At 36.0% G+C, this 67,912-nt stretch overlaps 1 protein-coding gene across 1 annotated transcript; it reads left to right on the top strand.

Moving 5' to 3' along the window:
* The first annotated feature begins 34,730 nt into the window (after positions 1 to 34,730).
* LOC145674336 (uncharacterized) lies at positions 34,731 to 46,727 on the top strand. The gene is made up of 2 exons (XM_081744268.1): positions 34,731 to 35,283; positions 42,837 to 46,727. Exons 1-2 carry the CDS (start codon positions 35,099 to 35,101, stop codon positions 43,153 to 43,155), a joined length of 504 nt encoding a protein of 167 aa, XP_081600394.1. The 5' UTR covers positions 34,731 to 35,098; the 3' UTR covers positions 43,156 to 46,727.
* Positions 46,728 to 67,912: the final 21,185 nt, after the last annotated feature.

The following is a 67,912-nucleotide window of genomic DNA, read 5'->3' as shown; positions in this document are numbered from 1 at the left end:
CGACTGGATGATTTGAAGTATGAAATGAGTGACCTAGTAGTAATTGCCCCACTTGGCCTAACTTTGGACTTTGACCCCGACCTTTATGACGTCATAGGTCAAAGGTCAATGACCTTGGCCCGGGGTCAATGACCTAGGGGTACTTAGGACCACCCTCTCTAAATTTTGGCAGGGGTACCATGGCCCACCCCCTAAATTTTGGCAGGGGTACATAGGACCACCCCCCTTAAATTTTGGAAATTGCCAAATCTAAAAATTTGGTGTGGTAGCCTAGGACCATAGTATGTACCTCTATCAGTACTGGGTGTCTATGTCGTTCCCTTTCATGGGTAAAAAATTGCCAAAAAGTCAAATTTCGGGGGTTTTTGACCTAATTTATCCCCTTTGATGAGGTATTATTACCCTATATGGTTATATGGACGTATACAGGGGTTCATTACCTATCATAAGACATGGGTATATTAATGCACCCCTTGAAAAATTTGGGAGGGGTACCTTGGCCCACCCCTTAATTTTTGGAAATTGCCCAATTTAAACATTGGGTATTATAGTATAGGACCCTAATATGTATTATGGTAAATTTGGGTGGTCCACCTTGTTCCCTTTTAGGAGTACAATATTGCCAAAAATATAAACGTAAGCAATACGTTGTACCACGTGTTTGGTTTTTGGTCCATTTTATCCCCCTTTGATGAGGTACTATTACCTTATATAGTTATATGGTCATGTATAGGGGTCCATTACCTATCATAAGACATGGGTACATTGGTGCACCCCGGGAGGAGTACCTTGGCCCACCCCTTAAATTTTGGAAATTGCCCAATTTAAACATTTGGTATTATAGTACAGGACCTCAATATGTATCATGATAAATTTGGATGGTACACCTCGTTCCCTTTTAGGGGTACAAAATTGCCAAAAATATAAATGTAAGAAATATGTTGTACCAAGTATTTGGTTTTTTGGTCCATTTTATCCCCTTGGATGAGATCCTATTACCTTATATGATTACAGGGATCTATTTCCTATCATAAGACATGGGTATATTGTTGCACCCTTCTTAAAATTTGGCAAGGGGTACACTGAAATTGTCCAATTTAAGCATAGTGCAGGACTTCAATATGTTTCGGTGGTCCTATTGCCAATTTTTTTTTAGTACAACCACGTGTTTGGTTATTGACTCAATGTATCCTATTTGATAGGGTATGGACGGGTATCCACTTTCAATTTGGTATAACCCCTCGGGTGTAGTACGGTCACGTGATCGATGATTTGGTTTTGATGCGCGACGAGGTCCCTGGTCAATGTTCTCTAGGAATTAGGTGGAAACTTTGATAGGAAAGATTCATGGCATTTAATTTTTTTTTGCAACTTTCAAACTAAAAAAAATCAAACCAAAGTTTTTCAAAACAAAAATTGAAACGAAAACTTTTAAACGAAAATCTTGAAACTAAAAAAATTTTCAAAACAAAAATTTGAAACGAAAAATTTTCAAAAATTTTCAAACAAAAAAAATTCAAACAAAGTTTTCAAACAAAAATTTTGAAACGAAAAAATTTTCAACCAAAAATTTTGAAACGAATTTTTTTTTTCAAACTAAAGAATTTTGAAAACAAAAAAAGTTTGAAGCAATATTTTTTTTTGAAACGAAAAAATTTTCAAACTAAAATTTGAAACAAAAATTTTGAAACAAAAAATTTTCAAACAAAATTTTTGAAACGAAAATTTCAAAACAAATTTCAAGCGAAAAATTTTCAATTAGAATTTAAATCAAACAATGATCAACTTTCACTGTTAACCGTTAAACTTTATCCGGTTTTTAACTATTCGATTAACAAATAAACGGTTTTCAACTATTCGATTAACAAATAAACGGTTTTCAACTATTCAATAAACAGATGAACGGATTTTTCCTTTTCACACCAGTGAGTGTAAGAATTGTTGTACTCGCTTTAAATACGCATCATTTTTGAAACAAGGTGTTAGTGTTCATCATGGATACACAGTGGAAACATCTGTATTCTCGCAGGGCCTAGTGGGTGTGGAAAAACGTATTTTGTGAAGCGATTACTTTCACATCTCCCAACCATGATCAATGCAAAATTTCGTAAGATATACTGGTATTATGCAGAATGGCAAGACGTGTATGCAACAATGCCGGTTCCAGTAGAATTTCACGAAGGACTTCCACGAATGAAAGATTTTCAGCCTCAAGATGGACCACATTTGATTATTATTGATGACCATATGCGAGATTATTTTGTGATTTTTTTAACACAAAATGTATTTCATCAAAGTAAAGCAAATAGAAATATGAGTTTAAATTGTTCGTATTTGGTGTTGTTTAAAAATCCACGTGACAGGTCACAATCCAAGCATATGAGTTATCAAATCATGCCTGAGCATCCACTGTTTCTACAAGAAAGTTATGCAGACGAAACAAGAAATCCACATGGCTATTTACTGATGGATCTTAAACAAGATACACCCGATGAAATGCGATTTCGTACAAATATTTTTCCCGACGATTTGCATCATTATGTTTACGTACCAACAAAACATGTTTAAATTATTGTGCATGTGAAAAGAATGACTTAGTCTGTCACGATGTCTCCTACAGTGAAACACGCTGATCTGCTACGTGCTCTGCACAAAGCTAAACCAAGATTGCGTAAAGCTATTATTGCCAATGCAGACGCTTCATTAATTCATAGTATTTGTGAATGTTGTTATAATGTTTTAAAAGGCAATGTTCCACTGACAAGTGCGCAGAAGTCAAGATTAAAGCGTTACAAGAACACGCTCCGCTATCTCGTAGACAATACAAAATCATTGGATAAAAAGAAGAAACATTTAGCCGTACAACAAGGAGGATTCTTACCTGCATTACTTGCACCTATTGTAGGAAGTGTGTTATCCAGTATTTTGTTAAAACAATAAACATCATGGAACATAGCAAGAAGATGGTTTTAGTCCCACCAGAAATGCTTCAACGAATGCATGCATCATCAGCCCGTGCGAGTGAAAATCGAGAATCTAATCTCGATCGTGAAATGCAATCTATATTGAACACATCGTATCCAAGTGATGAAGAAAAATGGAATCAGTACAATAGAATATTACAGAAATATCCTTATGTGATACGTAAACAAGAAGAACCAATACCACTTACAATTACATCAATGAAACCTGATGGTGACGTCCCGAATGTTGACGATAGCACGAAACAAGAAATTTTAGCCGCAATACCACAAATGTATCTTAAGAAAGCCGAACTACTATTCCGTCGTTGAAAACAAGATGACGCAATTACGTGGGATCATAAAGGAACAGTGTACATCAACGACAATAAACTACATGGATCCAATATTGTAGATTTAATGTGCGATGTGACTCGACCGAGGAAACATTCTAATCCTCAAGGCTGGGAATTGTTTTGCAACTACCTTGCATCGTCAAACACTCCTCAAGAATTGATTGGTAATCCACGAAGATTAAACTATATTGTCAAGCATAATAGTACAACAGCATCTGAAGGATCTGCACCACCAAAACCGGCACCTGAATTATTTTCTTCCGGAGAAGAAGAAGAAGAAGAAGATGATGATGATGATGTTTTAGAAGTCCGACCAAAAAGAAAACGTATCATTCCACAATGGTCAACGTACAAACCATGAACAAAAAGTTGAAATCCATTTATTACAATCCAGCACATCCTGCATCGTTTTCTACTGCAAAGAAATTATGGCAAGCCACAGGAAAATCTATACCTCTAGCCAAAATAAAACTTTGGTTAAACAAACAACTTACCTACACGTTACATCGTCCTGTACGTCGTCGTTTCCGTAGAGATTTTTATCTTGTCAACAATATTGATGATCAATGGGAATGTGATTTAAATGATTTACAATCACTTCAAAACTATAATGACAATTACCGCTATATTCTTACAGTGATTGATGTGTTTAGTCGGTACGGGTGGGCTGTACCACTAAAATCAAAAAGTGCCGAGGATATAGTGAATGCATTTGAAATGATTTTCCAGGACAGGAAACCAATTGTGCTACGTAGTGATCAAGGAACTGAATTTACCAACAAGACAGTACAAAAGTTTTTCAGGAAACACAACGTGCAACATGTTACAACAAAGGATCCAGATATTAAAGCCAGCATCGCAGAAAGATTTAATCAGACATTGAAACATCGTATGTGGAAATACTTTACCAAATATCAAACATACAATTACATCAAAGTATTGCCTTTACTTGTAAAAGCATACAATGAAAGTCGGCATTCCAGTATTAAAATGGCACCTGCAAACGTTTCTCAGGACAATTTACTGGAGGTGTGGCATAACTTATACGACAAAAAGCTACAACGTTCAAAACAAGATACGGATTTGTCTGTTGGTGATACTGTTCGTATAAGTAAAACAAAACGTATCTTTGACAAGGGTTACCTCGAGAACTGGACTTGGGAAATATTCAGAGTAAAAGCCATTGTACCAAGAAACCCACCAGTGTATCGACTAGAGGATTTAAATCATCAACTCATCGATGGTGTTTTCTACACAGAAGAATTACAACCAGTACCGCTCCCTTCGACGTTCCTCATCGATAAAATATTACGTACAAGAACAAAAGGTCGCAGAAAGGAGTATCTCGTCCAGTGGAAAGGATATCCTTCCTCATTCAATTCGTGGATCCCTGCAACTTCATTGAAGAAGAAGAAGAATGGAACCTGATCAAGATTTTTACGTTACACTTCCCAGTAATAGTTCCATGGATTATTTTCCAGAAAATACATTGACTTCATATATTACGAAATTACAACGACGTGTAGAGTTTCGCCAGAAATGGGATGTGGCAATTGTAGAGATTCATTATCCACATTCTTTGCTGAACATTAACAGTGAAAACAATAAAATATATTACAAATCATCAAGTAGTAATGATCAGGAACGGCGGAAGGTTGTAACGATCCCTGTTCGCTATTATAACAATATACGGAATCTTATTCATGCAATTAATATACATCATAAAGAAACCAATTTATTTATATCCCATGATGCAACTAATAATATATGTCTCATAAGACATCCCAATAAGGAAATCCATACTTCTGTACAAATCTCACCAAGTGTTAGTTTAATGCTTGGATTTGAACCAAAAGTGATTTAAAAGATATGCAAAAGGGACAATATACACCGGATGTACGATTAGGTTTACCATCACAAATGTACGTCTACTGTGACATTATTGAATCTGTCATTGTTGGAGATACAATGGTACCCTTGCTACGAATTGTCAACATGGATCCTGTGAATCATACTTTTGGAAGTCATGCAGTACAAATCTTTAATCCTGCACATTATGTTAAGGTGGAAAAAATGAATTTTGAGCAAATACAAATCGATATAAGGGATAGCACAGGTCATCGGATGCCATTCACCTTTGGAACGGTGTGTACAAAACTACATTTCCGTCGTCGTCGTCATGACTGATCCGTATTTGCAATACTACCAAAAACAAGCGTTGTCCGGTATCGGCAACGTCTATGTGGGAAGTCCCTATCAAGCAGGACATGGCATTGGAAGTTTCCTTGGTGGCTTATTTCGTTCAGTGTTACCACTTGTGAAGCAAGGCGCTAAAACTGTGGGAAAAGAATTATTAAAATCAGGTGCCAATATGATTAATGACGTTGTGATCTCGAATCAACCGCTGGAAGAATCGTTTCATCAACGTATGCAAGAGGCCAAATCAAATTTACAAGAAAAAGCTAAAAATAAGTTGAAAACTATGCTGGGAAGTGGATATCATAAACGAAAATGGGATGACTGCTCTCAGTTTGAGGTTGACCTTCCAACGATCAACAACACCATCAATCCTACGAAGAGACGTAAATTATCACATAAGAAGAAGAAGAGATCATTGGCATCGTCACCAGATATTTTTGATTAATTCAACGATGGCTTTCTTACATCATCAATCCTGTGAATGTGTAAAAAGTGAATTGGACATTTTTTTCAACATTACCCACGCAAACCAGTGTTCTGGACAATCGTATTGTTGGCTACAAACCAATTAGTTCAATAGCTGAAAATTCACCAATAGAATTTGTAGTGAGTGATAGCAGTGATGAATATATTGATTTGCCACAAACCTTATTGTACATCCAAGCACAAATTGTGAAACCAGATGGTTCCTCCTTCACCAATACGGATAAAGCAATAATTGCACCTGTCAATGATTTTCTAAATGCTATGTTTAGTGAAGTACAAATCTACTTGAACAATAAACTGATCTCATTTCCGGCACATAATCATCCATATCGTTCGTACCTGGAAAAACTGCTCAATTATAGTGATGGAGCTAAAAATACACATTTACAAACAGCAATCTGGTTTCAAGATACGGCTGGTCATATGAACACAACCACAAGTGAGAACAAAGGATTTCAACAACGCTATGAACTGACAAAACAAAGTATGAAATTCGATATGATTGGACATCATCATTGTGACATTTTTAATCAAGATAAATTTTTAATTCATGGAGTGGAATTACGTGTGAAACTTATTCCTGCAAAACCAAACTTTTGTCTCATGGCCGGTGAAAGTGGTGTCAGTGCAAAAATCAATATTCTAGATGCATCGTTGCAGGTGAAAAAAGTCAACATTAGCCCTAGTGTCGAATTGGCACACACTAAACTTTTACAATCTACACCGGCAAAGTATCCTCTGACAAGGGTTCAAATGAAATCATTTACCATCCCGAAGGATATACAATCCAAAACTATTGATAACCTGTTTATGGGAACATTGCCAAATCGTATTATTGTAGGATTTACATCGAATGAAGCATCCAGTGGAACTATTACCACCAATCCATTTGAATTTCAACATCTAAACATTAATTTCTTTACATTGTACGTGGATGGAAAAGCTGTACCTTCAAAACCGTTGCAACCCAACTTTGAAGAAAATCTCTACATTTCATCGTACCACATATTGTTCTCAGGTTCTGGCATACATTTTACCAATACTGGAAATACAATTTCAAGAGCCGACTACAAGAATGGATATACACTGTTTGTATTTGACCTAACTCCCGATTCTTCTGCTGGAGATTGTCACTATTGGAATTTACAACGACATGGAGCCATCCGATTGGAAGTTCATTTCCAAGAGAAATTAGCAGAACCTGCAAACTGTATTGTGTATGGAGAGTTTTCCTCACTCCTAGAGATCGACCACCAGCGGAACATTATCCTGGACTTTTAAATTACAAGGTACATATACGTTATGTATCATTTCCATTCACGATGTTGAATACATTACAATTAGCTAGTGCTTTAAACGGTAGTCCATTATTCAGAAATCATTTTACCGGGGTATTTGCAAGCGATGAGTTACCCTCACGGATTTCTCTTCCTCTGGCAATCATTGTAAATACAGATCCATCTACAAAACTAGGAAGCCATTGGATTGCAATTTATATTGATAATCGCGGTGTTGGAGAATATTTTGACAGCTATGGCCTTCCTCCTTATGTACCACAACATGTTGCATTCTTAAAACTTCATTGTATGTACTATAAATATAATAATAGCCAAATGCAAAGTCTTGGTTCATCCGTATGTGGCTATTATGCTTATTTTTATTTGTGCTGTAAAGCCCAAGGAAAATCTCTGCGTGAAATTCAATATTTGTTCACAACAGTACCCACGGTTAATGATCGTAGACTGCTGCAATATACCTTCCAGATAATTTTATCATATTTATCATTGCAAATGTATTGTTTTATCATCATCTATTTCTATACTAATCATCTTTTTCCTCGTTCTTTTTACAGAATTCACAATACGAAGTTTTGCGAACGGGTGCTATGCTGCAAAACATGGAAACAAATCATTACAATCAAGAAGAGGAGGCGGTCTAATGAAGAAACCCAGCTCAATATACAAACATTGTCAATAAGAAAGAAAAAGAAGAAACCAGAAATATGAATAAAATACAATTTATGCTGACCTATGTGTTTTTATTGTTCATTCCACATACAACGTTATCAGATTCTCCTAAAGAACTGTGCGATATAAGACGAGAACCCTGTGCAAAGTTTCCATCTAATTCCTAGAGAACATTGACCAGGGACCTCGTCGCGCATCAAAACCAAATCATCGATCACGTGACCGTACTACACCCGAGGGGTTATCCCAAATTGAAAGGGGATACCCGTCCATACCTTATCAAATAGGATACATTGAGTCAATAACCAAACACGTGGTTGTACTAAAAAAAAAAATTTGGCAATAGGACCACCGAAACATATTGCAGTCCTGCACTATGCTTAAATTCGACAATTTCAGTGTACCCCTTGCCAAATTTTAAGAAGGGTGCAACAATATACCCATGTCTTATGATAGGAAATAGATCCCTGTAATCATATAAGGTAATAGGATCTCATCCAAGGGGATAAAATGGACCAAAAAACCAAATACGTGGTACAACATATTTCTTACATTTATATTTTTGGCAATTTTGTACCCCAAAAAGGGAACGAGGTGGACCATCCAAATTTATCATGATACATATTGAGGTCCTGTACTATAATACCAAATGTTTAAATTGGGCAATTTCCAAAATTTAAGGGGTGGGCCAAGGTACTCCTCCCGGGGTGCACCAATGTACCCATGTCTTATGATAGGTAATGGACCCCTATACATGACCATATAACTATATAAGGTAATAGGACCTCATCAAAGGGGGATAAAATGGACCAAAAACCAAACACGTGGTACAACGTATTGCTTACGTTTACATTTTTGGCAATTTTGTACTCCTAAAAGGGAACGAGGTGGACCACCCAAATTTACCATAATACATATTAGGGTCCTATACTATAATACCCAATGTTTAAATTGGGCAATTTCCAAAAATTAAGGGGTGGGCCAAGGTACCCCTCCCAAATTTTTCAAGGGGTGCATTAATATACCCATGTCTTATGATAGGTAATGAACCCCTGTATACGTCCATATAACCATATAGGGTAATAATACCTCATCAAAGGGGATAAATTAGGTCAAAAACCCCCGAAATTTGACTTTTTGGCAATTTTTTACCCATGAAAGGGAACGACATAGACACCCAGTACTGATAGAGGTACATACTATGGTCCTAGGCTACCACACCAAATTTTTAGATTTGGCAATTTCCAAAATTTAAGGGGGGTGGTCCTATGTACCCCTGCCAAAATTTAGGGGGTGGGCCATGGTACCCCTGCCAAAATTTAGAGGGGGTGGTCCTAAGTACCCCTTGGTCATTGACCCCGGGCCAAGGTCATTGACCTTTGACCTATGACGTCATAAAGGTCGGGGTCAAAGTCCAAAGTTAGGCCAAGTGGGGCAATTACTACTGACCTGGCTCAGTGGGTCGAAAGTGACGCCACACATCAACTAGATTATACTCGTATGTGTCTACTATTCGCTGGAGTTCAGGAGAGAAGTTAAAGTTGGGAGTCTGGTCAATAGGTTGTAAAACGAAATTAAAATCTCCACCTGAAATACAAGGGTTGGCACCATTAAATAAAGCCTGCGCAAGATCAGTGTTGAAGAAATCCTGTCTCTCTCGCCTTTTGTGAGACCCAGATGGCACGTAAATATTGCATAATTTGATGCGGTCAAGCATTCCAATGGAGATTCGTTCATTTGGGTGATCATTAACGGCTTTAAATTCTAGATCATTACGGTAGGTGATAGCTGTTCCTAGCCCATTCTCCGTAAAACGAGAATAGCATGTATGATGTGAAAGATAACTATACTCTTGAAGGGCTACTTGTTGAGCGAACAACACATCAATGTCTGCTTTGTATATAAAGTCTCTTAATGCTTCTTGTTTAACAGGAGAAGTAAATCCATTTAAGTTAATGGTGGCAAAACTAAAACTATACATAAAGATAATCATAAACAAAAATAGAGTGAAGCGAAATGTTAAACACTGCATAAATGGCTGCTATATAGACCACAATAGAACAAGGAAAATAATTATAAGTCGTCCCCAACGGGGATACCAGCTTTCAACTTTTTCAAAGTGGCCCGGGTTCGGGCACCTGAAACTTGGGTAACATCGGAAGTACGGCTTCCTTCAGAATTTTTCGAAACTCCACTAACAGTTGTCTATAGTTTGGAAAGCTTACGTTTTTCGTATACAGGACCACTGAGATCAGATTCACTATCAGAGTCACTGGTAAGGGTTTGTACATTCCTATCGAGAGTGATGTTTGAGTCTGCTCTCAAGTGCACGGCAGATTGATTATCATGGTCCATGGGAGCACTCGGAACAACTTTTATATCCTGAACTGACGGTTGGTCACCTACTTGAGCAAGATGTCCTTCCTGGATAATTTCCTGGGCCTTGGGATCAGAATTAGTTGAGGGTACTGCAGTAGGTTCCGAAGGAGCAAGAACTTGCGGGTCAGAAGAACGAACTCCTTCCATAGGTGAGTCGGGGAGAATGTCTGGATCGAGGGATGTTTCAACTGCTGGAACATCTTGACTTGCAGCACCAGGGCGAGCAGAAGTAAGCAGAGGAAATTCCGTGTAGTTATCAGTATGTAAAGCATCTTTTTCGTGTGGAAGATTATGAGGTATACGGAGCGGTGGCGGTTGGAAGCTTCTAACTTGCGGATAAACTTTGAGTTTCGGGAACTATTTTGCGGGGGCGCTCTTGAACAAAATGTTCCTGTGAATTGCACAACGCGCAAGTATGGATTTGTCCTGAGTAACTACAAAATAGCCTTAAACCACACACTTTAATAAATGAAAAAATATTTTGTTTAACCTTCATCTTAATTAATTTACGTCCAGTACGGGTGACATACACGTGGTTCGCAGAATACTGTTCGTTTATGATTGACTGTATTTCACCATAATGAGAAAAAACCCGAGCTAACTGTTGGTTATTAAGTTCCATGGGGCACAAAGATACTTTAACGACTGTAAAGCTGTTGTCAGCAAGATCAATAGGAAGTAACTGTTCCTTGTCACTATCGGTGTATTTGACTTCACCATTAGTTGAAGCGAGAATTCGATCACCAGCACCTTGCTGACTAGTTTAATATACAGTTGTTTCCTTATGTAGTCCAGTTCTATACTATGTATTTGATCAATTGTTAATTTGAATGTGTTTCGTATCCATTCATGGATAAAAATTGAAGTAGGCTTTTGACTTACTTGACCAAAATTAATACGTAAGGTATTCTCACGCAAACAACTCATGATGAATTTTCCGTCGAAACACGACCACAAAAATCACTTCGAAAAGAATATATATATATATATATATATATATATATATATATATATATATATATATATATATATATATATATATGGATATGCAGATCCAAAACACTAACACAAACTTAAGTATCTCATTGAGAATTAACACAGTACACAAACTAATTACGCAACTTGCCCTGGGTTAAAACGCAAACGGTCAGCGTGCGAGAGACGATGTTACTAGCACGAAGTCTCACGAACGTATATGATTGGCACCGCTCATTCCCTGTGTCGTTAGGGATTACGACCACTGTATTGCCAGCTATCACTTCTCTGGGTTGTATACTATGATCACATGTTTCTTGTTTGCTGGAAGAGTTAAACATACATTCTATGTAATACATGAGGTATTTAGACCTACATGCTCATCATATAATGTAATAAAAGAATCATGCTGGGAATAAGAAAAAGAAAAACTTTCCTTGGTCAAAACGGAAACTATTCGCATCAGAAATATTTATCTACGAGGCATGCACAGTAGTATATTTCAGAATAGTTACTGTTTAGTTCAGTAAACGAAGAAAGGGGTATAGAAAAGCTAATATGTCGCGTCAACGAGATCGACCAGAGTTGACAGAGGCGGAAGCAGATGTGTAGTAATACAACAACTTGGTTAAATTGATAATTGGTTCTTTATTCTGTAGTAGATCGTATCACAACTTTACGGGAGAGCAGAGGAAGATTTACTAACACTATCATATAGTAAGCTTTAGTAACACGATCATATAGACACAAATGGATATAACTGTGAGTACTACAACTTGGATTTAACGAATTCCGTTTAGATATTCAGTGATTTGCAGGGTTGTATTAGACACAAAAAGATAAGACACAATATAATTCTTCATACCTCAGCTTCCAGTAGCTAGATACATGTAATTTCTGGTTAGATAATGAAACTGCTGTTGGATTTCAATACATGATGTATTGCAGGATACAAAATGTTTTGCATCACTTGTTTGTTTGTAGACAGCTAAAAGCTTAGTGTTCTGAAAGGTTGTGTATAAACTAGGGATAGCCAATTCCGGAATTATTACTTTCCGGACTCCCGAAAGTAAAACCGGACAAATTCCGTAATACGGAAAATTCGGATTTTAGAATTATTCCGGAATTCGGAAAAATCCTGAATTTAGAAATTTCTGATTTCGTTAACGCTCCGGAATTCGAAAAAATCCGGGTTTTTTGAAATCCGGAGTTTTTCTCAATTCCGGAATTTTCTAAATTCCGGATTCTTTCCGAGTTCCGAAATTCTTCTGAATTCCGGAGTTTAACCGAATTCCATAATTTTCCGAAATCCGGAAAGTGAAAGTTCCGCTTCCGAAAAATGAATTTATTTTGGTTAATATGAATCGTGGCGGAAATAAGTCTTTGACGAGGTAATAGCAACTGCTTTGAAAGAAATAGAGAGTATGAAAATACAGTCTGTCATATTTGTAGTTTCGTGTGGAGAAAAAACAAACTTGTGAACCAGCGGTTTAAGGACGACTCAAGTTATTAATGTAAACTTTGCCGGCATCATAAAAGAAATAGGAAAGACATTTTTAACCGAAGAAATATAATATACAAGTTTGCAAGCGGAGACAAAAAAACTAACGTAACCAGACAAATACGAATCGTTTACCGCGTAGCGATCGCGATTCAGTGGTCAAGGTGCTTGTGCGAATGCACGTTCGAATTATTATTATTATTGTTTTTTTTTTTTTTTTTTTTACTTTAGGATTTTTCATGGCGATTGATCAGCGATAACATACGATTTATTATATTCAGATATTTGAATACTCGGATGTTTCAATACTTGAACTATGAAATCTTAAGGAATAATAATAGTAATAATAATAAACTAATAATAATTATTATTATCTCATAGAAGATTAAAAGATAGGAGTTAATTATCGCTGACGTCATACTATTACAAGCAGAAACTTGACATTTGGAAAGAATATTACGGTTTGGTTTAATGTTGCTCACGAGAAGATGAATTTCTCATCTCGTTCTTAAAACAAATAAAGCAACATGAGAATTAACATTTTACATTCGAGACGGGTCAAAGCTAACTCAAAATTTTCGTCTCTCTTTGGAAATGAGAATAGAGACGAGACGAAAAGTATCGTAAACATTTTCCGTCTTGTCTCGATTCTTGAAATAGTGTATGTCCATTCTTTAACTAGCAATTGCTCTGTAGACGGAATCTCATAGGCTATTTCGTTACATTGTATTTCAGAGCTCATTGAATTATGCTATGTGTAGGTATTTTGTAGCAAAGCTTTTATATTTACCTCTGCATATCCTAAAAATTAGTTTATTATACCATACTGTTGCGTGATATTCAGTTATATTTATTACAGTCATTTTATTTAAAACATATAGTAGAATACTTTCTACATGAAACTTCAATGGAACGTTCTAGTTTAAAATGTTGGTAGTTGCACAGGTGTGTCTTGAAGGTACAGAACCTTTTCCCCGAAATCTCTCCTTTTAAGTAAGTTTTGCCAAATTTCAGGGCAAGTTTAAAACTATTATTATTATTATTATTATTATTATTATTATTATTATTATTATTATTATTATTATTATATCAACACCGTGTATAAACTTTAAAAGAGATACGGATTTATCTGATCAGTAAAAGCTAATTGACCGTCGATCTCAGTCGTCGAGAAGTCTTCTTGAGGCAAGGACATCGGTCACGTTCTGGGTTTGAGTTCCGAAGGGGCAAGTATTCGGGCTCGAGCTAAAAATTGTTAAAAGTTAAAGGCTTTAGCTAAACATGTTCAAAACAGCTGGGACCGAGTTTAGGCTTCTCAACGGCTCGAGCGGCTCGGCTTACAGCTCATTCACTATCAAACCGACCCAAGAATTGAGCCGAGCCAACAGCTTACCCAACCGAGCCTATTTGAGCCATCGGCTTAGTAGAGCTGAGTCGAAACGTGCCGATATACTAGTTTCAACTTAGCTGGCTCGAACCGGTTCACATGAGGAAAGTAGGTGACCCACCCCAACCGAGAAAGTTCGAGCCATCGGCTCAATTGAGCTGAGTCGATGGCTCGTTCCAACTGAGCCGGCTCTTGTCATCGGCTCATCCCAACCGAACCGACTCGAGCTGTTCGCTCAGTTGATACGAGCCGAGCCGTTTGATATCACAACCAGAGTTGGTCTTCTGCTTGGGCTCAAGAATTCGACCTTGCAGGTCTCAGCCTTGATTTTAAGAACTACAGTATATACTTATATTGGTGATTACGACATTTGAGGGTGTCTCGTAATAATAAAAAAAACTTGTCTTCTCGTTATCTAGAAGAGACGAGATACACTAAAATTGCCCCACGAGATGCACGAAAATTACGAGACGAGACGCATCCCTGTAGTGAGCAACACTAAAAGTATTCCGCAGTACTGCTTACAATTCTCATGTCTTTCGATTTCCAGTGTAATCAGGCCATTATTTCGAAACGAGTTAAAACGAGCTGAACGAGTGAGCGAGCCATTATCAAACTGAATTAAACTCGAAACTCGACCTCGAAAACAGCGAGTTGGCTCGGAACTCAACTCAAGAAACTTACTTTTGACTCGACTCGAATTGAACTCGAGTTGAGTCGAATTTTCGCTCGATTCGTGTTCATCCCTATTCGTATTTGTATTTTATGTTTCCACTTCAACAATCTCTACTCTGTTTTCTCCGTTTACCTGCTGTTTCTGGATTTCTCTGTTGGTGTCGTCGTTTATTTACACCATGCACTATTCTTCTTCCCAGCTTGTGACCCGCTTCAATGTCTTATTCAGTGTAGGCTTTTCCTTACCTTACCTTGACTACACATGTGATTGATTTAATTGTCACTTTCCGCGCAGGACCGATGAAAATTTATTATTATTATTATTATTATTATTATTATTATTATTATTATTATTATTATTATTATTATTACTGTATAATACGATATCATTTCTGTAATTTTACTCCATTGTATGTTATTTAGTTTATTAATGGGCACTAAATTGTCTCCAGATCAACGAATAAATCAACTACGGCATGCACTTTGGTGGAAATATCATTACATGAACATGTTTGGAACGCATCAATAATGTTCCTCTAATGATATTTCCACCAAAGTGCATGCCGTAGTTAATTTATTCGTTAATCTGGAGACAATTTAGTGCCCATTAATAAACTAAATAACATACAATGGAGTAAAATTACAGAAATGATATCGTGTTATACAGCAAGTTCAATAGTATAATAATAATAGTAATAATAATAATAATAATAATAATAATAGTAATAATAAATTTTCATCGGTCCTGCGCGAAAAGTGACAATTAAATAAATCACATGTGCCTAAACTGAATAGACATTGAAGCGGTTCACAAGCTGGGAAGAAGAATAGGGCATGGTGTAAATAAACGACGACACCGAAAGAGAAATCCAGAAACAGCAGGTAAACAGAGAAAAAAGTGTAGAAACTGTTGAAATGGAAACATAAAATACAAATACGAATAGGGATGAGCACGAGTTGAGCCAAAAATCGACTCAACTCGAGTTCAATTCGAGTCGAGTCAAAGGTAATTTTCTTGAGTTGAGTTCCGAGCCATGTTGCTGTTTTCGAGGTCAAGTTTCGAGTTGAGTCGGGTTTGATAATGCCTCGCTCGCTCGTTCAGCTCGTTTTAACTTGTTTTAAAATGATGGCCTGATTAGACTGGAAATCGAAAAACATGAGAATTGTAAGCAGTAATGTGGAATACTTTTAGTGTTGCTCACGACAGGGGTGCGTATCGTCTCGTAATTTTCGTGCATCTCGTGGGGCAATTTTAGTGTATCTCGTCTCTTCCAGATAACGAGAAGACAAGTTTTTTTCATTATTACGAGACACCCTCAAATGTCGTAATCACCAATATAAGTATATACTGTAGTTCTTAAAATCAAGGCTGAGACCTGCAAGGTCGAATTCTTGAGCCCAAGCAGAAGACCAACTCGGGTAGTGATATCAACCGGCTCGGCTCGTATCAACTGAGCGAACAGCTCGAGTCAGCTCGGTTGGGATGAGCCGTTAGCTCGGCCCAATTCAGCCGATGGCTCGAGCTTTTTCGGTTGGGATGGGTCACCTACTCGGCTCATGTGAACCCGTTCGAGCCAGCTAAGTTGTAACTAGTCCATCGGCACGTTTCGACTCAGCTGAACTAAGCCGATGGCTCAACTCGGCTCGGTTGGGTGAGCTGTTGGTTCCGCTCACTTCTCGGTTCGACAGTGAATGAGCAGTAAGCCGAGCCGCTCGAGCCGTTGAGGAGCCTAAATTCGGTCCCAGCTTTTTTGAACATGTTTGGCTGAAGCCTATAACTTTTAACAATTTTTGGCTCGAGCCCGAATACTTGCCCCTTCGGAACTCAAACCCAGAACGTGACCAATGTCGTTGCCATCTGAAGATTTCTCGACGACCGAGATCGACAGTCAATTAGCTTTTACTATTCAGATACAATCCGCATATCATTTAAAGATTATACACGGTGTTTATATAATAATAATAATAATAATAATAATAATAATAATAATAATAATAATAATAATAATAATAATAATAATAAGAATTTATACTTGCCCTGAAATTTGGCAAAACTTACTTAAAAGGAGAGATTTCGGGGAAAGGGTTCTGTACCTTCAAGACACACCTCTGCAACTACCAACATTTTAAACTAGAACGTTCTATTGAAGTTTCATGTAGAAAGTATTCTACTGTATGTTTTAAGGAAAATAACTGTAATAAATATAACTGAATATCACGCAACAGTAAGGCATATAATAAACTAATTTTTAGGATATGCAGAGGTAAATATAAAAGCTTTGCTACAAAATACCTACACAGAACATAATTCAATGAGCACTGAAATACAATGTAACGAAATAGCCTACGAGATTCAGTCTACAGAGGAATTGTTACTTAAAGAATGGACATACACTATTTCAAGAATCGAGACAAGACGGGAAATATTTACGATAGTTTTCGTCTCGTCTCAATTCTCATTCTCAATGAGAGACGAAAATTTTGAGTTAGCTTTGACCTGTCAAGAATGTAAAATGTAAATTCTCATGTTATTTTGTTTGTTTTAGAAACGAGATGAGAAATTCCTCTTCTCGTGAGCAAAAACTTTAAACCAAACCGAAATATTATTTCCAATTGTCACGTTTCTGCTTGTAATGGTATGACCTCAGCGATAATTAGTTTCTAGCTTTCAATCTTCTATGAGATAATAATTATTAATATTAGTTTATTATTATTCCTGAAGTTTTGACAGTTCAAGTATTGAAACATCCGAGTATTCAAATATCTGAATATAATAAAACGTATGTTATCGCTGATGAATCGCCATGAAATATCCTAAAGTAAAAAAAAAAAAAACAATAATAATAATAATTCGAACGTGCATTCGCACAAGCACCTTCACCACTGAATCGCGATCGCTACGCGGTAAACGATTCGTCTTTAGTCTGGTTACGTTAGTTTTTTTGTCTCTGCTTGCAAATTTGTATGTTATATTTCTTCGATTCAAAATGTCTTTCGTATTTCATTTATGATGCCGGCAAAGTTTACATTAATAACTTGAGTTGTTCTTAAACCGTTGGTTCACAGGTTTTTTTTTCTCCACACGAAACTACAAATATGACATATTGAACTCTCATACTCTCTATTTCTTTCAAAGCAGTCGCCATTACCTCGTCAAAGACTTATTTCCGCCACGATTCATATTAACCAAAATAAATTCATTTTTCGGAAGCGAATATTTTTTGAAGTGCGTCGCTATTCTGGGTTCTTCAGATGTCTTCAAATTCACACTCTTCTCCTTTAGCCTAGCCATAATCGAGACGTAAAACTCAAAAATTTCATTTCATTTTCAAATTCACACTCCTAAATTTCACGAACAATGTATTCAAATTCATGTTGTCTTGCAAGTTTTCGTTGTGTGCGTTCATATCGGAATTCAATCATGTCTTCAGGATTTCCGTACGTCGCTTGATTACGCCCCGTAGTGTTACAGAACGTACAATCTTGGAAAAAAGATCCGTCATGTTCATATACGTGGTCTTCTGGCATCTCGATAGTACCCATTAATTCGGAATCCTGCAAGAATCACCTCTTTCTGTTGAATCACACGCAAGATTTGCTTGCCTCCCATCTTCTCAATATAGGTCAACAATCAAATTGCAGGAATTGATTGGCCACTCCACCATCGGTAACCATTTGCCGGTAGAATTCCAATTGAACTTTTGTTTCTGCTTTAATTGTCATCAGAAGGGAAGCACATGCTTGACAAAGCACATTGAAACCTTGAATGCAATAGGTGACAATTTCCTTCAGGAAATGAAATGTGTTTTACGATGTGTGTTGTACCATTGTATGAACTTTCTCCTGTCTTTGACGGACATTTCAGTTGGACCATAAAACTTCGTTTCAGGAACTAATTCAATATACATTTGATTTTCCATGGTTTTAAAGAAATGTGGGAAGTAGACCTTGGTTACAAATAAATTAAATGCTTTATCAATTTACTTAAAGCCATAGCTTGACAATTAAGTGAGTCAAGAAATAACCAATTATTTAGTGTCAAACTTAAAATCTTCGTTCCATATAACACGGCAGAAGCTTCCATTGACATTGTTCCACCATGTCCTTTAATATAAACCAGTCATCATAACATTTTGCATAGTGAGCTAAACATACAATCCTAGTGATACTCGGTCGAAGTTTCCGTAAATACAAAAGTAAATCATGAATTCGATTTTGACCCTTAAAAGTGTGTTACCGTTGTCCATAAGTATTGTTGTTTTCAAGCATGTATAACAGATTTGCTCAACCAATAAATTGGGACGTTCACATATACGTTATCATCATTTTACTGTTCTACATAGATTACATGTTGTTCAACACGATCATAGCAATTTTGCATGCATGATCGAGGGCACACCAGGTTTCAAACATTGCTTATCAGGAATCATAAAACACTAATGTGATGCTGGAAAGATCTTCTTACACATATTACGAAACGTTTCATTACAATCGTGAGTGTGTTGTCCTGTATGCTCAAAAGAAGAAACTCAGAAACCGTAAGTGCACTGTCTCGCCATTTTCAAACAGGTTCTCCTTTATGATATTTTGCATTCAAATGACTGTTAAAACATATTTATCTGTAAAATTGACGATTACAGTCACTGCATAACATCAAAGCTTGACTCTTGTCGCATAGATATCCTTGTAAGTATTTAAGACATATTACGGGGTTTTTTTTTTCACATGTGTGTTACGATAATCATACTTTTTGTGGCACACTTCACAGTAGAAACTGGAGGCGAAGAGAGAAGTCAAAGACTGAATGATATTAAGATGTCTAGCTATACAATTTGTGGGAGTACGATTTCCATCATGAAGTCCCTAATACATGATATATTGTCTGGAAAGCTGGTGTAAACGGTAATTTTATACTCTTTAATGTGAGTAGGGAATTGGTGAATTTCATTAACACTAACACCATGGTCTACATTCACTCATGTATCTGTACAAAATCGTCTACTGCTTTCTTCCTGATATATTTTGTTTCTTATTAATAGTGCTTATAACGTTTCATACATACATTTTGTATTTCTTTAACCCAGTGGCAGTTGCAAGTAAGTACGCAAAGAATCTGGAGTCTTGTTTATTTAAGTGTACAATTCCCTTATTGCTTCGTACAGTTCGTCATCCTTTCTTTGTAGTATTCCTTGTCACAGACCACTATAGCCACGTGGAATGTCTACTCTATGAAAATGGACGATAAATAGTCCGTAAAGAAGGAAGGGTTCGAGATCGTTTCTCTGTAATACTCTTTCAAACGACGCACACATCGTCTTCAGTTTCAGATTATGAGCCTGGCGAAAACCCGCCAGAACTGTTTATTTGTATTACGAGGAAATATCACTGATAGATCTGTCATAGCATAATCGCTGACATTTCCCATTAAGTGATAGGGCATAGGTTGGAAACCACTATGTACTCAGTTGATGATATTGTTTCCTACTGGTGATGCATTTAAATGGACTTCTATCACACGAACTTCAATATTGAATCGTCTGTAGTTACGAGCCACTTCATTTAAAACAATAAAACCCGATTCGGCCATGTTAGAAAGAAAAACAAATTAGAGTAATTACGATGAAAACGTAACGGGAAAACATAATAAGGAATTTAACAGCTTTGATGTCTTTTTAAAAAAAGAGAGAAAAAAAGAAAATTACCAAATGAATATACCGAACTAGATATAAACAACATATCATAATTCTTGAGTTAAACGTTATGAAAAGTTTATTGAGCTAAGCGATTAGCGTGAAGACCCGGGTTCGATTCCTGGAGGGACTACATATCGTACAGATTGCATTTCCCAAATAGACCCGCTGCTAAAACGGACTCTAAACAAAGATTTATTGTTGGCCTATATATATATATATATATATATATATATATATATATATATATATATATATATAGTTTGTGTGTCTGTCTGTGTTTGTGGTGTGCGTCCTGCGGACCAGTGGACCGAGAGTTACCAGATTTTGGTCACAGGTACCTTCTTCGAGGTCCCAGACCAAAAGTGTTTTTTTTGGAAATTGAACCAAGGAGGTCTCAGGGGAGGGGCATTTACTGGGACGTGTAAAAGTAGAAGAAAATGACCGATATTAGTGTCGAGTTCATACTTTTTGCTATCATTGAGATCAATAGTGAATCTCCGATCGCAATAACTTCCAAATTCAGCCCTTATCTCCTGGAGGCCAGAGGCGTTTTTTTTATTTCGAAAATGGAATTATCAGGGGCGTTTACCGGGATATGTTAAAGAAGTAGAAAGTGACCGATATTTTTTCCCTGACCCATGCGAAGAATGGGTATTTCAGCTAATATATATATATATATATATATATATATATATATATATATATATATGTGTGTGTGTGTGTGTGTGTGGTATGGCTAAACACCTCCGCTTCCCAGCTGTGTTAATGTTTTTGTTACTTTCCTATTAAATGTATAAGGCCTACACATATACGGCCTCATATATTTAATGAATGAGTATTTTTTTCTTTCTTTTTAGAAATTAATTCAAGTGTGAGAGATTTTTATGAAATGTTTAGAAAGATACAGTTAAGGAATCAATATTGAATTTTGATATAAATGGCAATTGCATATCAATTGTTGAAGAAGTCACACCGATGTGTTATAATATTAGCTTGTCATGAAAGCTCATAGATATTTCAAATTAGATTCGAATGCTTCAATTTCGTATGCTGATCTGAAATATCATCTACCTATTAAATGGTTAACTAAGTTCCACATTTGAACATTTGAAATAGAATTGAGAAACAAAAACTACAGTGCTTCGTATATTAATCGCTTTCTACGGTAGTAATTACTGAAGCTTGTGATTATTATATGGAGCGTTCAGAGCACATAGCAATCAAGCCATAGAGTTGTGAAAAAAATAGACATACAATTTATTTTGTAAGCTTACATGGAAATTTTAATTTTGTACAGTATGCTTAATTATATGCTTAATTTTACAGTTTTTTTTTTGTATTTACGTTGGACTACTTTGCCTTGATATTTGAGACTTCAAAATTTCATCCTATTTTCTACTGAAAAGCACCTCTAATTCAACAAGAAAATAATTATATATGTTAATTAAATTGAAATTCATGTCCCATGACAAACACTTTACCATGTTATATCGTAAACGTCAGATCCACCGGTATTTTAACACAGCGATGCTTGAGCGATTGACAGTAGAAATTCAAACCGCGATTAGTAATAATTTCACAATCTGGTATTATTACAAGTGTAAACTCTTTAGTCAGTGGAAGGGAGGGTGTGGACCATGGGTTATAGTTGATGACGATGCGTTTCCGTGAGTAGTGGGTCAATATGAATCATAGTGGGTGGTGGGTCAGAGTGCTTCATGACAGATCAAAGTGGGTCAAGTAGGTCGTGAGTCACGATGAGTAGTGGGTCATGGGTCAAGTCTTCCTACACCCACGCCATCTCTGTAGCGTGTGCAGCGCTGTGGTATTGATGATGATGGTGATAGTGACTAAATGTTATTTTAGTATTTGGTGGTGCTATTTAAACATTTAAATGTCAATGTTTAGTATTTCTAGTTAGAGCTCGTAATGAGAAAACTGAAGGCTATTATAATTTGCTAATATGTCAACAAGAACAATTCCTTTAAAACAATCTGCTCAGAGTCAGGGGAACGTATCGCATTTCAATAGTGTGTAGCACGAAACTGAATTATTATTTTGGTTAGTTGTCCTGTCATTTGTGTAGTGTTGGAACCCATTTTGTATTGCCTTGATTACTATTCAATATTATTTTTACCATCTTATTTATTTTATTTTTTTTCTTTGAAAATCACTTATTTTCCACTCTCCTGTAAACCTACGAAAATGGAGCTACGTTCCTCTTGTTCTCATGCGACGTTATGTAATAATGTTCTCGGGTGGTACATCTGGAGCATAGTCTTCAATGGGAGAAAAATGAAATAAGAATAATAAAATAACTGTTTTGAACTGCATCCCACAAGGAAGTGTTATATGAAACAAATTATAGCATTGTCTTATTTGTATATTTTTCGGTGATGCCGTGTTATATAAGAAAGTTTATATAACTTTAACTAGTGAAGTGATTTCCATTTCTACAATACTAGGCATAAAGATGATAATACATTATAAATCAGGTTAACCATCAGAAAAATATTATGGGCAGTATTCAGAGAGAATGAGTTAATCGTGGGTTTGTCTCGGACTAGTTAATGGCATACTAGATCTTTACTAAGGAAGGTGCACTTTTTTGGTATTCAGAGTCTACTTTGAGTACAACTAAAATGATGATTTGGGTATGATTAACTTACACAACCCCAATGCATTGGTGAAAAAATAAATATGGCAACTACGGAAAAGTAGATGAGCGCAAGCGTAGTCTTTAAACATGAAAATAGATGAATTACGAAATCCAAAATGTTGTGTCGCACGATAAACCGTGGGTAAAAGATTACAATCTGCTCTACATTAATTAGTCACATGTGATTAACTTCGTCAAATACGACGTCCTAATCAGAGACTCAGAATACAATTTTTATAACCATCCGCTAGTTAACCTCGTAGTATGGCTTTAATCAGACGTCAAAACGACTCTGCATAAGTCCCTATAAGTATACGGCCATGAAGTTATTTAACTTACTGCCACAAATTTTATGTACAATGTCTCACGATAATTTCAAAAAGTACTCTAAATCTTTCCTCATAGGAAATTCGAAATATAGTATTTCGGAATGTCAAGGGACTTTTTAAATGCAGAATAATTGTAAATAAATAAAACTTGTATCTATTGCTGGGTAAAATTTGTAAATATTAAGCTGGATCGCTAGTCACATTTAGGGTAAAACTTTCTCACTAGATGGCAGAGCACATTGCGACACATGCGATGTTGCCACATGAGTTACGAATAGAAAAGTGTTTAGAGACGATCATATTTTATACATGCACACCTGAAGATTATAACAGTTCCAAATAAGATCACCTCGTATCCAGAAACATCTGCAGGATTTTTCCAAGGGAGGGGAAGGGGCAAAAGCCAGACATACATTGATATGTATAACGCTTAATGCAAAACAATTATTATTGAAGCATATTCCATAACTTTGTGGACTACATTAAATAGGCCTATATTAAATATTCTAATGGGCGTAACCAAATATAATATGCCTTCACGTGTGTTTCTGGATAAAAAGGTTTCGAAACAAACAAACACCTTTCGAAAATGCAGGGTAAAGCCATTGTCCCCTTGCCTCCGCTGCCCATGGCCTTATCGTTGACAGAGCATATTGCTTTGCTCAATTTTTGTGACATTCACCTAGGAACCGGTTGTTAAAATTGTATCTCCACTTCCATATCCAATACTTACGGAAACAACAATTTTCTAGTGTTATGAGGTGTCAAAAACCTTTAAAACTTTTTCTTTTAACATTGAGCGAGTATGAAACACATGAATTTAATTTTTCTACACAATCCACTCTACGCTAAATATAAGTTTTCCATTATTTACAAGGTATCCCAATGCCTCTGAAGAACTTTTTTTTTTTTTTTTTTTTTTTGGCTACGCAACCAGTCATATACCATTTGTTGCACCTCTTCATCAGATTGCAACTTCTTTCTCTTTAGTGCCTTTGAGAGATACCAATATGTGAAAACCACTGAGGCGAGATTCGGTACGCAAGGAGGATGAAACAAAGATTTTCAATGATCGCAGCCATTGCACAGGCAGTAGTATGAGTCCGAGTATTGTTATGTTGTAGAGGAAATTTGTTTTCAGAAGTCCGTGTTACTTCGTATAATAGGTTTACGATCTTTTTGGAGATCGGAATATAAGCTATTATTGACTATGAGTTCCGTAGGCTCTAATGCTCCAAAATGACACCCTTTTGGTCTCAGAAGAAAGTACTAACTTCCCTGCATGCTCGCTTTCTTACTTTCGGAATGGGGCCGTGGTGGCTCAGTGGTAGAGCGTTCACCTCTGGTGCTTGGGGCCCCTGGTTCGATCCCAGCTCGCGACAAGTGAACTTTGTGGTGGACAAACATAGCTTGCGTGGGTTTTCTCGGGGTTCTCTCATTTCCTCCTACTTTCTTCATTCCACCATTTCATTTATTTATCATAATCACCGTTTCCTTTAGCCTAACCAGCATCATCGTAAGACATAAAACTTAAAAATTTCATATTTTACTTTCGGAATGTAATAGCGCACCCATATTTCATTCCAAATAACGAATTTCTTCTGAAAGTTTGCGGAGTGGCAAAACCTCGTCACACATCAACACACCCTGCTTCAGTTCGTCTATCAGCTGGCATGATACCATCCTGGCGCACACATTCCGAAATCTGAGCACAGCTTGGAAAATGTTATAGATTGAACAGTGACTTATGCCAGTGATTGTAATTGCTTCATCCAGTCACTCTGCACTGCTCCTTATCACAATTTCAATTTACATAGAGCAAAGACGGTAAGTGATAACAAGCAATTATTTATTGGTATAGATTCAGCGTCCCAAGCATACGTTCTATCTGCGCTCCTTATTCTTATGTTGAAACCGCAAGTGGTAAACGTATCACGTACGTCCAGAATATTGGATCAATAAGAGCTAGACATAGAGCACTCACTTCTGGTGGGTGAGATTTTTGGCTGGATCCCAGCTCGTGCCAAGTTTGCTTTGTGATGGACAACAGACAAACCATATGTGTGGATTTCTTCCGGCTCCCTCCCTTTCTTTCATTCAACTATTTCACTCATTGTCATCTTCATCACCTTTCCTTCGGAACATAATGATAGGACGTTACAAAAAAAAAAAAAAACATTCATGTCTCTCGGTGAAGCCATGTAGGCTAAACGAGACGGTGATGATAAGAACGAATGAAATGGTAGAATGAGAAAAGTAGGAGCACACGGGAAACCTCGAGGAAACCCCCCCACACATGGTGTTTGCCCACCATAAAGCCCACCTGGCAAAGCTGAAATCGAACCAGTGACCCCACATACAAGATGTCAATCCTCTACCACGGAGCCACTGCAACTCCGGAGTAGAAAAAGGATTTGCATTTCTACATGAGTGGTTGAGTTTCTCAACTGAAGATATACATACTTTCTTTTCATTATAGGAAAAAAATAATCAAGCTTTACGGTTTGATAATTTTTTTAAGTACTAACTAGGCAACCGGAGAAATCCTCGATCGCAAGTGTGTTCGAATTATGAGCGTTAAAATTTCAAAATTGAACAGATTTTGCAGAAAGTTTGAAGAACCATTTCTTGAGATAGACGCTTCAGTTTTGGCATCAGGGAGTTCTCCTGGATACCCAACACAGTAGTAAGATCAAACCTTACGCATTTTGAAAGATAAGGGCAATTATTTGGAAGGGTGTGAGGGGTAATGGCGTCTTACACCTTGCAAATTGCCCCCCATTTGGCATACTGAGTCAATAAGCTAATAAAATGTATTTGATACATTTGGATTTGATTCGACTGTATTGTTATTCAAATATCACTTTCTGTGTAGCCTCCTTCAAATTGAACCAAAGCATTTGTCTTGAAAACGCTTTGCAAGGCGTGCAAAATTCAATGAAGAACGTCGTGGTATTCACAATTAAACTTGTGATTATCTATATTGTATTGTTCTTCCCAGACCCGTATCCATGGGAGGTCTAGGGGGCCGGACTCCCCTTAAATTTTTACTACCGCCCATACATTTTCACGGTAGGCTTGCAAATGAACAATAATATAGTGATGAACTATAATATGGTTGGATCGTCCCCCTCACCAACATTTTTGTGCTTTCTACAGGCCTGATTCTTCCCCTTCTGTAGCTAAGAGTGAGACCAATATTTTCTCAAAAAGCTCTGTCACCAATGTGTTGTTTTGTCCGGATCAGTTGTTTAGTAAACATTTTGCACTGGGCCACACTAAAATATAGTATCATATGTGGAAAACGAAAATCATGTTATTGTTAAAATGAAGTTAAATCAAATAAATTATCTACTAAGGCTCGCATTGAGGGTGAATACGAATATTAGTTTATACCACCGTATTTTATTTATTAGTTAAACCCTAATCGTACGGAAATGCGATCCAAACAGCTCGCGCAGCGCCAGACAGACCTACCGTGGAACTCCTGAGCTCTACTTTGAACCCTGTCGGCCTATGCTTATGAATGGCAGAATATGATGTTCTAATACATCATCGCCAGCCATGTACTTAGTTTTCAGCGAATTGGAATGTCGTTTGTGGGGAAATATTGGTCAAACTCCAGGAAATATTCTAAGATATTCAATTGGCCGAAAAATTTAAAGAAAAAAAATGGTTAGTGGGAATGTGCGCTCGAAGTTGTGAACCAGGTGACTTTTATTCTTGAGAAAACCGCTGTTCGCATACATCATCGCTAGCCGATTTTTTGTTTTTTGGTCACATTTCACGCGGAATACCGTAAAATATTGCCTGAAGTTTGGCCACTATTTTCAAATAATCGCCATTAAAATCCGTTGAAAATTTAAAAAAATGGGTATGGATGAGATATTGAAACACCGTCTTCCATAATTAATACCATCATGTCCATTTGTTTTCTTGGGGTACTCCTGTTTCCTCCCTTCTTCTCATTCCATCAATTCTTCCATCACCATTCACTTGCCTTAATCATCGTCTTCCTTAGCCTAAAGGGTATAATTATCGGATGTTAAACTGAAATATTTCATTTTCCCCACAATGCACAGAGGCCGGCTGGGTTGGGAGTCCCGTTCAAGTTAATTTCGCGACAAAGCGTTTCGAAGACAAATGTCATTGTTTAATGTTTAGGTGGCCACACAGAAAAGTGACATTTGAATGACAATACAGTTGGTGGAAAATACATTTTATTAGCCTATTGACCCGGTGTGCCAAACAGGATGCAATTTGCAAGCTGTAAGGTCCATTACCCTTCAATCCTTCCTCAATAAGTTCCCTTATCTTGCAAAATACGTACGTTTTGACTTCACCATTTTGTCGAGCACCCAAGAAAACACCCCAGTACCAAAACTGAAGCGTGTATATCAAAAAGCGTGGTTACTTCAAACCTTTTCCAAAATCTGTTCAGTTTTGAACTTTCAACGCTCATAATTCGAACAAGCTTGCGCTCGAGGATTTCTCCGGTTGCCTAATTGTTTCATATGTAAAAAGGAGTCAACTGAGCATAGTGTCAGTATGAAACCAGAGTAACAAACCACGATCTTCCCTAGTAAGTGAAATTAATTAGTATTTTCCACTAATGAGTTCAGGCAACTATTCGTGTATATATGAAAGCTCAAAAACATATATAAATTATTTTCAAGAATATATAATATTTTACCTAAGCAAAATGAGTTTCAGCAAAAATAAATCAAGAAAGAAAAGGAAAGAAGAAAACAGAAAGAACACACATTACATACTTAACATTCAAAATGATCGTCAAAATAAACTACCTTTGTATTACACGTGTGCATAATATTTACGTGGAAACAAACAGTTAAAAATTGAAAAGCGCTTAGCTGTTTCTTCAAATTATTCTCCCTTTCTCTTCGCTTCCCTTGGCTCTTCGATTTTTTTACTTTGAGTTGCATTCTTCTTTTTTGTATATGATTCCTTCCGTTTCCCCATTTTCCGCTTTTATTATTTATAATAGTTTTGTCACAATTCACAGGTTCCCCCTCTTGACTTGAAACGCTAACAAGTAATTACCCTACTAATGTGACTGCAACAGTAGACATGCAAGTTTGGCAACGAAGCATTATGGCGTCCTGCGCAAGCATGAGATTCAGCCGCTAAAACTATTTCCGTAAACATAGAATTATATTTGGATAAAGTGTAAAACATAACACGAAAAATGGTCCTATAATATCCATATTTCGTAATGAGACAACTACTTATAAAATAATTTATGCTTATAAGTAAAAATTTCATAAAATTGAGCACAGGAGTAGCAAAATCTAACAGCAAGCGCCATCTTGCGTACTCATCTTAAAACTCATCAAGTTTTCCTCTTATATGTAACTTTTTTTAGATAACAGAATACATAATCACAGGAATAGTATCTTATGTTGTAGCTGACGCGTAACTCTATTTTATAGTGCAATATTTATAATATGTGCCATTTCTTTATGAGTTGGTTAAGGCAATGAACTAATGCTTATACTGACTTCCGGGTAGTGATCCACCTTAACTGTGTATGTATGTATCTATAATCTTTGATAAATTATCTTGCAACAAATGTTAATAGATAACAATGACCAATATCTTATATTAGACTAACAGAAATACCCATTCTTTGCATAGGTCAGTAAATATATATATATATATGTAAACAAACTGAACAACGAAAGGAGAAAAAATGTCGGTTATTTTCCATTACTTTTGCGTGTCGCGATAAACGCCCACTGAGACGCCTCTGGTTCGAATTAAAAAAAAACGCCTCTTGGTCCTACCCGAAGGAAACTGTATTTGGAAGTCAGCAACATTGGTAGTATCACCATTCATCTCAGCGACCGCGAAAACTATGTATTTAACACTAATATTGGGTCATTTTGGATTATTTTTACATGTCTCGGTACCCCTCCGCAAGTGATCTCCAGCCCGCATACAATGGTAGCTGGATTTGAAAGTCATCGCTAATGGAAGTGTCACCATTGATCTCATCGACCGCTAAAGCTATGGATTTGACACCAGATCGGTCACTTTGGATTATTTTTACATGTCTCGGTATCCCTCCGGTGACCCTCCGCCCGCAGCCGAATGGGGTGAATTTGGAAGTTAATGCGATTGGAGTTTCATCATTGATCTGAGCGATCGCGGAAACTATGGATTCTACCCTAATATCAGCCATTTTCTACTACCTTTGTATGTTCCGGTAAACGCCCCGTAGTTCGAATTTTGAAGAAAATAACGCTTCGTCTTGGTCTGGGGCCTTGACCAAGATACCCGTGACCAAATTTTGGTAACTCTCGGTCCACTCATCTGGTTCCCAGGCATCACACAAACACACACACACACACAGAGACAGACAGACACAAAAACAAAGGGCAGTATGCAGAGTCCTTTTGACGACTAATTAAAGGCATACTATGGGGTTGACTAACGGATGGTTATCAAAATTATATACAGAGTCTCTGCTTAGGACATAGTATTTGACGAAGTTAACCAAATGTGTCTAATTAATCTAGAGCAGAGGCTAATCTTTTACCCACGGTTTAGCGTGCGACACAACATTTCGTATTTCATATTTCATGTATTTTCATTTTTACAGATTACCCATGCGCTGATCTACTTTTCCGTAGTTGCCACATTTATTTTTTCTCACCCGATGCATTAGGGTTATATAAGTTAATCATACCTAAATAATGATTTTAGTTGTATTCAAATTAGACTCTGAATACCAAGTGCACTTTCCTTAGTAAAGAGTTAGTATGCTTACTAACTAGTCTGCGACTAACCCTCGATTAACGAATTCTCTCTGAATACCGCCCAAATTCTTTATTTTATTTATAGTAGAATATCTGATCTAGTATTAACGTTTGCAACACTAACCGAAAAAAGCATTCAGCAGTAATGCCAGTTGGCGGGAAATTTCCCGAAAAACGCGAAATTATGAGCTGTGGCAGGAGCGCTGAAATTTTTCTTTAAGATATGTTGCAAATGGGAAATTCTGACTCTCAACTTTTCTGGTATGTTTTCTCATCATTATTTTTTCTTTTGCTCTTTCTCTCTCTTACACACAATTCATTCACTGATTCATCTCAAGGTTGACCTTACTTTGCATTCATCAAAGCACAGGGATAAAAGTGAGAATTAACGTAGGGCACGCCTTCCCCCGTCTCCAAAAAAATTGTACTACGTCCTCCAGTTCCTAAAAAATTACCATGGACAAAGATAGGCAGGGGGACGGCGTGACGTTATGTCATACTTACCGTCTCCCTACCTTTTCAGATCCACTTATACCCCTCTCTAAGCGGGCATATAGACAGAAGAATGCGACTAGATAAAAGTCAGCAAAAGCAAAATTAAACAAAATAGTGTCCATGAGCTCCTGCTGCAAACTGACGGTGAGTGATAGGTGACGGCAAACCTATCCTCTCTCTTGTACACGTGAGATGGATTAGTTGTTTCCGAAACAAATGGGGACATAGTTATCAAAGGCCTTATGTAAAGTCGTTTTGAAGCGTGATTACTGCCATACTAAAGAGTTCGACTAACATATGTTTTCAGCAGTAGTCAAGCCTTTAGTATGATTCTAATCATATTTCAAAACGACTCTGCATAAGGCCCCGAATGAGTTGAGTAGAGTTGATTTTGAATTTAACGTCCCGTTCAGCAGCGATGCTGTATGAGACGTGGACCTACTGATTAACATGGAATCCCAACTACATGAGCTCCCGCAAGGCCCCATCTGTTCTTGCACTTTGCCACGTGTAGGGTTCTGATATGTTTCAATGATCAGAAGAAATATCATACCCATCAGACACATATGATACGAAACAGCGAGCAGACGGAGACAGTGATTGTAGTAAACCAAGTTTTCCGCGTGACACCATTGTGGAGAATAAATCTTTTGATAATGCCATGTAGATGCACTTAAACCTATTCCATCTGTCCTTATAACTTTTCGGCAATTCTAGTCTCATGATTTACTAACAAGAATACGTAGCACATTTATGACTGGAATTATAATATTCTTTCTTTCTAAACTAATGAGTAAACTCACTAAGAACACCAACTACAACATCAATAGATAAAACAGGAAACAATACTTCATATTCCTATCATTGTATGAAGTTTTTATCCATAGAATCACAGCTTTCTTCTTTTCAAAATAGCTCCTTCGCGTCACAGCTGTGTAGTTTTCAATTGTGCTAGGACGAAGGAGAGAAATGCAACATTTGGCCTACGAAGTTTTTTTTCTTTTTTCTTTTTTTTTAAGAAACGATGAACGATGGTAAGAATCAAGATGAAACTAGGAGATTTAACAAGTAGTGACTTTTGGATCCACAATTTAACGAGTTGTTACAGTCTGAGTCGGAAATAGATACCAAAGATAGATGTAAGGCCTGTAATATTGAGCTCTTTTGTGGTAAACCTGTACTTCAGAAACACAAAAGACTTGAAACATCCAGCTAATGTAAAGCAAGTGCAAATATCCTGCCTGTCGATGCAAGTTTTTGTAGGATGGAACAAGTGGTGAGCAATAACACAAGAATCGTGTTAAGGTCAATCAAATTGAATTAAGTGTTGGTTTGCATACACAGCATTCATTTCGAAACCAAAAGAACAACATAGTGTTCGCTTTAAAAAATGTACATAGTGGTCCGTATGCAAAGTCATTTTGACGCGTGATTAGTGCCATACTAAAGAGTTCAACTAACATAAGGTTCCTGTGGTAGTTAGGCCTTTAGTATGGCGTTAATCATTCTTCAAAACGACTCTGCATAAGGCGGAGTATTTTAAAATTTTGTTTGTGATTTCATCATTCACAACCGTAAATAGTGCCCTTTATAGTAAGAGAATGAATTCAACTGTACATCATAAACTCTCTAATGCGGTATTTTTCAAATATATTGTAAATTATATGTATTTTAGTTAGCGGGAAATTTTGCATCTAATCGGAAAATTTCATGGATTCGGACATGAATTTCTCTGGTACGAAACTCTCATCACTGGCATTCAGGCTCGTAGCAGTGATGCCAATATAGCCTATTTTTGGCTAAATCTAGCATATTTGGAGAGGCATTTAGCCATAGAAAAGTACGAAATGCTTATAACCTTAAATAAGCTTTTAGGTTAAGGAAAATGTGTTTTGCCGTACAAACCATCAAAAATACTATAAACCGAAATACAGCAAAAATATTATATTACTGCTCATTTGAATCTATATTAAGATATGGTTAATATTTTGGGGAAATACTGTAAAAAGTAGAGATATTTTTGTTCTTCAAAAAAGAGTTGTAGGAATCCTAGCTGGTGTAGGACCCCGAGAGTCCTGTAGGAAATATTTTAAAGAACTAGCTATACTACCGTTACCATGTTTGTATATATATTGCTTAATAGAATTTGTAAGATCCAATACAAATGAGTACACAACAAACGGTGACGTGCATGGATACAACACAAGAAAAAAGACTAATTTTCATCCACCAAACCATAGAACAGCAATGTACGAAAAGGGAGTAAAATATACTGGTATTATGCTATACAATAAGTTACCAAACAAATTAAAGGTAATGAAGTCTAATGTTACATTCCAAAGAAAATTAAAAGAATAGTCTACCTATTGTCACATTGCTTCTATACAATACATGAATATAATCAATTAAATAGTCACAATGTAAATAGTAGTAGCAAAGTAAGAAGATAGGTTCATTTATGTATAAGGTATGCTGTAGTATTGGTATAATGATATTTCAAATTACTGTAATGTATAAAAGTATGAATTATGTTTAACAAATTTGTGTAATATATGTGCTGCATCAATTAACCATGACGAATCCATGTACTATCGGAAAATTATTTCCAAGTTTGTACAGAATGGAGGATAAATAAAACGAAATGAATGAAATGAAATATTATATAAAACTCTTTTGCTACTTCGGTTTTTTTTATTAGCCGTTAAATTAATTTTAAAATACGTTTTTTCTTTGGAAATCAAGTGTAGTTGTTTTTTTTTTTTAAAAAGCCTATTTGTTATTATATCTACTCGTATTAATTGATTTCTCTTGACTTAGGGTGTTTTATTACGCAACAAACCGTTGTGCCTTCTTCTCTCTCCACCCACTACAGATACTCACAGGCGTGCGCAACGTGGGTGCCATGGGTGCTTTGGCATCCGCATTAGACAAGCTTTATTTTATGTAGAATTATTACAAACTGAGAAGAGATTACGTGTAAATTATTTCCCGTTTGCATGTGTGCCGTGCGTCGCCGACGCAGCGTCGGGTGCGGTGACGCTATATTTTCTTAAGGGAATGTGGGGGGAGGATGACATTCCATATGGTGGTACTTTAGATCTGGCACCCACATTCCCAATGTCCTGCGCACGTTAGTGCAGATACTTAAAAATACTTGTCGACTGAGAAAGAATTTTAATGTCGCTCCTGTAACGGCTCCGTTTGCTACTATTCAATTATTTTAATTTCCACATTTCATTACAAGAACGAGAGTTTTCTAATACATTTAGTAACTGTTCGATTCTTCAAGCCACGGAGACAGTTTTAGTTTATTAAAGGAAACAAATAAGATATCTGATTAGCTAGAAAACATTCAATGCAATCATGACGATTCGTGTGGGTGTACGAAGAAATTAGAAGCGCTGTAACGACTATGACCTGCCGAAAGAAGCACTACTGAAAATTGGAACAATGGCAATTTACACAACCAATCCACAATCCAACGATGGTGCATCCAGTTCCAGTGCCTCGGCTAGCTGCGACGTCATCGGTTAAGTCTTATTTCAATTGAACTGGTAATATGGCTGTTGACTTTCACAAATCAGATGAGTTGTTGATGGATTTTATTGTAATTTAAAGTTACGTATGATACTTGTTAGTCTTCAGCGAATAAAATTCAACATTTCAAATTGCACTATAATTCACTTCTAATCTTACACACACACACACACACACACACACACATACACACACACACACACAAACAACTGTTTGAAACCTACAATATGGATTATAGGTTAGAAGTTCAAAATCTATCCAGTTTTTGGGTAAAAAAAAAAATCATTTCTCAAGGTCATCTAGCCTATTTTCCTCAGAGATTGTTGACAACACTGGCTCGTAGAAGCAAACAACGAAAGCATTGAAACGTGTTATTTTCAGAAAGCAATTCTTCTGTATTTTATTAAAATTTGATCATATTTGATTGCAAGTATAAAGTTGCTTCTATAGACGTTCCTTTAAATCATTTTATTAACACTGATAAGATACAATAAATTGAAAGTATCAAGCACAGCTACAAGTTCGTCATAAATGTAAAGTCATAATGACTGGCAAGTCGTGTGTTAAGTTTGAATTCATGTGCAAAGAAGAAATCGAGAATGACTTTCCTGAGAAAGATCCACTTGAAGGGAAAATATGGTCATACGAACTGATGATTGACAAAAAAGAATTAATATTACCTACAACGGAAGCAGAGCAAACAAAGTAGAAGCATGTAGATATGTATTCTTCGGATGTGAAATTAAACATTGATATGGTGAAATCAGAATTTTCAGTAAAAGACCCTACATTTGAAAGTAATATAGATGAGCTAAGAAAAATAGTGGTTGAAGAGACGCGCCTGTCACACTCTGATGACTACAAACAATTAACAACAGAAGGTTTAAATTTAGTTGGGCCTGAAAGGTAATGTCATTTTTTTAAATAAAGTAATAGCTTTAGATTGATAACACAGTCACATGTATTCGGAAATTTTATAGCTAAATGAAATACTTCGCTAGATATAGTTTGGTATCGGAGATAAGTCGACGTAAATTAACAATCTACGGTTTGAAAGTGGCACGGCACACTTACATTCGCTGTACACAAAATCATAAATGAAATCTTTGAATTTTACATCCCACGTTATTCCGGCTAGGCTAAAGAAGGTGATGATGAGAAATGAAGGAAATGGGAAAACCCGAGGAAGCCCACGCACACGGTATTTGTCCACCACAAAGTTCATTTGGCACGAGCTGGGATCGAACCAGGGACTCCCTGCATCAGAGGTGAACACTCTATCACTGAGCCACCGCGGCCCCATAAATGATCGATACTACTAAGCAATCTTATAGACCTCGTATTTCGATGAAGTAATGATTATTATTGATTACACATTTTTCACCAATTCTTATAGATATTTGCAATATGGATGCTATACAATATTGTTCCATATTAGAGCCTTCTGCGAAAGCACAGGCAGCACGAAATGCCTTATACTGGAACAAAAGATATGGACGCTTGTGATTTTACCCATTATATATCTCGAATCCGCCCAGCCACATTTTCCCCCAGGGCTTCCAAACGACATTAGTTCAAAACACAAGATAAGAGACGATTCTAACCAAAAATGGCTGTACATTTATCGTATGGATCCATTCATAAATTCATTGCATATTTGCTTCTCTTTTCACGAGTTCGACTTTTTGTATTTTAACAATTACTTTTGGAATGTGGGCTAGCGTTCCTTCATATAGGTTCACTTTAGGGTGGCCGTAAGTGTACATACAGAATAAGAACTATTGTGCAAATGACATTATCCAACTTGTATTACATTGGTAGTTAAAAAGCACGAATGCTATCGAATCAAGTCACAAGAGAAGTGCAGCACGGGGACCCTAGTGCTAGTGAAGGGATGCATCCGTTGAAAGCTGGCAAGTATGCGAAGATGGGTATATACATAAACGAGCATAGCGCAAAACACTGTATATGACATAAAATTAATTACTTTACGTGTTGAATTATGTATATGTTCGCTACGAAAAACGTTATAAATAACATCCAAATATGTTTTCATTGCTTTCGAATTTCTGTTTCAAAGTATCTTAACACATTAGTAACGTAAATTTCGTAGGATTATCTGCCGCAGATGGCGGCCCCAAACTACAAATTCTACGGTGAAATGAACAGAATCAGACGAAATATGAAAATAAGAATAAGAAATGTTAGGAAGGTCATTACCGTAGGCTGATTAATAAGGGAGAAAAGATAAATTAAATTGTGAACTGTATGCGTTCGCGGATTGATGCAATATAAGTTAAGGAGGCAGTAGGGAGTAATCTCACAGTGTTTCAAACCCACTATGTTATTTACTAACTTAGCATATGTATGCTACTATAATGGAGGTGAAGTGAGAGGTTAGATTTACATTGAAGTTGCACTGCACGATCGTGACGTAATGTCTCGTCGTATTATCATGTGGGTCAAAGTGGAATAAAACTAGCCCTACGGGGTTTTTAACCACCTTCACTCGCTTACGCTAGCTCAGCTATATTTCATAAAGTAAGTGAATAACTTTTTTAATCAATAAAGTTACGTGTGCAAAGTGGACTAAATACCACGTGACATTACGTCACGATCCGGTTGTGTAACTTCACTGGGAAGGAAGACGATATTTATTCGGCCCATTCTTTTAGTCATTTATGAGTAGTGCGTAGCTTGCAACCTTATATGTTCCAAGGTACTAATTTTGCGCAATAATACTTATATTTATGCATACGGATGTAGGAAAGAGCAAAAGAAGCATGAAAGTATGAAATATTTGTGATTAATAGTGAATAATAAAAGCTACAAATGAATAAGTGGTAATTTTAGATTAAGAATAGATTTACCAGTACCTAGTAACTATATAAAGTGTCCTTCCGACAAAATACCGGTAGTTTTTAATACCTATTAAAATTGTACCTTGTACACGATACCAGCTTCTCTGCAGGTTTCGTTTAAAGGGAGATTTTTATCATGACCATTAATAAATTTTTAAGCGACGTTAGTCTCAATCTTTATTAAGCGACAGTAACATTTTCTCAGAAAATATGCACCTAGTACATCATATGGACAAAGTTGCATTCCTCTGTGTAGAATAACTTTAGAGCGACAGACTCATTATTATTATAAATTTGTTTTAGAGCGAAGTTAGTCTCAATATTTGTTATGGGGCACTAACATTTTCTTGTAAAATGCCAGCGCAGACTTATTTATTCATTTATTTACAAATTATGTCTCTACTGTCCAGGTTAAGTTTATTGTCGTAAACAAAAAAGTATTAATTACATTTCGCCTTTCGGACAAAAGTTTCTTAGTAGCATGAAAACTTGCACCTTCTAAGAGGCTTTGCATGGTTCGGTTCAGGTTTAGAGTAGGAAAGTACAAAGATGGCTATAAATCCACGGTTTTATATATAATCTGCTTTTTAGACTGTCGTGTATTCATAATATTTACCAAATTTCATACTGTCTTTCTGTACTGGTCCATACTGTGGCGCGTGGGCTATTCCATGTCAAATCAACAAGTTGTCACATGGACCCTTACTAATTGCAGCTAGATTTCATATTTCAAATAGTATCACCAGCGTGTGGAAAAAGTGCAAAGCTCAAATTGATTTCGAAGCCAGCTTTGAAATTACAGGATCCCAAAATGCTCATAATTTACCAAGAAAATTATGTGCATGACGTTTCTTCGATTGTCTTTGCAGCTGGCTTAAAGGACATACGATACTGGGTTAGCTGCCGATTTTGACCATATTGATCAACGGCTACAAGAGTTTTCATGATCAAACTTCGATTTTTTTCTTTATATTATTTTTTTCCTTTTAAGGTGATAACCTGCACTTTCTCCTGTCTCGGTCGACTTTTTTTTCACTGTCATATCTGTGGCAACTTGTCTTATTCCGTTTCTCTTCTCTCAAATATTTACTTTTACAGGAATTTAAATTTTCTATTACATCCGTTTTCAAGACTGATTTCCGTAGAGATTAAACGGTAAATTCTTTGAAGAATTTATTTTAGCGTCCCAAGAATAGGTTCCTTTTCGTCCGTTAATCTTGTACTCAAATTGAAATTCATTCAAATCAGCCGTTTTAGTTTCAACCTTTATAGTCATAGAATAAAATACTAACAGCTAAGAGAACCGATTGTTTGCAAACGATTCAGTGTCTATCATTTCGTTGGCATCTTCAACACTCTGCCAAAATCAGCTGTTGTTCCAATTCATTATTACTGCGATTTCAATGTCGGTTCCAACATTTATCGGCACAGAATGGAAACACCAACTGATAGGGAGAAGCGATTTGCTTCCAAGAATTCGGCCTCTTAACACAATATATCACTAATATGTACAATATTCTATCGATAATGTTAGTATTTCAAATTTATTAGTACTCCCGGTTTCAATATTGATTTCTGGAGAAATAAATCAGTGAAATTTATCAGGGAGCGGCTTTTTGCAATCTATGAAGCATCTACACCATAGGTTCCATCTACTGTATTCAAATTTTGTTTGAAACAGAAATAGTTGAATCTAGCCATTTTCCGTTTAAGCTTTTATCGCCAGACAACGGAAACAGATAGCAAGATGTCTTCTAACAAATGATTCAGCATCAAAGACAAAATGAGTCTTCCCAGTACTCTACCGAAACAGAAAGTGCTTTAAATTTAATATTATCTCCTACTTCACTACTTATTTCTAAAGGGCAAGAATGGTAAGGGATATCGAGATGCGGTTTTACGAATCAATTTGACGTTCTAAGAAAAGGTTCCACAGTTTCCGCTAACCTTTATTCGAACCGTAGCGATTGAAATTAGTCATTAGCGATTACATTATTTATTACTATAGAACAGAAACTTTAATAGACAGCGACAAACGGTTTTCTCTAAGCCATTTACAGGGTGAAGAAAACATGTCATACCAGAGCACTCTACCAAAAACGAATGTGATTCAGACCTACTACTACAACTAGTTTCAATACTTATTTCTTTAGAGTAAGGACAGTAAGAGATATCGAGACGCGGTTTCCTGCAATCGATTCAAAATCAGAATAGTAGGTTCCATTTTCTCCATTAACCTTCAATTCATACCATAAGGCCTTCAAATTAGTCATTTTTGATTTCAACATTTATCACTATAGTAGGAAGATGGTAACAGATAGCGAAAAGCGGTTTTCCGTAAATAATGCAGTGCCCAAACACAACATATTGTGATTATCCACAAAACTTTACCGAATCCGGGCATGGTTCTAATTTCATGTTACTTGCGGTTTAAATATGTTTTTAAATTTTTATTTCAATAGTACAAAATCTCCTACACATAACGACAAGCAGTTTTCTGTAAACGATTCAGCGTTTCAATACAATATATAATGACTATCCACAACACACTCTCAAAATCGGAAGTGGCCGAAATTTACTATTAACTTCAGTTTAAATACTGATTTTAGAGCAGAAACATTAAAAGCTATCAAGTTCCATTTTTTTGCAAAGAATTCGCATCCAAAGAAGATACTCATGTAATCGGTTGAAATACAATTCAATGAGATCTTCGTGGATCTGTGGTTTACCTTACGAGCTTTTGGTGTCGCAGACCCGAGTTTGATTGAAGGCAGGAGCTCATGTGGTTTGGATTCCATGTTAATCTATAGATCCCGTCTCACGTAGCGTCGGGGGCTAAAAGGGACGTTAAACTCAAAATCAACTCAACTCAATTTAACTCAAACTTGAAGTGGTTAGAATTAACCATTTCTGGTTTGAACGTTTATTACCACATAACAAACAAGGTAATAGCTAGGGAGAAGTGTTTTCTGCAAACGATTTGTCTCAAGACAGCACATCATGAATATTCACACAATTACACCAAATCCGGTAGTAGTTCAAATTTATTATTAATTCCCGGTTTCAATCCAGATATTTGTAGTGCGAAAATTGTAACAGATATTGAGATATGATTTTCAGCAATTGCATGAGCTTTCCTTTTGAAGGTCTATTCAAAGCGGAAGTTGTTGGAGTTAGACGTTTCAGGTTTCAACTTTTATGGCCATAAAACGAAAATGGTAACAGTAGCGAGGATTCTTTTCTACAAACGATACAAAGTCTCAAGACAAGATACACTATCAAAACACCATACCAAAGCAGAATTTGGTTGAAACTTACTGTTATTACTAGTTTCAATACATATTTCTATAGAGAATAACAATAGAATATGTTTAAATGCGCTCTTTTGCAATTGATTTAATTTGCCAAGAACAAGTTTCATCCTCTACGTTACTCTCTGTTCTATATGAAAGTGGTTCAAATATCAATTTTCTGTTTCAAAATTTATCACCATAGAACACAAATTGTAATCAATAGCTACAATTACTATTTGCATTGAATATAATTTCTCATCTCAAACACCATCACTATATCCAAACCGGAATTGATTGAATTTATTAGTACTTTATAGAAAAACTACAAGGTATCCAGGATGGTTTTCTTTTTTGCTTTATTTTAATCCTTTCAGCGTCCCAGAGATACCTTAATCCTCTTCAAATTGGAAGTGCTTCATATTAACGATTTTTTTTTCGAAATTTATCTCCATACAAGAGAAAGAACAAAGGGTAGCTAGTAATGGCTTCCTGACATAGATTCAATGTCCGCCGAACTGGTCCTATCTTTGATCTTTTTCGTCTATTGCAAGCGGTAGTTACTGTTGAACTACTTCAAGTTTGAATATTAAATTTGCATTGTTTAAAAGAATTTATTTCGTACTTTAAAATGATATTCACTTGTTTAACTTTAGTATTGATACTGATATATCTTATAATACATGCCACCTCCTTGATACTCATAGGTTAAAAAATTGTAACCATATGACAGACATTTGGCAGAAGTTTTGAGTATTGTTATACAGAATATGCTCCCTGCACACTTTGTCCTTGAGTGCCACCAATTCAATCCTTTATTCAGATTTTAATTATTATCGAAGTACTATAGCAATGCTGTTATTTGGTTCATCGTTTGGCAAACAATGTATGTTTTAACCACGCCAGATTTTTACCATTCAAACATTTAACTTGTATTTCACGCACATTGTGCTAACATCCTATCACTTTTTTTGTAAACGCATCGTATAGTATAATATGGATGGTAATTGACAAGCAGGAAAGAAGACTCATGAATTTGGAAAAGAAAATTTTCAGTAAGTCGTTTAGCGTGAGGTGAACTAATATAAAATTTACGTCGCTGTATGTATAGTTGATCTTTAAAATAGGAAGCAATTACATATTATTAAACAAATAGTGAATTTGAAATATCTGAGGTAGTGTGGGTCATTTCGCTTGCGTCAGTAATCCGTACAGGAATCGTAAAATTATTGTGAATGAGAAAGCAATGTAGGCGGTTTGTAAGTCAAAAACGATAAGAGAATATGATACAGCACGATCCTCTCAAAGTGATTATAGGAATCCAGGTTGGCTTGGTTTAGTCTATTATGAGTTCCAGAAGAGAAGTTTTGTTCCTACGATTACCTGCCTTGGGATTCTGTTTATTCCAGAGCGAAGTGTTTCGTATATTACCGAACGTAATATAAAGATTATAATCTATTTTCTTCTGTGTTTCACAGTTGGTGCTAAAATTATACAGTGCAGATTACTATGAAAGCATCAATGAAAATCAAGCCTGTTCCAAATAATTAAATCTTTTCCGTTTTCATTCATGCTTTCGCGAAGCCATGCGCAGTACGTTCTTTATCTTCTTGTACTAACGAAACACGCACCTCATCACAAGGTTGCAACATTTGCAAGAACTTTTCCAAACAAATGCTTTATTTCAACTTTTGAATTTCACACCTTGTTCAGTAAATCGAATAGCCTATAATCTTATGACTATTGTAACCAGGTTCATGATCTTTGCAGTTACTGAATCTTACTACTTCCTGTAAGAAATGTTGACCTGTTTCAGGTCGCATTTTTACAAAGAAAAATGACTTTAACTCATATAAATAAAATGTGCACTTTTCAGAATGCTTTGAAAAAGGCGGGGTATATTTCCTAAAGCATCATTTTAAATGTGAACTCCTTTTGTACCTTTCGCTTTATAAGTGTTTTTAAATTGTAAGGGTTGTAATGTTCATCACAACATTAGGAATATAGCATCATATAATTTTTACCCATTCAAGCGCGTTTTACGGAAGTTATAAAATCATTTTGAAGCACTTGAAACTAAGTAGATAGTAGGTTGCATATTTTTGTAAGATTTCATTTGCTAGTACAATATTATTGGACACTAGTTAATTTGAAATATGAGTTATGAATGAGTGCGAGTGCATCATATTTAAGATTAAGTTCTTTTTGCTGTACTGTACATGCTACCGCTGCATTTGCTTGGTGTTTCATATTATTTACCTCGATTTCCGTTTCATTGTTACATTTTTCATAAAATTACTTTTTCCAGAGAAGCAAATACGTGTTTTACAGGAAAGGGAAGAATTTCTTATTCTGATGGAAAATCCCTTACTTGCAAAGAGTTTAACAAAGGTTACACTTCGTCACATTGGGCAACAAATATGTTAGTACATAGAGTTGATAAATATAATACTTCCCAAGAGTGTGAGAGAGGATTTGGTGAAAGTTTACATTTGGCAACACAGATGCTAATACATACAGGTGAAAGATCTCACGCATGCCAAGATTGTGGAAAGGGATTTCGTCGAAGTTCAGATTTGGCAAGACACATGTTAATGCACAGAGGTGCAAAACATCACATTGCGTAAAGTGTGGAAAAGGATCTAGTCAAGGCTCACATTTGGCGAGACACATGTTAATACATACAGGTGAAAAACTCAGAGTTGTCAAGTGTGTGGAAACGGATTTAGTCAAAGTCAAATTCGGCAAGGCACATGTTAACACATACTGGTACAAAACGTCATGCCTGCCAACAGTGTGGAAATGGGTTTGTAGAAAAATCACATTTAGTAAGACATGTGGTAATACATTCAGGTGAAAAATCTATGATTTGCCAAGGTTATGGAAAAGGATTTGTTGTAAATTCGCGTTTGGCAAGACACATGTTAGTGCATTCAGGTGATAAATCTCACAGCTGCCACAAGTGTCAAAAAAGATTTCGTCGCATTTCACATTTGACAAGACACTTGTTAATACACACAGGTTCAAAACCTCACATTTGCATTCATTGTAGCAAGGGATTTCGTCAGAGTTCTGATTTGGCAAAGCACACGTTAGTACACACCGGTGAAAAGTCTCATATGTGCCAAGAGTGTGAAAAAGATTTCGTCAAAATTCACATTTAGCAACACACACGCTGATAAATACAGGTGAAAAACCTCACAGATGCCAGCAGTGTGACAAGGGATTTACTCGAAGTTAGAATTTGGCAACACACATGTTAACACATACAGATGAAAAATATCACAGAAAGGGATTTATGGAAAAATCTGTTTTGATGAGAGACGTGTTAACACATGTAGACGAAAATTCTCACACATGCCAAGAGTGTGGAAAGCAGTTTAGTCAAAGTTCAAATATGACAACGCACATGTTAATCCATTGAGAGGAAAGGGCTCACACGTGCCAATGGTGTGGAAAGGGATTTCGCCGACGTTCTCATTTGGCGAGACACATGTTGATACACGATGGTGTAAAACATCACATCTGCCAGGAGTGTTGAAATGGTTTTGGTCAAAGTTCACATTTGTCTACACATATGTTAATACTTACAGATCAGAGACCTCACACATGCCAAAAGTGTGGAAAAAGATTTCGTCGAAATTCAGATTTGGGAAGACATTTGTTAACACACGCTGCTGCAAAACATCACATCTGCGAAATGTGCGGAAAGAGATTTACCCAAAGTTCACATTTGGCATCTCACATATTAATACATACAGACGAAAAAACTCTTTCCTGATAAGAATGTGGACTAGGTTTTCGTCGAATATCAAATTTGGCAAGACACATGTTACTACACACAGGTCCAAAACCTCACTCGTGTAACGAGTGTGGAAAGAGATTTTTAGAAAAGTTCGTTTTGGCTAGACATTTGTTAATACACATAGGTGGAGAATCACACACATACCAAGAGAGTTGAAAGACAAATTAGTTAACGTTCTCATTCAACAACACACACAATAATCCTTAGAGTTGAAAAAATCAAAGTTGTCAACAGTTTGGAAGGGCTTTTGTCAAAATTCAGAATTGGCAAGACGTACGTTAATACATCCAGATGAAAAACTTACATTTGCAACAATGTGGAAGGGGTATTCATCGTAGTTCAGATTTTACAAGAAATCTTAATACACAAAAATAAAATCTGACGAGAAGGAAAGTGTGAAAAGATATTTATTAAAGTTCAAGTTTGGAAACACATGTTAATACACGTCGATGAAAAATATCACATGTTCTTAGAAAACGGAGTTGTTTATAACTCCAATTTGTCAAGACACTTGTTTGTGCGTAGGAAAAAACAAAAGCTAGCACATGCCAACACCGTGCAGAGAGATAAGTTAAAAAAGGAGTTTTAGCAAAACTTGTGTTTATGAATAAAAGCGAAAAGCCTCGAACGTTCCAAGAGTGCAAAAGGATATTTAATTGAAGTTCAAGTTTTGCAACACACATTATAATACATACATAGGCGATGAACAACATACCAGAGAAATGTGTGAAAAGGTTCTTGTTGAAAAGTCCTAATTCTAATCCATGTGGAAAATGCACGTACTAAGTGTGTAGAAAAAGAATTGAATCAAAGTTCTCGTTTGGCGATTCATATGTTACCACATACCGGTGAAATACTTGATATATCCGAAAAGTGCGTTGTTAATTCATTCAAATTTCATATTTGGCTAGACTCATATTAGGGCATAGAGAAAAGAAAAGTTTTGCGCGTAAATAAAGTTGTAACGAACGGATTTGTCAGAAAAAAATTAATTCGTTTACAGGCTGTATTCATACGTGCCAAGTTGCAAGTGAATATTCAATATTGCAAAAAACATGTTTACAATAACAGGCCTGAAACAACATAAGCACCGAGAATCGAGTCTCACATGTGGCACCATATACAGATGAAACATTTCTTTATTGACAAAAATGTGAGATAGACTTGGGTCAAAATGTATTAAGACAAATGTTAACTTAGAAATCACCAACATGTTGCGTGCTAAGAGTGTGAGAAGCCAGGTTCACATGTAATAGAAGCCAGGTCCAGGTTCACATGTAATAGTACATATTTGAACACATATGAGAAATACATCTGTCAACATATGGAAAAAGATTAGTCAAAAAACATTTTCTCATGATACATTACCGGATCATATTAAAAGCATTATATGTGCTAATAGCTAAAGAGAAACTTTAGTAGAAACTCATTTTTTTTAGTTTCGTGTTAACACACACGGCTGATAAACTTCATATGCCTCAAGAGTGTGAGAAATTATTTAGTGTAGATTTAAATTTGACAACACAACAGGTACAAGTTATAAACATGAGTTATGTCAAGAGTGTAAGAAGGGTATTAGTGACAGCTCACAGATTGGAACACACACGCCGCACTTGTTTAAGAGGCCTTTGACATGTAAGGAATGCGCAGAGGAACTTTCTGAAAAAATAGGTTGGCAACATCTACGTTAATATGCGGGCCAGGACGCTGCGAAACAATATGAGCCACAATTAAGAGACCACGTGTTTACACATACCGAAGAAAACCCTAATCCGTCTTAGTGGTGGGATGAAATTTACTTGGAAATCATATTTCACAAGACGCGTTTAAAACCAAATGTAACAGATCGGATTCATAATGAAGTTAATTTCAGGAAGCATTTGTATTCATATATTCATATGTATACGCATTCACATATATATTTAGATGTATATCTTATGTGCAAAATTAACTTCACTCTGGACAAACATTTTATTCTAGCACTAGAAAATTGGTAAAAGAGTACTGTTGGAGGCTGTCTCCTTGAAAGTTGTTAAATACCTTTAATCTGTTTACATTTTTCCCAATTTAATACTACTGTCTATATTTTCTGCAAGCACATACTTATTTGAAACGTTTGGGGCGAAAATATAAAAGAAACTCTTCTACTAATAGTTGAAGGGACAGGAAATGGTTGGAAAACGAGAATGTACGTTAAAAGGTAGGAATAAAATCAACAGCTAGTGTTGTGTACTGATACTATTGCAAGACTTAATACAAACAAGGTTGTTTTATTTTATATACCGGATGTAGTTCCATTCTCTTCTTACAATTTTATTGTTCCTAAAATATGATACGTCCAATACTTTAAAACTGATAAGGACTGAAACAAAGTGATACTCAAGTTAATCTAATTTAATTGTTTCCTTAAATGTGACAAGTTTGGTAGTGCAAGACATTGTCGAAGGTAGGGAAACAAGGAACCAAGTTATGCCTTTCTTGCTAGTATAGTAAAATTAAAGCTGGATTCTGCTTAAATGTATATCTTCTATTAGTGATCCAATGTTAGACTACTTCTTTAGCTCGAGGCGTAGGTATATGTAGCATTACTGTTTCTCTCGATATATACATACAAGATGTTTCAAAACAATACCGACAACGTTTGGGAGGTGATTTCTGGCACCAAGGTAAGACAAAAATATACACCAACTTAGTGCAGACATTCTTCATTTCGAAGCTACAGGCTGAGAGGAAAAATAAATAAAATGAACGTTAAGGGTCTAGAGCTCCAGTACTATAGGACCTACCGTAACCGAGTCATGAGTTCACTTAGGAACTAATATGTGCGCTATCCAAAGCACATTCTTCAAAATTCTGCTGTACTCACGAAGCAATTTTTATAGAAGGAGTTTGGCTACGTTCATAAAATTTGAAGTGTTCACCAACTTCCTTTATAGACATTGTTGCAGAAGTACCACATGAGTCTGAGATATCGATATTTCGATAGGGTACATACCAGGTAATAAGCAAAGTATTGGCCCGACTTCGGTAGGTCCAATACTATTGGAACTATGGACGTTTAAAATTCATTTCTCCATATTATCGGCAGAGCAGAACACCGAAGTGACGGCTGTCTGCACCAAGGTTGGACTATATTTTTTGTCTTATCTTTGTGTCAGATATCACCTCCCAAATGTTGTTCCTGTTGTCTTGAAACACCATATATATAAATCTGTGTGCGTGTGTAGTATAGTAATTACTAGCCGGACCTGAAACAAATTTAGTATGTAAGTATCCCGTCGCCTAAGGAATAGAAGTCCGTATACCTGGTGGCCGAGCTCGGCCAGGAACAGACAGCTCAGTTCATCTCTGTTCATATGCCTACTTTATTCATCGCTAACTCCCTGCTGCATCTGAAGGAAATTTAGTGGGCAGTAGCCCATTGTCAAAGCTATAAACATCGGTTCACCTGAAAGCTCTTTGGCCAAGGTCAGCCTCGGCTCTTCTTATACACGATACTCTTGCTAACTACAAGCCGGATATCAACGAAAATCAATGGGCAAGATGTGTATCCTCTGGCCAATGAAGATCACTATATTCGATGGTCAAGCCAGGGTCAGGCTCCGTTCTCAAACAGAGTCTGTATATCACTACTTTGTAAGTCAAGACCTTCTAAATTCAATTCACTGGCTATGTTCCCTTGGCTAAGTTATAACTTATGACACACAAAGCACAAAAACAAATTATAGCTATGCTAAAAAAAGAAAGAAAACACCAAAGTTGTGTGTTAACCTGTATGTAGGTTTCTTCAGTTTTTTTTTTTTTTTTTTTTTGTGGCATATATCTAAGTTCACTAGTTGTGCTTACAAATAAAAAATAGTAAGAACGAAAACGAATCTTTACAGTACTATTTCCTGCTTAGCAGAATTGCTATTGCGCACAACTTTCGCATATAACGTTCATTACTTTTGTTGGGACCACACATTACTTGGAGATGATGTTGAATCACGAGGCAATTGAGGAGTTATGTGAAACAAGAAGTATCGCAACAAGGTCCAAGAAGCCAGAACTACTGACGTCTGAGATGCGATGGACTGACTACGCATGTCCAAGTTGAAAAAGCGGCATCTTACCGACCATTGATATATGCATGAGCTACGAAAGAGCTTGCAGTACTTCCCTTTATCTGTTAACAAATTTTGACACTTCTCCACACCGACTAGAAAAGAACACTGACATCTGGGAAGGCATTGAGAGGAATTGTCCTCTGAAGTTCGCAAACATGCATTTATTAAATTTTGTAGTAATATATTAACGAAAACGTGAAACTAATGTCAGCGGACAATCTTGCTGGCTCTGGCAAAATCTGAATGTTGCAGCTGTTCTGTAGCCTAGGGCTCATATTTGATTGGGATATTTAAATATTGCGGAATAAATTGATATCGTGTACGGTACTAATATTTCGAGTATGGGCGTTTTGATAGTATATATTTTACTTTTCTCATTTCTGCTGATCCTGCATATAAAAGCGTATTTGTCATTGAGATTTTGTCTAACCACGACTGAATACTGAATGAAATGTCCACGGCAATTTGATCATTGCAATTTACACTTTTTGAGAAAAAAAGGTCCTGAAGTATAGTCTTGGGCCCCAGAATGTGTTGACTTGGACTTATATGTGGTTTTACACGCTGTATTTCAGACTTCCTTAGGACATACGTGCTATATATAATGGTCGCCATTGTTTTCGCGAGGACTTATCAACTAGGCAGCCTACTTGACCCTAAAACAGACTTCGAAACGCCATACTGCCTAGCGCCACGTCGCCGCTTTGCCGACCGTAAATAAAACGTCGGAATATACTTTTTCCGATGTCTTTTTATAATCAATGTCGTAGGTTATTTGCGCCTTTGCCGTCTAGAAATCTACCTGCATCATTCCGTCTTTTAGCCGTGTTTTAGCTGCTATGTCGCAGCCTGGCCGGTTGTTTCCCACCCATTATTTGTCGTCTTATTGCTGTCGCAGCTCCAGTACGCTAGCGGGACGTACTTTAAAATTTGAACTTCAGGATTAACAGTATGCGAGCGGTCACACGTAAATAAACAAAAACATATGAAGTCTCTCTTAATCTTTTGCTGCAGACAGATCCGGGGGTGCAAGTACACTTTGAATAATAGAGACAAATTATCTTGCCCAGTTTATTGTTAAAAAGAAAAAGTAAAGTTCCAGTTGAAGTCCGTCGGTGAATTTAGGTGTACAAACGCCGAAATGAAGGTTGACCGACGGACTCCAGAGTTATATGGTACGACGTGTGTCTAAGAAGTTACAACAGTTTTTGGAGACACATCACATTTATAATAAATGCTAAAAACGTGACAAGTTTCTGCAACTTGCGTCAGATCTTATGACTATTTTGTACTTTGGTCACCAATGTTAAGTTTCCATATACACCCTTTTGTGCAGCCAACACTATAGCTGCGTGCGCACATTGACTCTAAGTATTTTCCCTTTACGTACACATTTTTTGTTATATTAAAACAAATTGACACATTGATATTCAGTGCTTAAGTCCTCATCCCGTGTACGGCCTGGTGACCATTTCGTAACAAACATCCCCAAAAACCTTTCATATTCTGTTCTGTTCTGAATTATCCCTTTGACTTTGTCTCACCCTTCAAGTTTCTCCTACAATATCCACTGTTAATAGGAATTTTCCATTGAGAATATCCTATCATTTGGATTTAAGAACAAACAAAACACACATATTGAACAGATGAAATAAACGAAACAGACAGACACACTCACACACACACACACACACACACACACACACATATATATATATATATATATATATATATATATATATATATATATATATATATATATATATATATATATATATATATATACAGTGGCGGCGGTTGGACGTTAAAAGTGGGGAGGCAAGACATGATCTGAATACAGTATTTGTATGTCAATGTTACTTTTCCTGGTTGCTTGTAACACTTTGTTAGACTAAAGGCTGTATAACTATTAGTAGGCTGTTATATAGACTAAAGGCTGTATAACTGTATAACTATCTTTTTCTGTTAAAATACCGTATATCTTGTTTCATATTTTGTTACATAAATTGACAAGAGCAACACAAGATACTAACTCTTTGTACTCTTATACAACGAATCGAAGGTGTAAGAAGAGATCTGATTCCTTGCTCACGAAATCAAAAAATCATAAAATCATGCATCTTAAAATTTTGTCTGGAAAATTGTGTGATCAGATTAGTGACCTATTTAATAACAAATTTGCAAAACAAATAAATAGAAAGGATAATATTAATTAAATAATCATAGTAATGGATAATAAGGCTTGTTCTGCAAAAGTTATATTGAAACTGGAAATTAATGAACAACTTATATTTTTAATTCCACGCATGTTATTATAAGTGTTATTACTCTTAGAAAGACAGTGAATACTACAAGCATATGCTACGACATTCAAAGAAATATTTTTGCAGCTTCCCGAAACATGTTCGTTGCCATTAGATACAGTTTTCATTTTCTTGGAATACATCAAAACTCAACAATACTTAGTCACTCCACATTCCAGTTATACAAAATAATCCTAAAACCTAGAATTATGTTGAATTTACTAAATTTAATTGTATAACAAAACTGTATATGTACACCCCTAAACTCGTATATTACATTGCAAAATTATATATTCCTTACTGAGCTCCTTCGTGGCTAAGCGGTTAACGTACGCACCTTTGACGTGGGAGACCTGGGTTCAATTCCCGGAGGGAGCTCACGTGGTTCGGACTCTACGTTAATCATTAAGTTCACGTCTCATATAGCTTCGCTGCTGAACAGGATGTTAAACTGAAAAAAATCAAATCAAAATATCCTTACTATAAGAAAGAAGAAAAGAACTGTCAATTTTTCGAGAAAAAAAACTGTTTTAGGAACTGTCAATTTTTGTGCAATTAAAGAATAACTTGTGAAGGACTTCTTTTCTTGCGAAATGATATCTCAATTAGATCCAGAGCGACTTACTAACATATCGAGCCCTTGTAAGATGAAATGAAAGTACGCTCGAATTGTCTCGCTCCAACAGCTTTATTTTTGGGCCATTTTTTTTGGTATTTTTAAAACGCAATTTGATAACCAATACGTACTCATGGAACGGCAAATATTTTATGGCACCATTTGTATTCTATAAACCAATAATACATACAAAACTTTATATTTCCAAATGAAACTATATATGTTAATGGGTCATTTCAAAAAGTGGAGGGGCAACTGCCCCCCTTTGCTCCCCCTAATTGCCGCCCGTGTATATATATATATATATACAATATAAACAAATGGTAACTTCTCAATTAAGAATAGGAGACTGGCCGTCCTTTTAACATCCCATAGCATAATTAAATATGCTTAACCAACAATAACAATCACATAATATTCAGTTAAAGAAAAAAAAAGAAAAATACAATAATAAGATGTACGGCTGTGACATCTCCCTCCCCCTTAATTGAGGAAATTTGTTGTCTAAAATTTCCGTAGACAATATCGTTTTATTCAGGTTTACTCTTCCTTTCATATTTGATAATTTACCTTTTTAGTTTGAAATGGTGCAACATTAATGTTTGAAGCATCTCACTCAGTTATATGCAGTACTTAACTTTTCGCATATGCACTGATATGCCTTAACTCATTACGAGAACTAAACTCACTTATTATGAATGATTCCGTATATATCTATGGCAATAATCTACAATTTTTCAAACAAGACGTCATTGAGGCAAGAATAATACAATAAAATCGATCAAAATACTCCTAGCCACTAGTAGGTACCAAAAGTGGAACAATCACACCCGCGTATAATATCTTACACTGGTGATCAGTTTCTTAATTTTTCTGTTTGTTATGTTTTGGTAACTAGTAACCTTTACGTCTAAAGCCGGATTACTATATTATGAATAAATTTATCTTTCAGTATATAAATTAGTATGGAATATTTGGAAACCTTTTGCGCAGTAATAATTTCGTAAACTATACGATCCACATCTAATTTCAATATTCCGGTTGTAACTACAATCACATAGTACTGTTCATGCGCTGTATGAACTACGATTCCTTTTACAACTTTAGAAGTAACATATGACAGCTCATTATGTTTCAGAGTAAACCGAGTACACTCAGTTAATCGCATTGTGTTACAGCTTGGTGAATTGTCAAATTCTTTTGTAATTTAGCTTCGCAATCTGATGTAAACGTGTCACTATAAAGGAAAGATTCAATTTACTATCAAACCAATACGTTGTAGAATCACATTATTCATGTTACTTTTAGCCATCTCAGCAGAAGTTTGCCTCAAATGATTTCAAAACCACGTATTATTTTGAAGGTAGAATAAACTAAACAGTTAGAGATATTATAATTACATACAAGAAGCTACTATGTTAAATGCAATATCTTTAACATAAAAAATCCATATCTGGAGGCAACTGGCAACAATAATTCTACTCTAAATATACTGAAATAGAATGATTCATGGATTGTTTCAATACATCCTTAATACTAGTTATCTGTTGCTAATTCCCTTTCTTTTACCTTCAGAACCGCTTTTAACAAACTTGTACTTTAGGAACCATTCTTTCAAATACATTTTGATGGAAAGAGTAATATATTTAAAAGTTAGTTTCCAAATTCGATTAATTTGTAATATTCTGTTTCGATAGAATTTAAAGAAATCAGCAACCTTCTCGAAACTGTATTTGTTTCAAAAATTTTCATTCTGAGCAACATTCGAAAATGATATTTAAGGTAAACAAGACAAGTTTACTAGAACGAATTGTTCTTTTCTCAGTTTCTAACAATCAAACTTTCCTGATCCTACTATTTATTTTACTGTTGTATTATTAAACATCTTTATCTAGGATACCAAAGAATACTTTATGCGCATCTTTATTCAAACTGAACATAGTTTTTCTCTTACTGTAAGTCCGTCGATACTATTAGGATTACCTCATCTTGGCAAATTTCACTTATCCATTTTGCCAACGTAATTATTTACTTGCCAGATATGTTATGATTTGTTTAATTAACAAAGCTTATTTCACAAGGACGATAATTTCAGTTTAAGCACCATATATTGCACTAATTCAAACACTTGATCGAGGGCAGTAAGATTTACGTAGGAACATTTTGAATATTTTTCTTACAATCTTAATAAATCCCTACAAAATTGCCGTAGTTCTGTAGTTGAATTCCCCTCTTAAAATTCCTTTTTGTAGAACACACAAAACTGGCGACTATACGAAATAGAAAGACAGTTTTCATCTACTACTTAAAGTACTCAAAAGCCTCATTAAATCATTATTATTACTATATAATTTAAGCCTAGTGGTAGGGTTTTTGCGTCTTGCCTTCTCATTGAATTACGCAGTTCAAATCTTAAGACCGTATACGGATCATGCCAAAAGAACCTGACATTTTTTTTAAAGTACTTCATGTACTATGTCATTACAAAAAATTAAGTTGAAACAGATAAAAATTACATGATACTTCCACTGGACTGAACCAATGAGTTTCAAGCGTTAGAGCGTATTTCTTATAAATGCAAACAACATGTATGTTGCTCCTTAAAATATTGATAAGATTTCCATACGCGCAATGCTCTTCAATAAGAATTATTTGCAATAATCCTGGAATACTTGCAACTCTCACAAACAACATTTCGAGTGAATATAGGAAATGGAATTTTACATAATCACTTCATGCACAAATACGGCATACTTTATTCATTGGTGCACCAATACGCAATGTCAAAGAAACTGAACTAAAAAAAGGCATAACTACATTCAAGAGCACCTTTACTCCCAGACAAGTTATTTCTCCATGTCTAGTAATTTATTACGTTCTAATTTTATTATGGTAATTTGTATTACAATTATTGAATCATTTGTAAACGATTAGATTACTACACGATTTTCAAACCTCAAGCAACAGTCTCACCGTCCTCTTTAGACAAAGGAGTGATTACTATAAGAGACTACGACGAATGATTTTTGCCTATGAATAAACATGTTTCCATTGACATTGTCGGGAAGAATTCCCATTATATTTAAGATAAACATTTTTTTTCAAATACCACGGTGAAGTATTGAATATAACTATTCGTATTTTTACTTATCATCAGTGTTTTTATTTCACTGACGAGAATAAGAGGATCTCTTACTGTTGCAATTTTTCTTTAATTTGTACCAAGAATTCGGGCTATCAAGAATCGTAAATAAATTTATCTAATCTTATTATGATTTGTCTCAAGCTCGTGATCATGTAAGGGGTTGATGTGAAATTCATATAAAATAGCTTGTCGTTAATCTACTTCTAATTAGCCACTTTAGTACCTATATTATGGTGTGCATATTATATCTTCCTTATTGTACCGTTGTTTATAGGAAACCTCCTATTCAAGACACTTTTATGTGTTTATTTATTTAATTATTTAATCTCCTTTAAATACTATAATGTAATCAATTCTGTTTTTAGAAAAGCAATTTAAATTTTACTAATTTAGAGAGAATTTTTAACTTGATATAGTTACGCAAGCTATCTACGAGTCTCTAACCAATTTGAACGCAATTTCATAATAGTGCATAGCTTAGATGTATTCACTGCAAATAGAATGGCGATTTTTTTTACTGTTATCAGCAGTTTTAATTCACTATGTAAATACTCTGTTAAGGTAATAAATAGGGAGGTATTTATTATTCTTTTCTTGTGATAATAAGTAGCATCAGTAATGACGAACGCTGTCGCGAAACTATATTTCAAACTACAATTGTAATACATATCTTAACAGTGCAATGCAGTTCTTAATGGACATCAGCCTTCGCTTATGTTTATAGTTTAGATAAACTTTATCTTTTTCTTTCAAGGTACCGTAATGCTATTGTACTTTTTTTGTGAAACGACCATAGCAGTGACGCAACTCTAAATATCGTTGCGCTTGTCTCTTCTTTAGGAAAAGGGGTAGTTAGGGATCATTTCAATTAATCGGACATTAGTTTCTCTAATTTTGCTCATTCAATGCCTAAGTAGAACGCACCGTGCTATAGGTCTATAATTTATGTGATTACTATTACTTTATTTATTTTTGAGAGACTTCCAAATTCATTAATTGAAATGAATCAATCATTTGCATTAATACTAAATGATTTTGCTTCTAACGGCTTCTTGTTTTACTAGAAGGCCAGAACTGAAATTTTCGCTAGCGTCTGCCTTGGAAATTAATAGAAACGTTTCTACTGTAAAACTTTGTAAGGCATGTACCTAAAAACTGAATCAAACCGGATTCTTTGTCGGTACCACCCAAGAGTTACTCTTGCATCATATTATTTTATAATATTACTTTTTCTGTGCATTAAGTAATTAGTTGTCATTGAACTTAAAGGATACAAATTCCATTTTATTTTGAAGACGCTTAACAATCAAAAATAAATTTAAGAATGTAAGAACCCTCTTTGAAAACTAACCTTCACTGCAAGCAAATAAATATACATATTGGCATTTGTTATACCTTAAATTGAAATCTTTTAATGGTTGGCCTGAATGCACCTGGAAGTCGAACCGCTGACGTTAGGATAACGAACTATTGTAGTCTCCCAACTGTGTAATTACTTTCTACATGTTTACTAATGGGAACCGTATAGGAACTGAAGGTTCGATTACGGTCTAAATTACAAGACTGTACTTATCGACACTTGGCACTCCAGATTCTCATCTACAAAGAACGGAAGAGTATTTGATACACTGGCGTGTAATTCAGTTACATATACTGCTTTAATAATTATCGAACTTGTCTTGAAATGTTGTTACTGTGAGTAAGACATGCTACATAAACGGTCTACCGTTTCGCGTTCATGTTTGGATAGAATCTCGAACAGCTCGTCCTTTGCGCTAGCTATTAATACAATTTAACTTATCGCCTAGCAGATAGTGAAACTTCAAGTCGTTAAGTTGTTAATAGCAATATTTAATTATGTTTCGCTGAGATGTGACTGTTCTAACCTAAGTATTAAGTCTAATAAGTAAGCTTATTTACTTGCTACTGTCAGATTACATTTGCAAAACTCCAAAATAATTTTGGAGGGACATTATCTCAGTCTTCTAAAGGTACTAAGGCCAAGAGTTGAAGAATTACATATTTTTAAGTGTATTTGTAAATTAGGACAAGGACACTGATAATTATTTGCTCCAGTAACACAATTTCCTAAAATACTCATTTTTTTTTAGAAAAAGGTTTGTTTATTGTTTCTTTCTCATTTTCTTTTTTTAAGAAATACGTAATTAAATAAATTTCCTGTAACCTAAAGGACACTACCTTCTGGAAACTTGACGATAGTTTCTTTCTTTCTTTCTCTCTCTCTTTTTTAAAGACATATAACTCAATATTTGTCTAAAACACGACCGTGTACGGACGAAAGAATGCGGTGTCAGAGGATGTCTGTGACCTTCCCTGAACTAGTTTCGGATTTTTTCTAACAGTAAGAATAGGGTTACAAACTACGAGGGAAGAAGAAGGATAAAGAAATTTAAAGACACGTTCGTATGTAAAAAGGAAGTGTCTCCATAACAAACTTCGAGTTTTCGAATTTACTTTCACCTATCGATACTTTTGAACGTACCATTACCTATTGATATTTAAAATAAGTACAATCACGTTTCGAATGGTCACTACTGCATTGGCCATTCTACTGAATTTAAAAGTTGTTTTTGCTAATTTTATTTTTCTTACGTGACCACCAATGGAGATATTTATACATGCCTTTTCTTCACAAGTAATGAAGTATCTATGCATTCATGTATAAGGAACTTCTTTCTATAACAAAACGCACAAACGTTTTAACTTCTCCTTTGACGAAAGAAATCGTCTGAATGTGCTTTCAACCTTTTTCTTGGCGAGGCCGTCCAGTAATTGAGCTGCTGTACTCATCTGCTGTAACTACACTTTGAAACAGTTTTCCGAATTGTTTACCCGTTTTTCTTTTATTCAAAAATAATTATGCTACTGTCTTTCCCTCCTGCATGGGATCACCACGCCCCGAGGTGGCAGTAGCCTTTCCACCTCTTTTACTCTTCTTGGCAATGGATTCCCATTTTGAAGGGAATCTGGCGCCATATTTACCTTGAATCTTGTTGCAGACTCCATAGTACCGGACGACACTATACCTTCGTCCCCACAGATTCAATTTTCCCAGTAAGTCCTCCTCTCGACTCACTACTCTCAGAGACACAATCTGTCTTCACTTTCTTCTCTAGGTATACCTATCTCTTAACTTACTGAGGGTTCCCGGTTCCCTCCTCCTTAGTTGTTTCTCGCCAAACAACTACCGTAATCACTTCCAACTGGCTACATTTCATGACGAGATCATTAAGGGGTTCTTCCTTTCGACTTGCGAACCTATCTCTCCATCTAGTCACAGAAGTGATTACCAAGGGTTTCTACCCTTCGACTCGTGGGCCCGAATCAACCTGGGATTCATCTACAGTGCACAACGCGCAACAACGAGCACTTACATTACTGCAACAGCAAAAAGTACTGTTTACATATATCTAATTGTTAACAATGTTAGTAGGAAATGAGCATCATGAATTAATTTCTAATGTTACGAGGGCCTTGCCTTTTGCCCGTTCAAATAATGCTAGCCATTTAATGTTTTACCTTTGAATTTTACTTTTCCTTGTTTCTCATCAAATTTAGTAAGGTTATTTCCTACATGCTCAGTTGGCAACACTTTTGCTCTTCTTCCTACTGGCAAACTTAATAGCCGACAGATAGACTGTAGTGATAAATAGTTTAAGTATCTTTATCCCATATGTGTTGCCACACAACTAATATCTTTAACTTAGCTCGGCTCGTTATTCTAATTTTACACATTTAAAGAATTCCAATCTTACTGCTCCTCAATCGTGACTCTACCTTTGTGAACTATTACAAATTGCCCTTTCAATATTGTTATTTAATCAGAAATAAAACGTTATTTCCCCTATATCAGGCATAAATTGTATGGATTAAAAAACACTCCCAATTTGTACACAATCTGTGATACAAATTTCTCCCGACCAATTTATGCACAATCCGTGATACAAAATGTCTTCTGTTGTTTCACCTGTACGTTAATTCCCGGGGAAGTGAAATACAGTTCAATCTTACGGGGACACACACAGAGATTTCTTCTAATAATAAATTGAAAAAGATTGTACTCACATAACTGTTCGCTGTAGAAAGATGTACTATGGTTCTCTTCGTGGCAGGGCGCTGAGATGTTAGTCCTATGGGAATTTCCTTCCACACAAGAGAACTTTGTTGTGAAAATCAGAACACTAACCGCTATCCAGTCTATTGCTTCGATGCACTGTGAAATAACTCACAAGGTGGGAGTTACTGCTCTGCGCTGAATGTGTCTCCTGCGTCCCATACTCTCCTCCAATTTGTAACAGTTCAGCATCCGATGTTCAAGTAATTTATTGGCCTTCTCGTCTCCGTACTTGCTCGGTCCTCCGCTTGGATCTGAACCACTGAACTCCTGCATTTACGCCACATGACTTCCATCTCAATCTTCTCAGGACTGTCGGAATACTTTACAAACAACTCACAAGTTGTTCCCTGGACTACCTCAACAACAGCCCAGTCCGTAAGTGACACCACAGACCACCCCACACCTCACACCATTTTTGATCTGTCGCAGCTCCAGTACGCGAGCGGAACGTATTTTAAAATTTGAACTTCAGGATTAACAGTATGCTAGCGGTCACATGTAAATAAACAAAAAACATATGAAGTCTCTCTTAATCTTTTGCTGCAGACAGATCCGGGGGTGCAAGTACACTTTGAATAATAGACAAGAATTATCTTGCCCAGTTTATTGTTAAAAAGAAAAAGTAAAGTTCCAGTTGAAGTCCGTCGGTGAATTTAGGTGTACAAACGCCGAAATGAAGGTTGACCGACGGACTCCCAAGTTATATGGTACGACGTGTGTCTAAGAAGTTACAACAGTTTTTGGAGACACATCACATTTATAATAAATGCTAAAAACGTGACAAGTTTCTGCAACTTGCGTCAGATCTTATGACTATTTTGTACTTTGGTCACCAATGTTAAGTTTCCATATACACTCTTTTGTGCAGCCAACACTATAGCTGCGTGCGCACATAGGCTCTAAGTATTTTCCCTTTACGTACACATTTTTTGTTATATTAAAACAAATTGACACATTGATATTCAGTGCTTAAGTTCTCATCACGTGTAAGGCCTGGTGACCATTTCGTAACAAACATCCCCAAAAACCTTTCATATTCTGTTCTGTTCTGAATTATCCCTTTGACTTTGTCTCACCCTTGAAGTTTCTCCTACAATATCCACTGTTAATAGGAATTTTCCATTGAGAATATCCTATCATTTGGATTTAAGAACACACAAAACACACATATTGAACAGATGAAATAAACGAAACAGACACACACACACACACACACACACATATATATATATATACAATATAACAAATGGTAACTTCTCAATTAAGAAGGGGAGACTGGCCGTCCTTTTAACATCCCATAGCATAATTAAATATGCTTAACCAACAATAACAATGACATAATTTTGAGTTAAAGAAAGAAAAGAAAAATACAATAATAAGATGTATGGCTGTGATATTGCCGACTACATGTTCATGTTGGTTGAGGTGTCAAGCCAGCGATTTAAGGGTTCCGACTTCGAATCCCGGCTGAATTATGGTTGTTTATGGATTTTAAAACCTTTATAGCAGTACTAGTGGGCACTCAAGAGGGACCGAAATCCTTCGTTATAGAACGGGTCCAACAATGCATTTGTTGTTAACTTCTTCTCATTATTGTTATTTTTACTTCTACTACTCATATTAATAATGCTAATCATACTACTACTATTACTACTACTACTAAATAATAATAATAATAATAATAATAATAATAATAATAATAATAATAATAATAATAATAATAATAATAATAATAATAAATAGTCATACTAATAACAATAATAATCATGGAAAGCCGTTTTTGCGTTGTGGTTTCAGCGTGTCCCTTTTCTTCATCGGGAAAACATTCATTTGGAATTAACGATCGGTGTATCGTATCGTGTTCCATTTGACATCGGTTCGCATCAATGATGTACTAGAGATCCCAATCACCATCGACTGATATCATCTTGACTTTGCAATATTTGTTTTAGTGAGAAAACAGGTTCCAGTGTACCACATTTTGGCATGTATGACCAGAGTACATAACTTTCAGGGGCTATGCGATAACGATCATTCTCCTTCCGGTACGACGATGTAACGAATCGTAAGAGTAAGCATATGTCCATCTTTCAATATGTTCTTCTACTTGTGCAAGTTTCAATGCGATACTCGTCTTGGAGTTGGATAGCTTTCCTTGTTAGTTGAAGAACCAAAAAATCGATCACAATTTCAACAAAACTAAACAGTGCTGTGACAGATTTTTATTACGAGTTTATGAAGTGACATCCCGATTTGTTTCTTAGAACACCTGTGTCTACAAGTATATTGAGAAAAACAAACTTTCAATAAGGAACAAGCCGCGAAGTTTTATACAAATTAGTGCACATTGATGGTGAAATATTATTCCCACTATCACGAATATTGGACGCGGATGAGACTGGTGTATCGTGTGTTCTTGTTAATCCTAAATTGACATGTGAAAAAGGGATACGACTTGTAGGCAAGTTATATAGAGTTGTGTGCCAAATTTGAAGCAAATCGGATATGACACTTTCGAAACACGTATTGACTTATCTTACGTATAGAATATCTATGCACAATTTCATTCGCTTCGGTCCACTCCTTCCTGTGCTTCTGCGGTAGTATTTCTTTCTTTTTTTTGAGGGGGCTTGGCCTCCACACAGCTTTTTCGGCACAAGCAAAAAACACGTGTTCACTTATTTTTGTGTATTGTCTCTTCACACAGTTTCCTTACAACTCTTCATGTTATTTAGACACTTCTGACGTATACTTATAAGCACTTCTGATATTTCGTAATCAACGGTTTGTAAATGTCTGTCCCTCACCCAACTGTTGTTCCAGGAAAATACGAAACACCTATTCCCTCATATTACGCCAACCATGTCTGTGCACAATTTCATCCACTTATTCTTGTCTTTCGGCCGTCAAATTTCACAATTTTGTGTGGGGGGCTTTTACCATCTACAACCGTCATCCCGCAGAAAATAAAAAACGTATTCGTTTATTTTTCGTGTATTTTTCCTACAAAAAGTTTCATTGCTATTATCCATATCCTTTAAGCACTTATAACGTATACTTATTAGCACTTTTGATATTTCGTAGTCAAAGATTTGAAGGTGTCTGTGATTCACCCAACTGTTTTTTTTTTTTTTCAGGAAAATATGAAACACATACTAATTAATTTTACGTCTACAACATCTGTAAACAATTTCATTCACTTCAGTCCAGTTCATCTTACCTTTCAGGATTCAATTTTCAAACTTTTGGGTGGAGGATTTTGCCCCCTAAAACCACTTTTTCACAGAAATTGGAAGAACAAGTATTCATTTATTTTTGGACTATTGTCCATACACAGAGTTTCGTTGCATTTCCTCATGTCCTTTAAGCACTACTGACATGCTGCTATTGTCCACTTTGACGTTTCACGATCAAGGGTTTCGAGGGGTCCTAGCCCCACCCAACCGTATTTCTTTTCTTCAGGAAAATACGATACACATATTCCCTCATTTTACGTCTACAATATCTGTGCATAATTTCATTCTCTTCCTTTTGCCTTTCGGGCATCAACTTTCAAAATATTGGGGGGGGGGGATTTTGCCCCTAAAACATTTTTCCGCGGAAAATAAAAGAACATATTCGTTTATTTATTTATTTATTTATTTTATTTTATTTTATTTTATTTATTTATTTATTTATCTTATTTTTTTGCATATTGTCCCTACACACAGTTTCGTGGCAATTCTTCGTCTTTTTGGCACTTCTGACATACTGTTATTAGACATTTTGATATTTCGTAATGAAGGGTTTGAAGGGGTCCTAACACCTCCCAACCTTTCGCTTTTCAGGAAAATATGACGCACGTATTCCCACATTTTATGTCTGCAATGTCTGTGCACAATTTCATTCACTTCGGTCCACTTCTTTTTGCCTTTCAGGTGTCAACTTTCAAAATTTTGGGTGCGGCGTTTGCCCCCTGAAAAAGTTTTTTTTTCCGCAGATCATAAAAAAAAGCATATTCGTTTATTTTATGTGTAGTGCCTACCTGTCAAACTTTATCAAAATAGTAACTTGGGAATTGTTACATGTTAATAACTCTTAAACCACCTGACCGATCTCGATCAAATTTTCAACATAGATTAGGTTCGTGCCTGAAATGCTTTTTATCATTTCCCTTTGATGATTCAAGTTAGTTGAGATACTGGGAGGAGATATATAAGAATGATCTAAAATGACCGATGTCAGAGAGCACTTTAGTAATAGTAAAAAGTGACTGACTAACGGAACATATTACTATTTTTTTCTTATTTTAACCCAGCGAAGTGGGTAATCATTTTTATTTATATTTCACAAAATTAAATTATATTCTTGGTTCGGGTCTCAGTGACACAGTAGTAGAGCACCCAAGCCTCATGCGTTGAGTGCTTGGTTCGATCCCATGTCTGACCAAGTGGGTTTTATGTTGTACAAATCGAGTGGATTTTATCGGGTATCTCCAGTTTCGTCATACTTTCTTCACTAAAACACGTCCATCATTAATACCTTATCGTCTACCTTATCCTCTGTTAATAAACGGGGAACATTAAACTAAAAATAATAATAATAAATCAGGTTTTATGGCTTCTAGTCTAAAGTCGCTGGATAATAAACAGAAATTAATGCAACAAAATGAAAAAAAATCTTTAAATATGCCGGTTAGGCATATTCAAATGAAGTGATGGGATGAAGAAAGTGGAGAACCCCGACAAAATCCACGTGCACGTTGTTTGCTCACTGTTAAGCTCACTTGACGCGAGCTGGGATCCAACCAAGGACCTTATGCGCCAGAAGTGAATCCTGCGCCACTGCAAGACAATGACCCCCAATGGCAATGAAATAAATAGTGCAATTAAGGTAATGGGAGAAAATGGAAAAGCCTTGAGAAAACCCACGAAACATTTCCACCACAACCTTACGACGGTTTAAATCAACATTTAGTAACAGAACTATCACTGAGACATTGTGTACTAGATATTTCTTGAGGTGGTGCACAACGAGATTGTCCTTGTACCAGATTATCTCTGTCTCAAATAAAAATATTAATGATAATAAATAAAATTGTAGCACATTTACTTTTATTTAATGAGCCCTAATTTCGACTCACGTGGATCTTAATGTACTTACAAGCGATGTACCTACGTCAAGTAATCTAAAGTGCATTATATTTACATTCGCTTACTTGTTTCTAAAACTTCCTAACCAAAATAGATAGGTCTATACAGGGCCGGCGCTGGCAGTTTTGCCGCCCTGGGCAGTACTTCCACACGCCGCCCCTTTAATCCGCAAACCTTATTTTGACAGAAGGCGTTCAAAGGTCACGGAAAACTAAGATACCTCATTTAAAAACATGTATGAAGTGGAAAAGTAAAAAAAAAAAAAAAAATGAACTGCCTCTCTCTAATGTTTAAGTAATATTTAAATGAATCCATACGTCAGGCAATATTCAGTATGCTCTCTTTAGCTGTATATCTGTGATATACAGCAGTGCATACAGGGAAAAAAATAAAAATATATGATATAGTCACAACTAAGAATTTTAATTTTTAAGCTTATTTTATATCAAACCGTGTTTCCAATAGAGCATGGAGCATAAAGATAATGCAGTGAATCAGGTATTACGAGAAAACTAAGTGATTGGCCTAAGTCTTATAATGTACTAAAACACAAGAGAGGCATATAAATCTAGCATACTTTAATTGAAAAAAAAAACTTTTCTTGCTTTGAGTTGAGCAAATTCCTTTATCACATTCGCGTAATCCAATGTTTCGGTCAATTTGTGTTCTATTGATATCATCGCTAGATCACTCAACCGTGTTTCAGACATGGAAGAATGTAGATAGTTTTTAATAAGCATAAGTTTGGAAAAATTTATTTCTCCACTTGCCACTGTTACCGGTAAGATTAACAAAATCCTAAGTGCAACACTGACATTGGGAGCAAAGTCATATTCCTTAATTAAAGTCTCTTTTAGTGAACATTTAGGCTTAATTATAGAGAATAACACTTCCAGCTCGTCTTCCAAATCAGTGGAGTTAATATTTTTCGACTCTTCGTGTGTTAAAATGGTGGCAAGTTTAGTATACTTTTCAGACAAAATTTCAGGTGGCATGTCTTTAAGATTACTTATATCGTAAAGAAAATAGAAATACTAGCTGTGATGTTTAAGTTGCTCAAACCTTTCTCTTAAAACTAACACAATCACGTCTAGAACTTTGTATAAATATCGATCTTGTGTCTTATTTGTGGATCTTCGATAGCTTCATCCTCTCCCTCGTACTGAAACTGTCTCTTCTTCTTTCGACTTCGAGCATGAACTGTAGGCCTATTGCCTATCCGTGGATTATCCATATCTAATGATGATGCCAATTCTATCGCATCAACTAAGTAAGATTGAAATTTTGCATCATTTCTGCTCTTCTCAAAGCAATCAGATATATTTTCAAGAAACCCGGCTGCATCCAAAACATGAGAATCAATGCTTTGAGACTTTTGCTTACTACGAGGGCAAGTCAAAAATTATCTACGTTTTTCTATCTACAGTTTATTTACATGAAGCTATGGTTATACTATGCACATCATTTTTCTACGTAATCTACCTCCTTATCAATGTACTTAACCCAACGGTTAACGAGCTTATGTATTCCTTCCAAATAAAAGGTTTTCGATTGGTCGTGAAGCCACTTTTGCACCGCATTTTGCATGTCTAAATCTGAGACAAATCGACGACCACGCAAAGCATCCTTGAGTGGCCTAAACAAGTGAAAGTCAGATGGACGTAGGTCTGAGCTGTAGGGAGGGTGTTCCAATAACTCAAATTTCAGCTTGATGGTTTCAATAGTGTGATGAGCCGTGTGTGGCCGTGCATTGTCATGCAACAACAAAACTTTCTTCGACAACAAACCTCGGCGTTTGTTGCGAATTGCCTGCTACAGGTTCTTTTCCAACATTTCACTATTACTCGCACTATTGATCTTTCCCTTTTCCATTATGAGCCCCTGTGAGTCCCAAAACTCAGTTAACATAATCTTTCCTGTGGATGGTTCAGTCTTGAATTTTTTCTTCTTCTGAAATCCAGTGTGTTTCCACTGCATACTCTGGCGCTTTGATTCTGGCTCATAGTGATGAACCCATGTTTCATCGCCAGTGACTATTGTGCTTAAAAATGCATCACCTTCGCTGTTGAAGCGAGTGAGTAAGCGTTGACAGACCCTAACACGAGTGAGCCTGCAGTAAGCTTTCTTGGTACCCACCATGCACAGACTTTATGAAACCGAGCTCGTCGTGGATGGTTTGATGGGCAGATCCATGACTGATGTTCAAAGCCGCTGCTATCTCATCGATAGTGATTCGTCTATTCGATAGACCCATCTCTCGAGCTTGCTAAATGTTGTCATCTACAGTGGAGGTTGATAACCGTCCTGCTCCCTCTTCATGCGTTATACTTGTTCGACCACTTTTAAACTTCTCGAGCCAAAAAAACACAGTTTTACGCGATAGTGCACTTCTCACACATTGCAATGATAGTCTGCGATGAATGTATGGCCCTTTGATACCCTCCAATCAGAGGAATTGGATCACTGCTCGTTGTTCCTCTTTGGTGCAAACTTCTAATGAAGCAGCCATGATATATCTGCAACAGAAGGAAGAAACACGGAGGAATTAAGATCACACTTTCACAGCATTACCACAAGAGTATAATAATAAAATATGCGAGAACAGAAGACAAAGTGCGCAATGTAAGAAAAGTTATGACAAAAGTGTAGATAATTTTTGCCCCGCCCTCGTATGTTTATGTGGAGTAAAAAGTCATACCAGATAACGAGTGAGCAAAGGAAAGTTAAGTCACTCAGGTGGTTTGTTATACGCAGAACATCGTGGGCGACCATTCTATTTGTTCTACTGTCGTTACTTATTTGAATTGAGGCATCATAAACCTCCCCTATTTGATATCTACATGAAGTCAGAGCATCAATTTGGCTCTCCCCACCTTGCGGTGCTTAATGTTTTAAAGCCAGACTGCCAATATGTTCCACTAGTATAGCCCAAACTTTGAACTGGCAAAAAAAGCCATAAACGTCTTTAACTATACAAAAAGTGAAACGGCGTACTGAGATGGTGCGGCTTCATCGTTAACGACAAGGTTTAGTGAATGACTACTGCAAGGAACATAAAAGGCTCATGAATTTATTTCTAAAATTCTCTTTTGAATACGTGAGTGTTTGTCTTTAATATTGAAACCATTGTCATATTCTTGGTCCCTCATGTCTTCGATAGGAATGTTCATTTCCTTTAGCTGTTTAATTATTACTTCTGTCAGTCCTAGACCACTGGTGTCTTTACCGGTACGAAATCAAGAAATTATTCGCAATTTATTCAATGACATTTTGAATAAATTAGAAAGGCTTATATCGGAATTCTCGTCCTCTAAAAAGTCGTTAGTAATTTGTGGTGATATTAATATTGATTTTTTACTAAATAATAGCAAAGAAAAAGATCTCATTTCACTCTGCACATCATTTAATCTGAAACCTATCGTAAATACTCCTACCAGAATAGGCAAAACAAGAATCTCTGCTCTTGACCAAATTATAATTCCACGTGATGATTTCGTATCTCATGTTGATGTACTAAACCTAAACTATTCTGATCATAATGCTCAACTTCTTTATTTTTACACAGAAATAATTAATAAGAATACAAACGTGGGCATGGAATGGTCCGAACGGCGTTCATTTACACCCACTAACGTGGCAAATTTCAGATACTTGTTGAAAGCTGAGTCGTGGAAAGATGTTTATATTGAATGTAATGTTAACGACCAATTTAATTCCTTTTTATGTATATTTACTCATTATTTTAATATTGCTTTTCCTAAACAAAAATTTAAGTTAAATAAATCGGTAAATGTCAGTTCGAAGTGGAAGACTTTTGGAATAAAGGTTTCTCTAGAAAAAAAAATCGCTACTTACATCAACTATCCCGACGGTGCCGTACTCCCGTGTTTAAACGATATCACAAAATGTACAGACGAGTTTTACATAAGGTCATAAAACACGCAAAAATGTTAGAGTATGATACTTACATTGGGAAAGCTTCCAATAAAATGAAAGCTATATAGCAAATTATTCGGAAAGAATCTGGGGAACGAAAACCCTCCTCTAAGATAACTAGCGTTTGTCAAAAAAAAATATTACAAATCAGACTGAAATTGGAAATGCTTTTAACGATTACTTCACGAATGAAGTGGAAAAAC

The sequence above is a fragment of the Thermobia domestica genome, chromosome 17 (assembly GCF_964235325.1).
Source record: "Thermobia domestica chromosome 17, izTheDome1.hap1.1, whole genome shotgun sequence".
Taxonomy (NCBI): domain Eukaryota; kingdom Metazoa; phylum Arthropoda; class Insecta; order Zygentoma; family Lepismatidae; genus Thermobia; species Thermobia domestica.
Note: the sequence above shows the minus strand (reverse complement) of the source record. Positions and strands in the feature narration are given on the sequence as shown.

Bases quoted from the DNA above. Each gene is read 5' to 3' on its own strand.
- LOC145674336 (XM_081744268.1), top strand. From the start codon at position 35,099: ATGTATTCTTCGGATGTGAAATTAAACATTGATATGGTGAAATCAGAA. The intron at 35,284-42,836 runs GTAATGTCATTT...TACTTTTTCCAG, and splicing joins AATTTAGTTGGGCCTGAAAG to AGAAGCAAATACGTGTTTTA.